Consider the following 68,089-nt stretch of genomic DNA (forward strand, 5'->3'; position numbering starts at 1 on the left):
CCCATCTGTTTGCCACCTCCTCCCATGCCCAGTGCAGAATAAACAAATTCAGGAGAGGGGCCAAGGGGCTATTTAATGACAGCAACAGCCAGGGTGCAAATATCCACACACACACACACGCGCGCACACACACGCACACACACACACACACACACACGGAGGGAGGGAGTCTAATCAATCTTCCAGCACAACTATAATTCATTTTAAACGCAATTGTTTAATCCATCTAAGGTGCCGCATTTGCATCGTAATTCACAAATTGAGGTTAACTAATTAGGCTTCATGAGTGTAAGGATATTACTCATCCCCATCACGCTGTGCCTTGTAGAAGAAGACTTTCAGGTATAACTTGCATAAAAAATCTCTGATCTCAACATCGCACTTTCCTTCTGATAAAATCACGCTGCTTTCACGTTATTGCAAGGCTCTTTGGCGGCTTTGTGTTGAATTGGCAGAGATCAGGAGAGAGAAAGAATAAAGGAATATGGATTGTTCCTATGAATTAGTCACACAAGATAAAACACAGTAAGTAAGGCTGTAATGTATAATATGTAAGACAACAGCAACAACCGTGTGTTTAAGAGGGACTTACAGTGTTGATATTGTAATAGAAAAGTGTTTTTTAACATTTAATCATATTTCCTTTCAATGCCTCCATTTACACTCTACGCTGATGTAGAAAAATAACATTTTAAACTGAATGATACTGTAATGGTTTAACAGCTGGAGGCTTGGCTGCTGTCACTTACTCAGAAGCCCCTGATAAACTCCCTAAATGAGATCTACTGTATAATACATCATGAGGATTGATGCCTGCAAACTATTAAGTGTATTGATGGTACCTTCTAAACAACAGGAGGCAATGATGGTTAAAAAAACCAAACCTTTAACCCTCCTATTGTCTTCGTTCCCCCCCCCCCCTTACTTTGGTGTTCGCGGTCAAATTTGACCGGTCCTGTTTGAACTGCTATTACATTAACACAAAAACCATTAATCATCACCAAATTTCATTTAACACCCTTTCAAACTGTAAATATTGTATCAGACTACTGGTATACATGAAAAACTGCAGTTAATATACAAAGAATAGACACTGAACATGTATTGCGTGTGCCAGGTGTGATCCATGTGGGGGGATGGGCACATAAGAGCGGGAAATGTGTCAAATTGTTCTGTGTGTGTGTGTGTGTGTGTGCGTTTGTGTGTGTGTGTGTGTGTGTGTGTGTGTTTTTTATCTGATCCGGATGGTCACTAATTCCTTTTCTTTATGGCGGTCATGTGACCGGGAACACCATGGGTGTTACAAAGTTGACTAAATCATCCAAAATTCAATAAAAGTGGTGATCAGCAATTGTATATGTTCAAATGTCTGTGAAGGATATCATAAAGCCTTAATGCAATCGACTGTAAAACAAAAAAGTTATGATTGATGAAAGTAGTAAATCGGTCAGATTTGACCCGAAGACAACAGGAGGGTTAAAAGCATTTAAGGCGACAAATCTTCCAGTGTCGTCTGGTGTGAGAGGGTCACAGATGTAATTCAAGCCCCTCTGACCCAGCTGTTGAGCTCCATTTAAAAAGTTTTAAAGCACTAATACACCAGGGAGAGACACATTACTTCAAAAACACCTGGAGTGATCGAAGTTCTCCAACTCTGTGTAAAGCATCAAAAGTTTAAAATGAATCTGAAACTCTTCTCGGTCTTTGTTGAAACAAAAAGCCGGCTGACCAGAAGACCGTGAGTCTGACAGTGATTTGACTTCTGAAGTTCAGGTAAAAAGGCTGGCAACAATTCAGAAACAATTGAAATATTAAGTTGTTTTTAATCCTTGGCAGATTTACAGAAGGTCATCCTAGCTTTTATTTGGTTCTTGTTTACCAGATAAAAGTCTAAAATATCTTGTTGAGACAACTGCATCCTGTTTGAAATGTAGAAGCTGTTCTTTACTGTAAGTGCACTCGAAAAATAGCGTCATGTTTTGTAGCAGGATGAGTGTCACTAACATTACCTGATATTACAATTGATTTAAATGAATTTAAAAGACGCCATTATGCTTTTTGGGGTTTTCCTTTTCCTGTAGTACACATGTGTCAAACTCAAGGCCCGGGGGCCAAATCAGGCCCTTGGTGGATTTAATTTCGGCCCGCAGGATAATTTCTAATTACTATTAGATCTGGCCCGCCGGTATATTGCACGCACACCTTCACTCAATCCTGAGGGTCTCCTCAGCTCAGAGCCTGACCCCAAACATTGATGAACTTGCACCCAAGATGAGATGCCAAGTATCTGGCTTGAACTAGCATCACAGAGCAGCACACTGAGTTCACATGGATGTTTCCTTCTGCACTTTCTTTCTCACGACAACAGGGCATGTTTTCTTTGAGGGAAATAGTTTTTTTGAAGCTGTTGTTGGCCTGTGGAAAAATGTAATCATAAGAAATGACTCTGGAAAAGCTGCAGATAGAGCCATAAGAAATGAATGCAACTGATTATTTAATGTTTAATGTTGTTTTTATAGGCAATAATTTAAGCTTTGTTAGTTCCAGGTTTAATATGTGCAATAAGTTCATTTCAATACGTTTTGCAATAAACATTGAACCAGTCCGGCCCTCGACTAGTACCCATTTTTTTATTTTGGCCCACTGTGTATTTGAGTTTGACACCCCTGGTTTAATGTGTTGTTAAGGTTTTTTATATTCTGATTACTTCTGGAAAACAGTGACATCCCTACGTAACACTCACACTTCTATTGGCTAGCGCTCCAACACATTGTACCTGATAGGCTAAGGGGCGGGGCATCTCTAAGCTGGTTGACCAATCACAACAGAGCCGGCCAGCTAACCAATCAGAGCAGACTGGGCTCTGGTTTCAGACAGAGGGTGACAAGTCATATGTCTAGCTAATACCAACAAAAAAAACAACACACACAGTCGTCACCACTGTATATCAGTTTATTCATTTCTGGCATGTTTTTTTAAATATATTTTATTTATTTATTTATATATTTTACATTATTCTTGGATTTGATTTTCACGCCTTTCATACACATATGGCTAAAAGATGACACAATGAAGAAAACGTGTTAAATTCTGAAAGCTAAAAAATACATCATAGGTGAATTTGTGAGTAAAACAATACAACATTAGTATAACTGTTGAGTTAATGCAAGTCAGTGTTGTTAGCTAAGCATCATCCATCTAATTCATGTCATTATTCATGTTTTGCTAGCCCTACTTTTTCACGATCCACCCGAAACACTTTCAAATGAAGCAGTTACATTTGTCCTGTTGCATCTTTAAGCCCATTTTCTATACGTTAAATTTGGCAAACAGCTGCTCAAGTCCCCACGAGAGCAGATACACGATTAAACTTGTCAAATGACTCGAGACATCATGAACAGCATTCGTCCATAATTACTTCCTGCCCTTCCCCATCTGTGTAATTCTGTGTCCTGAAGTATCCCTGAGCCGCCGTGTTTCTACTGATGGCTGCCTCCATAATGGCCCCATCATCTCATTTTGTATACGCTATTATTTCGAAAAGCATTGATGGCACAACAGAAAGCGATCAGTGGAAATGTCTGTAAACATACTGTCGTGATTCGATGCAACACTGATCCATTTTGCATCCATAGAATTGAATAAAAAGGCAAGAAAATACGAGTCCACGCCCGCTACCAAAAGCTCCATCAGTGTAAATGTTAACAAGGCAAAAAAAGGGACACAAAATGAAATGATTCTCAGATGTATTGTTGCATCCTAGGTAACAATTAATTTGAAGTCAAGGAAAAATCAATCAGACATTATTGCATGCACACAGAGCTGTGTATCGAACAGTTATTAAAAAAGTAACCTCTCCAGCACACTGCATATTTCAGACTTCAATCCAAAGACTGACGTGATATGTAGACTTTATTTACAGGTTCTTTTTTCAGTAAGGCATGCCGTTATTAAAAAACAAAGCGCTGGGATTCTTTTATTCGTGGGTTACGGTCTCTGTTTTAGGGCCATGATGATAATACTGGATACTGAGGGGGGGGGGAAGAGGAGCAAAAACTGCATTTCTGAGAATAGTTTTTAGCCAATTTGTGCCGTTTACCTTCACTTTGTCAACATGTTGATTTAATTCAAAGTCTGTGGTTGTATAAAAAAAATGTGCATAAGAGATTAAAGTTTGTAAAAATAAGTATTAAAGATTTCTAGATGCCGGAAAAACATGATTAATTTGTCAGTGATGGAGCTATTTAGATTTTTTCAAACCTAATAATTGCAAAACTATATACTGTAACTATGCAAAGTACCAATGGAAAAGTATCATATAGCAGAATGACCCATTTCTGAATATTATGTTATATATTGTATTATAAATAATGATGCATAATGTACGTATGGTGCAGCTGGTAAAAGTGGAGCTGGTTTGAATCACTTAATATGGTGCTAGGTGGGTTTATTTATTATTGTACATCATAATGTATGAGTTTAAGTATGAGAAATGTATGTGAACAATTGACCAAAAGTCCTACAAACTATACAAAAAGAGCTATTTTTGGAAGCATTTGAGTTCCGATTTAAATCAGAAAACTGTTTGAAACTCCAAATTCCCACACTGTGCGTGACACTGAAGTATGCACACACACACACTTAAGTACCATTTTAAGTCCTGTTCAAACATAATATTAAGACCTTCTTGCAATTCCCTTTAACAAAGAGGTTTTTTCTAACCACAGACTTTGAAATGATTTCCAGATCTAAACCGTATTGACTCTGAAATGAGCCCGTATAATCCCACAGTTTGAATCAGTTCATCCCAGAAAGCCAGCAAGAAATCTCCCTTTTTCTCTTCTGTTGAGAAAAGGATCAAATAGAAACGGGTACATGCGGTAACACCCAGTATTTTGTGGAATTGTTATCGAACAGTTTGAAGAATTTGTCTGAGTTTTACTATCATCTTTTTCTGTGTCAAGTTTGAACAAGACAGACGAAAAACCATGAAAACACCGGTACTGTTGGAAGTTAGTTATTCTCCACGTTGCATTCATATGAAAAAAGTACATTCATCTAACTATTATAGTTGTTCACACTAGCTTTGGTTCATATAAGACATCTTTTGTTCAGTAAAAAATCTGATGGGAAAAAGAAATGTGTGTAAGATGCTGAGGCTTTGTTAAAAAAAACTCGATAAAGACAAAGCAACTTTTCCTAGTTAACTTTCATCAGCTGCAGTTTATATGATTTGTCGCCACCTGGTGGTCAGACTGAAGCCTTTATTGGCAAACTTTTCAAGGAGTATAAACTCTGCATGCTCAAAGACCTCTGTCATTCCACATCACTTTCTTTGAGTGAAACACAGAGGAGACCGATGGCAATGCACCAAAAATGTCCCTTAGTTGATGTTCTCCATCTATTTTCTCCTTTGTAGGCAAACATTCGCACACACAAATGATAAATGATTAAATGTCCTGGTTAAAATCGACCTGTGTGAAGGAAAAGGAGCCACTGTTGAGTGTTACTGACATCAGTTACCATCACCTGAAATGTTCCAACGGCGCATAGTTTAGAGATACCTTGAGCTCTGTTTCAGTGATGTCTGGTTTAAAAACACCAGTAAGGCAATCAGATATGGTGCATGCTCGTGCATGATTCATGTTTACGTGTGTCCAAACATCCTGGAGTTCATGATTTGAAACAAATATGAATGTCTGCTGAAGCCTCCTCAGGAAACACAGGATTCTGCTGGCTGGTTTTTCTTGTAGCTTTAGTAGAACGAGAGTGATTTAAGAGGAATATCCACTCACACACTCCACTACAGACAGATTCAATGCTAGTTTGCAGATGGATAATAGCCTCAGTGTGTGTCGCTAGTGAGATGGAAGAGGAGGAGAGATGCAGAGCAGATGGAAAACTGTTATTCGTGATACCTCACTTGTCCTCCATGCACTGTGTTTTCCAACGTTCAGTGCCTTGCTCCAGAGTGTTCAGCATTTTCTGCTCAAATCCTGTCTCAGTTTCAAACGTAGATGCCTTCAGGGTTGAGTCCGGACGTCCCGGCGCTCAGGGCTCGCAGGTCGCTGGGTAACAGCCGAGAAGAGCCGAGTCTCTTCAGAGAACCAGAGTCCACTTCTACACACACACACACACACACACACACACACACACACACACACACACACACACACACACACACACACACACACACACACACACACACACACACACACACACACACACACACACACACACACACACACACACACACACACACACACACACACACACACACACACACACACACACACACACACACACACACACACACACACACACACACACACACACACACACACACGCACACACACACACACACACACTAATTTTAGCCTCTTTAATTTGAAATGGTCGCTTTTTAATATACTTCATAAATTATAAATCTTTCTCTGAGGGATTCTTGCAGCATACTAGTGATTTAACCGGGCTACACACTTGCTTAAGTTATGGCACATACACTCTAAAGATGACCAGAAGGGGGCACTGTGTACAAACACATGTGAAGACAATAATGAAAACAAAGCACTTTCATCCAAACGAGGCTAGTTATGATAGAACCTATCAACAAGGTCATGGTATTGTGGCAAGTGTGTGTGTGTGTGTGTGTGTGTGTGTGTGTGTGTGTGTGTGTGTGTGTGTGTGTGTGTGTGTGTGTGTGTGTGTGTGTGTGTACCGTTGTCCCCTGCAGGCTGGGCAGGCAGCACGGTGACCTTGGTGCCGGTCTGCTGGATGAACTGCTGCAGGTTGACCTGTCGCAGCTCTTTAGTCAGCTGCTCCAGCTCCTGCTCCTTCTCCTGCACGAGGGAAACATGCTGAGGAATAATACACTCTATGTGCAATACAAGGAGGAGTAGTGCACACTCAAATTCAATTCAAAGATTCAAAGGTTTTATTGTCATATGCACAAAGCTACAGTGTAGAAATGGCAATGAAATTATTCTGACATGAGCTCCTCCAACAATGCAACATATATAATAAAATACAAAATAAAAAGTAGTGCAAAAAGTCTATATACATGAACAGAATATGAAATTAAATAATGTACATTAAGACAAAATTGAGCTGGAGTATATGGTACCTAATACCTTCACACTCACACTCATCAGTGGTGTTAAGTAATTTAGTAGATTAACTCAAGTACTGTATTCAAGCTCAATTTTGAGGTACTAGTACTTTACTTACTTTTGGTACCTTAAAGGTGGGGTAGGTAATTTTGGAGAAACCAGCTCGAGTGCGCTAGAATTTGAAAATACACAGCCGGAAAAAATCTCCCACTTCCTTACAGAGCCCCTCCTCCAACACACACGAACGCGCACATGACCAATGAGGGCACGAGATAAGTTTGTGCACAGATGGAAGGCTGACAGGCAGGTAGGCCATCCAGTTATTTTAGCCGGGCCGGCTAAAATGATTGGTCGTGCTTTTTACAGTACCACGGCTTCCACAGATGACATTTTTTAATGGATTTTTTGTCAAAGCACTTCAGATATTCATTGCTATCGGGATGTTAAGAGCATTCCATGGGATATAACAACAAGTGTATCTCGAGCCGGTTTCTCAAACTTACCTACCCCACCTTTAAGTATATTTTGATGCTAATACCTTCCTTCTTTTACTTGACTGACATTAAGATTGCAGGACCTTTACTTGAAACAGAGTATTCCTACTCTCTGGTACTTCTACCTTCAATAAAGTACACACTCTTAGTACTTCTTCCACCTCTGCTGCTCATAACCCAGATAAACAGCTACAGAGAATTAGCTTCCAGATGGTTACGCAACTGCAGGCGAGGGATTGTGTTCAGGCCCCTCTCTAATCAGAGGAAGAATGCTGTAACAGCCCCCCTCCCTCCCCTCTCATTACCTCATATTTCCCACACCCTGATGGACCTGCTGTACACTCTGTGGATCTTCACCGTACACTCTGTGGATCTTCACTGTACACTCTGTGGATCTTCACCGTACACTCTGTGGATCTTCACTGTACACTCTGTGGATCTTCACTGTACACTCTGTGGATCTTCACCGTACACTGTGTGGATCTTCACTGTACACTCTGTGGATCTTCACTGTACACTCTGTGGATCTTCACCGTACACTGTGTGGATCTTCACTGTACACTCTGTGGATCTTCACTGTACACTGTGTGGATCTTCACTGTACACTCTGTGGATCTTCACCGTACACTGTGTGGATCTTCACTGTACACTCTGTGGATCTTCACTGTACACTCTGTGGATCTTCACCGTACACTGTGTGGATCTTCACTGTACACTCTGTGGATCTTCACTGTACACTGTGTGGATCTTCACTGTACACTCTGTGGATCTTCACCGTACACTGTGTGGATCTTCACTGTACACTCTGTGGATCTTCACCGTACACTGTGTGGATCTTCACTGTACACTCTGTGGATCTTCACCGTACACTCTGTGGATCTTCACTGTACACTCTGTGGATCTTCACTGTACACTCTGTGGATCTTCACTGTACACTCTGTGGATCTTCACTGTACAGCCCAGGATCCACCAGAGATTAAACCTCGCTTCACTGCACACAACCTAATGAGCTTGGATTTCTTCGCCTCCACCTGTGTGCCGAGGACTGCTTTCTCACTGTGCAATATATACCTGGCTGCTAAATCCTCAGAACTGTTAAAGGATGTGTTTTTTATGTAAATTGTGTAACTTTTTTTATTATAATAATTTTAAAAAAGATGTTCTGCATGCTACTTAGGTAACATTAAGCTGTCTTTGTAAATGTCCCCTCTGTGGGACTAATAAAGGTATTCTGATTCTGATTCTGAAATAAAAGGTGGTGATGATTAAGGTTTCTTTTTAATTTAAGAGCAGTTCAAGCAGACATTTGACCGGGAAAACAAAGTAAGGGGAGAGAAACAAACACAAAAGGAGGGTTTGAGCATTTTCTAGAATAAAACGTCTTCTCAAAACTACCAAGGATGTTTTCAAATCCGGACGATTTCGATGCCATAAAAATGTAATAATACTAAACAGCATATCTGAGCTGACCTGCAGTCTGTGGCTGGACGTGTGCATACTTAGTTATGTTTTAATAAGTAAGTCTATTCTCTTCACTTTATCTGAACTATATTAATATATTCTGCTGCTGTAAGGATGTAAATGTCCCTGTTGCGGGACAAATAAAGGAATTCTGATTCTGATTCTGATCACCTTTTTCATTGAATTTAACACCTATGATGTTCCCGGTCAAAAAAATGACCTCCATAGGATATGAATGGCCAACCCTAGATAACCCTATTGTGTTAATAAAAAAATTAAACATCAGATGTGAGCTGACCTGCAGTCTGTGGCCTGACTGGCTGAGCGAGCGCTCCAGAGCCCGGCAGCTGCTCTCCAGCCTCGACGTGTGCTCGCTCTGAACCTCCAGCTCCAACAGAACCTTCTCCAGCTGGTTCTGCACCTGAAATACAGAGAGAGAGTGAAGAGGAAGATATAATGGATGAAGGAGACTCTTTTTGTGCTTAAAAAAAACAGCTGAAGGAAAGCTCAGCAGAGACGCTAACATCTGGGTGACGTGAGGTCTCTTCCTGCCTCTCATTATAGACTCTATGCACTACATTAATGCACACAATGTACAACAATATCTGTTTTATTTGATTATTTCTGCCGATTTCTATTCCATTCCATTTCTATGTAAATACTGTTATATTTTACAATATTTTTTATTATTTTTCACATTTTTCTAGTTCTCTATCTGTGTTTTTTAATTTTTGTTTTGCTTTTATGTATGCACCATGACATCAAGTACATTTTCCTTTTACGTGTCAACCTACCTGGTAATAAACCTGTTTCTGATTCTGATTAACACTTTTGTGGCTGAGTTTTGCAGTAAATGTATGAAAGATATATATTCCTTTTATGGAGACCAGAGCATTAAAGTAATTTATTCTACAGGTAATAAAAGCATTAGTGTCCTTGTCCTGCCTGGAAAGATGAACGGCCAATCTCTAGCAATATTCTTTAGATGATAAAATGTTTTTTTTATCACATTTCTGTTATGAATGTGTGGTTCGAAGCTTAGATTTAAATCAAGTATAACCCCTATAGCTTCTGAACTGTTTTAAATGTAGTTTTTTTTGTCCTGATTCAGCTGGAGAACATCTCGGCCATCCATACTGTAGCTTAATATCTAATTAATCACAGCTAAAAAGTACATTGATTGGTCAAAATATGTAACAGCCTTCAACTTAGTATTCAGCAGCCAAGAACCACGTGAGGTAATGTCTGGGTAGCCTAGCAAATCATTAATATGACCGTGCACTTTTACTGTGCTTTTTAAATCTTGCTGTGTTATAATATTTTAGAATTGTAAATGCGGTTAGTTCATTGAATGCTACAATTTCAGTGCTTTGTTGTGTATTGTGGCAGTTTGCACTGATAAACATGTACAATAACTTATTTATTGACTTGTTTAAAAAAAATGTACTGCCTTGTATTGAGGTCTCCATATTAGGTTGAATACTTAAAACGAAAGTTAATTATATCAATTATATTCTTGTATAACCCAAAATGAAAATGCTTCATATTTTATGATTTTCTATATTTACAGTACAAAACAAAGTGGTTTGTTAAGTTGAGTGTAAGACCTATTATGGTTTACGAGGTGTCACTGATAAGAGAGGAGAGACAGTTTCTTCCCACAGCAGTACAGGGGGGGGGCTCCTGACTTAAGGAGAAATAGACTGAGGCCCCAAAAAGGTGTTTGTGCCATAGCCGAGAATAATATTTTGCAAGTCCTGCACACTAGAGGCCATGCCCAGTTTCCACAAATATGGGTATGGAGGAGGTGTCTTTAGGTTTTTCTGTCCTGTTTCGAGCATAAAAACACAAGCAGAGAGGGAGCAAACTCGAGAGAGGGGGGTTCCCCTGGTATGCTCTCTCCCTGGAGAGCTGGGTTTTTCCCTCGGTAAGGTTCTCTCAAAACTTGATAAATATTGCTTACATTTCTGTTTATTGAATGCTGAGTGAATTGTTGGATGAAAGTTTGAAACTGTTAGATCCTACTGACCATTTTTGAGGAACTGCCTCTGAATGCTGTCGGACTCTAGGTATGAATGTTAGCACCTTCGATCCGTGAGGAGATTCCTCTGGATTCTGTCGGAAGACTTTAATGTCTAAACTATGAATTAAGGTTTCAGATTAGAAAATGACCACCGCATGATATGTTTTATATTATTGTCATATTGTAACGAGAGAAGGTAGAAACCCTGTTCAAGTGTGGACCAATTTTTCTTCAAATAAACTGATCCCACCTTTTGGATTGGGACAACTTAAAAGACATCTGGGCTCTCCTCTCCTGCTTGAAAGGTAAGAAATGCACACTGCCACACTCACACTTAGGTAGGGCCATACCTCATTACTGATATCAAAATCCTTCGGGATCGGTTAAACAGATTTAGCGGGTCGTCTGAATTGAAACAGCAGTTAATTGAACCTGGTTCTCCAGGAATTAATAGAGGTGAGATCTTGCTGACGTTGGTGGATCTGAGCCAAGCAGTACATAGACTCAATAACTTCTGTTAGGTCAATTAGTAGGTCTGAGTAATTTGCCGGAATAAATTATCAGCCCCCCCGACCCCAAGACTTGACCGTATTGTTCTTGTATTTATATGGTAATGTTGTATTGTTTTATAAGCGTACTGTTCTATGTATCATAGGTCACTTTATATAGTATATATTAAAGGTTTTTAGCTTGTATTGCCAAAATGATACTTATATTATCTGTTATGTGTGATTGCACTATTGGGAATGCTTGGAATTTCGCTATACTCTGTGTAGTGACAGTAAAGGAATCTAATCTAATCTTTTTGTTATGTACAGACTGGACTGTACCTCCTCCTCGTTGACCCTCTGGTGGAGCTCAGTCTCCTGCTGCAGACGCTCCTGCTCCAGACCTCCCTCCATGCCCTGAAAGTAAAATAAATGTGAAAACTGGCATGGAAAATAATCTACTTTTAGTTTCCATTTAGCAGCCTCCAGGTGGATAAGTAAAGCTCCTCCATGATGCTCACCTGAATGTGTGCCAGGTACTCTGAGAGTTTGGCCTCACAGTCCCGGACACGAACCTGCAGCTCGCTCAGCTGCTGCCGGAGCTGATGCTCGCTCTCCTGCTCGATCTGAAGCTCGTTCTGCCAGAACACCTCCTCCTCCATCTCTGCTTCGTTCCTCCTCACCTGCTGCTCCAGGATCTGCAGCTCCTCCTCCAGGCTGCCTCCCTGTGGAGAGGGAAAAGTGAGTTACTTTAGGAACTCTAATGTACTCTTATGATGGCGAGAATTGGATGACCATTTTAGTTTTCATTTCATATAGCACTGTAAATCGATGAAATTATGAGCTTTTCAGTTTTGTTTTATGTATGTTTTGTGTGTGTGAGGTCCCCAGGAAGAATAGCCAATGCTCATGCTAGTGCTAATGGGGATCCTAATAAAAAAGACAAAAAGACAATGCCTTTGAGTTTCCATTTAAACAGCCTCCAGGTGGATAAGTAAAGCTTGCATTCTCCACAATACATTTTCCTTGCACTATTTCTATCCTATTTTATTTGTGTTTACTTGCACTATGTTATCTGTTTTATTGTGTTGCACTGTATGAGGAGCCTGTGACCTACGATTTTCATTTATATATCTACCCTGTAGCTATGTACTAATGCTAATAAAAGCCTTGAATCATGAATCCTTGTCTTTTTATGCTGCTGCAACGCAAAAAAAGTCCCAAATTGGGATCAATAAAGTACTTCTTATCTCTTATCTTAACTCGCTCGACCCAAAGTGAATTCAAAATAATGATAAGGCACTGCAGGCAAAAAAACATTGTTTCTCATGCACAGGGCAAGTTGATATTTTGGCTCTTTTGCATCCATAAAAAGTCTACTTTGGGAATAATGGAAGACTTAAAAGCTCGGACAGTGATTGACTGCTATTAATATTCGAAATAACCTGTTGTCGGAGCCTAGAGGTGTAAAAAGTGTAACGTGTGTTTTTTTTTACGGCTACGTCATCAGAGTATGACAGGTCAGAAATGACCTGATACGTTGTGTGAAGGCAGCCTAAAACTTAACACATTTGTGAGGGTTTATAGTGCAAGTCTTATGGATTTGCACCTGGTTTTGGAGCCCGCTACGCTAGAGATGTCAAAAGACGAACATTGTGCGTTGTTATGCGGCTACGTCGTCAGAGTATGACAGGCCAGAAATGACCTGAAACGTTGTGTAAAGACACATTTGTGAGGGTTTATAGTGCAAGTGTTATGGATTTGCACACATCATGGTTTCCTGTCAGCTGTAGTTTCACTCACGTCCCCAGCCTCTCCAGCGACCTCCTCCCAGTCCCTCAGGTCGGCCTCACACCCCAGCAGCCGGCTCTCCACAGCCTGTAGCTTGTCTCTCTGCAGCTGAACGAGACGCCTCATCTCTCCGGAGGGACTCCCCGGCACAGAGGGAGATCCAACACCTCCGACAACTCCGACCCTGCACAGGTTCAGACTCACACCTCGCTGCTGCTGCTGCGGCTGTTTGGCTGAATATAGTCATAATAAAGCTTTATTTGTATATCACTTTTCACACAGCTCAAAGTGCTTTAACAACATATGATACGATACGTGAGATACGATAATACTTTAATGGTCAGATCAAGTCTGAAATTTGACTTGCATCACAGCAGCTCCATGTGTAACATCAACATAGACAAATATCAAGACACAATACATGAAAAACAAACAACAAACATTTAACATAACAGCACAATCAGTGAGAGAAGATATGCTCAAATACCCTTTAGCGTGCATTTGATCGGATTGACTGGAGCACAAAGGAGTGCTTCAACATGGCACACATCACAACTAATTCTGATTCTAACTACAAAGCGTTTAGCAGTTTTGAACGTACAGGACAAATTCAAACCCCTTACCTTCAGTATCTCTGCTTTTCCACAGCAGGTCCCGCAGACCTCTGGCCCCCCCGGTGAAAGTCAAGGATTTGCGTTTGGGTTCCCTTCGTTTGAGCGAGCTGTCGTTCCCTGAGGGCCGGAGTTTGGCCAGAGGAGGCAGACTCTGGCGGTAAAATCCTCTCTCTTGGAACCGGGTTTGTCCGTCAGAGTTTGGCCGCTCGCTGACAGACGGGCCGGTCCGATGGAGGATGAGCTGCACGTCGCTGGCATACTGACCCCATTTGTTGAGCGACACCACGGGGTTCTCGTTCGGGGCCAGGTGGCGTTCTGTGTCACGCCATTTCTCGATCAGAGTGTACCTGCCGGTGCGTCCTGGAACAACATTTGAAAGGTTTATACATGATGAGGTGCTTAAAACTGACATTTCCTGACAACATGATTGCAACAAAAGTACCATATATTAAAAAAATATCAGGTTTAGGTTCAGGTTATTCATTTGTACCTGTAGGTAGATTTGGTTTGCAGGTAAAAGACAGACTTTTTCGAGAGAGTTGTCTGTTGTCTATGTTGTTTTGGAATATGTGTCATAATTGATCCCTTTTACCTGCAATGTACCTACAAATAATAAGATTGTTCCTATGAGTAATGGGTTCGGACGTGAAAAAAAAAAAATCTGCCAAAATTAGAACAAGTTTCATGAGTTCTTTTTCTGCATTTCTTATTTTTTTCTCAGTGCTCTTATTTTGAAGTGGTCTACTCTCCATTGGTCACCTATACAAAAGGAAAATATCGATCATTAAGTTTTATGGAGAGGGATGATTTACAAAATTGTGAGCCATAATCTGTTTTGATTTATTTTGTTTAAGTATGATGGAAATAGTTTATGTTGTATTTTGTTCGGATGAAAGTAGATTTGGTTTTAAGATTGCAGTGTTTAATTTAACGGTACATGGGTGACGCCGGTCTTATTTAGAAAATGTGTTGCAATGGAGAACTGATTTAGCTCACACTTAATTAAAAACGTTTCTCTGTTATAGATGGCGTTGCTCTCTCATTGGGTGTTCCCCAGGGCTCTATGCTTGGCCCCCTTTGGAGTCCAAACTACACCATTTATTATCTTTGTTATGCAGATGACTCCCAGATTTATGCCCTGAAAAATAACTTTTATTTAATGTGATGTATTCTGTTTTGGTGAAAACTCCTGAAGCATAAGCAAGCCTTCAAAATAAAGTGTTATATCTAAGAGAAAAGACAGAGCAGATTCATTGAAGTCTTTCTCATTTCTCCCACGCTTGAGCAGCTTTGACTGTTTCAAAGAACGTTACCGGCACGTTAGGTGAAAGAACTTTACAGTGGGAAAAACAACCCAACAAATAGTGTTTGTGTTGGGAAATGCTACGTTCAATTGGTCACGGGAGGGGGTGTGTACGCCTGCATTCTTGTCTGTACACATAGATAAGGGTAAAACACTGCCTAGCGTACCCTTACCCTCGTCCTACACAGTGAGGGTCCTTGTAAAAGAGGAACATTCATCACTACAGCCATTCATATCAAAGTGCCCTGGCCAGGACAAAAGGCAACGAGAACACAAAGGACGGCCAACGCCATAACTCCTGCTACACTGTCACCATTAAAAACACACACATGTTTAACCCTGAGAAAGATCTATCAATGGGGGACAGCGAGAAATCCAAGTAGGAACCATTTTAAAAACAGTACACATCTTTCAATGTAGTGAAATTATATTGTTATGGTCTTGGATTCACAGTTTTATGTACATTACAATCAATTCCATGAGTAACAGAGAAAGTGTCAACGTATATCTCTGCACTTGTACATAAACCAAAGTCTGCAGCATGACTCATCTAGTTTTGTGAAATCCCATTTGTGATGAAAATCTCTTTGTGCCCTCAAGTCACTTTTCATTTTACTGCAATTTATCATCTCCAGCACCTCTGACAACCTGCCCGGCCAATATTGGACACAACCCACAGAGCAGAAAATTCCCATTGGGAATGATTTGGGACTAAATATCTCGCACCATTAAGGTTTCTGAGCACAGGAGCCGGGTGGAGAAGATTTAATCTCACAGTGCTAAATATACTCTTCTTATGGTGGTCTATTCATCCTCCTTCCTATAACCAAAAGCTTTTTACATCTACTGTATCAGAGAGAGTTCAAACTTTAAGAGGAAACTCAAGACCAACCTAGATTTTAATTATTTGTATTTTATTTGTATTTTATTGTAATTTATTGTTATTTAATTTATTGTTATTTAATTAATTAATTTAATTTATTTAATTTATTTATTGTATTTATTTATTTTAATTATTTTCTTTTAATTTATTTTTTATTTATTTACTTTTAATCACAAAGCTTTATGTTACTCTGGTTATACCTGGGAAGGCCAAGATGGTATTGTTTTTATTTGTAAATTGTCTATGTGATTGGTTTGTGAAACACTTTGAGTTACCTTTGTGTATGAAAGGTGTTATATAAATACATATATTGATTTGAACTGATATTCCTGTGATGTTAGATATGTTTCCGAGCATATACCACCTGATGTGATCGCTAGAGATAAGCACACTGTTTTTCTGACATCGTAGTAAGAAGTTATGAGCTTACCTATGGCTTGTGCCAAAGCGATGACGACTTCCTGGCATGTTGTGAACTCAGTGACGCCGCACACGATGCGCTGAACTCCGTCCACCCACACTTTCAGCTCCATGGCCTTCATCCAGACGCCCTCATTCCTCCACACCACAAGGGGGCGCTAGACATGGTAAATGGTCCATCCTTAAAAAGACACAAAGAAGAACTGTGTTTCACTGTTTGGAATATCTTACAAAAACGATTTTACTCTCATTAACGCTTGCTAAAAAGTTAGGCAAATAAAAACGTTTAAAGTGATAATATGTCAATGGTGTGTTTACTGACCCCTAGTGGCCAGTAAAATATTGCATGTCTAACAACACATTTGTTCACTTGAAAACATTAATTTGGCCGAGAGAATTAAGGAACAATAATGACAACTATATCAACAAGATTCTGTAGAAACTCAATATTCCAAACCAATTTTTGAAACATCATGTTTTAATTTGAAATTGAACACACCCTACACTGTAGCTTTGTGCATATGACAATAAAACCTTTGAATCTTTGAATCTTGAATTGCTGCAAAAACACACTTGTGGTGCAGCGATTGTGACCGGTGTAACAGGCCTTGTGCAATATATTTTTCATTTGCTGGTGCCTGGTGCAGAAAAGCTCAGAGTGGTCGCATGCACGCAGAGCGAGAGCCATTTTCAAAGTGCTGACACAAGCACCTCAGCAGCGAGGCAGTCATTAGGAACCTGGCAAGGTGACGGAGCGGCTGCCTAATGCTCCCACTGCTGAAACCCTACTGGGAAGAAGCAGCCCTCCTTTTCTCCTGACTGGACCATCAGCTCGGCTCTGATCCTTGACTTCCCCATCGCTTGAGGCCTCTCTTAACAAGTTAGGCGCCTTCCATCTTCATCACAGCTGGAATCGGACTCCCATCCGTCCAGCAATCTAACTACCGATCCCTCGAGGTGTTCGCCTACTGAGAATGCATTACACTGCACACTCCTCTGCACTGAAGGCATCTGCTGAGGGCAAGGCCTGGATGATTTGTAACTCAGATACTGCAGGATGCTTCTGAACACAGATGCCTGTTGTGGCCCCGTAAATAAGACTTTACCCATAGTCAGAGGTGGGAGGTAGTGGAGTACAAATACTTCGTTACTGTACTTACTTAAGTACATTTTTCTGGTATCAGTACTTTACTCCACTACTTATTTTCCTGACGACTTTTTACTTTGACTTCTTACATTTTGAACCCAAATACCTGTACTTTCTACTTCTTACATGTTGAACACAAATACCTGTACTTTCTACTTCTTACATTTTGAACACAAATACCTGTACTTTCTACTTCTTACATTTTCCAAACAGGCTGGTTCCTTTAGTTTGAATGTGTGTTTGGTGGCGTGATCATTATTATTTAGAGTCATTGCGTGCCTATTGATTTGAACACGATCCGTGTATCCATCATTTCCTGAGGCCTGTACTACGAAGCTGGATTTTCGCTTAGCCGGCTAAATTCAGGGAAATCTCGGGCTTTCCGGTCCTACGACGCTGGTTCTCTTTTTAGCAGGCTAGATTTCCATGGTAACTTATGCTGAGCGGCAAACCTGCTCCGGAGCAGGTTAGGTGGCAGGCTAAGAGATCAACTCAGTGAAAGCACCGCCTGCTGACCAATCAGAGCTCAGTGTGCGGAGTTTAAAGCGATCAATTCATATTACAGGATAGAGGAAATACAGAAAAACTGCCGTTGCAGGAAAGACGTCCGGCCAAAATCAACTGACTGTGTGAACGTGAAAATTAATAGAATATCCCCTCCCATCTTCAGAGCAATCAAACTATTATAATATTAGCGTTAAGAAAGCTTATTTAAATATCTGCCACAACATAAGTAACCGGATCAGAGTAACATTAAGTACAGTCCGCGGCACTGTGAGTGCAGACGTTGATGTGTCCCATTATCATTCATATCATATCACATCATAATGTATCATATATTTCCTTATTTGAGTCAGCTTCTTGAGCCGTATCTGGCCGTGCAACACTCACAGTGTCACATACTGTATGCAGAAGTATTATTTTAAGCAACACATTAAGTTGACGAAACACTCGAGTCAAATTCTCCTAATTAAAGTCAGATCCACTCGTGTCTTGGACGGGGCAGTGATTTCATAAACCTGTTAATGTACGCATTCAAACACTTTTTCTTTTACCAGCTGTATTCACCTTGCAGGTGCAGCTATGTGGCTTTTATCCTGGAAAAAGTGTTTAAGTCATGGATGTTTAAAGTTTAACTTCTTCATATTTGACTAATATTAAAGTTCACTTTTCATTCAGGAAGTATGACGCTGCGCTGTCAGTACGCTTGTCCGTGTTTGTGATTGGTCGAATGCTCCAAATACCACCCCTTTCATGTGAACGCGCACCTAACTAGATAGGACACGGCTGGCTTGAGCGATCCACTTGATAACCAGCGTCGTAGTACAGTTTAGCCAGAGCGCGTATGTTTTGGATTGGGCCAACCGGCTAACTCCAACATATCCAGGTTAGGTTGAACCAGCTTCGTAGTACAGGCCTCTGGTCTTCTCTAAAGAAGAGGGACCAATGAAAACGTTGTCATGTTGCCGTTGTTCAGCATGGAAACATTCATTAGCTAACAATGACATTATTGTTCTATTAATATAAAGGGAGGTCAGGTACTCTTTAAAACAGCTGCTAGTTATGGGTACTTTTTACTGAAGTACTTCAAAGCCTCTTTACTTTTACTTGAGTAAAGAAGTTTAGTCAGTACTTCTACTTTTACCAGAGTATTTTTAAACACGAGTATCTGTGCTTCTACTTGAGTTAAGGATGTGTGTACTTTTGCCATCTCTGCCCATAATGCAGCTCAGCTGAAGGGAGGAGAAATGAAAGAAAAAGGGGAATGAAAGTGAAACAGCAAAGGGACGGGTATGGATAGACAAAGCAAACACTTTTGGGATGACACGAAAGAATATTCATTTTGGTGAGTGGTGAGTCAGGCAGGATGTCTACTTTTCTACTCCGAAAAGATTGTTTACAGCGAAAAACTGGACTTAAATAGGATTTCTACTTGTTGAGTCAAATTGTGGTCATCTTCGTGACATGGTTGCACAACACTCTGTATCCTAACAGATGAGTCATACAATGTTTATTCAATGACGTGTGATATTGATATCACACCAGAAGGAAGAGCCATTGTTGACACAAGCTTGTAAATCTGCTGCCTCCCTCTGTCTCTCACACTTACATGGATACACACACTTTGTAAGGACACACACACACACACAAAATAGCTATGTGCACATGTATGTGTGAAGTCTTAATGAAATCATTTCGCATCTCTGTGAAACAATCATCATACACCATCGAAACAATAAGAGCAAAGATATTGCAAATTAATTTTGAAGAGTTGTTCATGTTTAATATCTATGCTATAATGCTCTGAAACATCTCCTCTGAATAACTGTATTTGTCATAGACTGTCTCCAAAAACAATATTTGTACACATATTAATGAGGACTTAATTTAGCCTCAGCCAATATTCACTTTTACTGAAAAGAGCAAAGAACAGCAACCTCTGTAACTGGATGCTAACGGCTAATGTCAACTAGCTTTCTTGCTGAATACAACACAGATATGGTTTTGACGAAATAATAAGGAAATAATAGCGTGCTTCCCTTGGACGAGTTGAAAGTGAGTAAATTGTGTCCCAAACACATGTTTATCTTCCTCTGGACACTATTACCGGGCCCTAAGACATCCCTTCTCATGTCTCTTTCTCCAAACGACTGCAGGTAATACACTGACTCTGGATAAGTACCTCATACAACCCTTTTCCAAACTATCCCTTAAATCCTTGAAATGCTGTACGCAGGATATAAGCTGTGACCTGGGTGTGTGAGTTCAGGGAAAGTCAATTTAAAAACTAATTGAATTCTCTGCACAACAGCTTCACCTCTGCAGTGTGTTTCCTCGTGGAAACAAGCTTCGATTTCCTTTACCCTTGCTAATAACTTCCAACACTTGAATCACTAGGAAAGAGACCTCTACAGTATGCTTCAGTGGTTGCAGCTATTGTTGTGAGTTTTCATCATGCCATTGCCATACTTTGGATAGGTTCGTGATCTAACTAACAATCACTTCGAAACGCCTGCTGCAAGTGCGAATAAATAAATCATACATGCACACAAATTAGTTTCTCTGCAACATGTTTGGTTCTATTTCAGTTCAGCTTCCCTTGTAAATATATCACTTCCATTTTTAGTGTCCGACTGAGCTCCACATGTCCGCAGTGGGTAACCTCAGATCCTGTGGCTAAGGTGCTGTTGCTGTTGGAATTTCCTTTTCTATTAGTCACAGTTTAATAAACACACACTGACTCAACGCTTCACATTACAACCGCACACTGAATCCTTCACCTAGTCGTCTATTTATAGAGAATCCTGGACAGTAAAGCTGACCCTCTTAAAGCACAGAGAACACACTACATGTAGATTCAGGCGGTCTTTAAAAAGCTTCTGTTAACCCTTAAAATTCTGGTCCGGTGTTACATTTATGACTTTAAAGGTCATTTTAAGACCATTTTTAAGACCTATTTCACATCCATACTGATGAGAAAGGACAGCTGCTTTAGGTCTTATTGGCTTCTCATGTGACTCTAATTCCTTTTCACTCAAAGCTCCTAATTTGAGCGTTTTTGTACAAATGTGCAGCATGATTTAAATCCCTAAAAAAAAAACAGGCTTTCCCAAGCATCAGAAGCACTGTACTTCAGCTTGATCTTTTGAATTTGTTCTCACCTAAATTACTAACTTAGCATCAATAGGAAGAACATGTTGTTTTCAGTATGAGAGGAAAGACTATGTAACACACTAGCTTGCATCATTGGTTCTGTATAGGGATGTCCCGATCCGATCACGTGATCGGGGATCGGAGCCGATCACGTGATTTTCACGTGATCGGGGATCGGGAGAAAAAAATCGGGGATCGGAATTTTTTTTTTTTTTTTTTTTTTTTTTTATAAAATATTTTTATACATTTTATTTAATGTTACAAAACAAAAATGACCATGTTCACGTCTTAAAGTCATCCTGAGGCCTTAGTTTTGGGTTAAAATTACACAACATCATGTATGTGTTGCTTCTTTTGGGCTTGTTTTCATAGACCTGGTTGCTTATTTCTCTCAAATCTGGCAACAGAGTGGGCGCAGTGTCTAATAGTAGCAGTAAGCTAACAAGAGGCTACGTTCAGCTGGTGACTCGGGAGTCGGGACAGAGAAAATGTCAGGAGTTTGGAAGTATTATAAAATTGAAAGCGAAGGCAGTGTAACAGCCAGATGCAATGTTTGCAAGGCGGAGGTTCCGCGTGGTGGAAAGAACAGAGCTACGTTCAACATGACCAATCTAATACAAACACCACCAACAACAACACGACGAGTACACAGCGGCCACTCAGGTAACGGCACTGAAACAACCGACACTTTCAGAGACTTTTAAAAGGAAAGAGAAACTACCCCAGAACAGCCAAGATAGCTGAATTCATCGCGTTGGATGACCAGCCGTTATCTGTTACCTTTTTTTTCCTCTTAATGCATTGCATAAAGATCGGATCGGGAAAAATCGGTATCGGCAGATTGTCAAAATCAAATGATCGGAATCGGATCGGGAGCAAAAAAAGGTGATCGGGACATCCCTAGTTCTGTAGTTTTGTTACAGCATGTCCAAAGTAACTTAGTATTGCAAATAATCACACCTATCAAATAGTATTTTACACATTTTGAGCCCTAACATTTTTGAGATTATTGGATTTTAAGACTTTTTAGGAAACCCTGTTAACCCAGTGTAAGGTTGTGTTCATTTTTTAGGTTGACACATGTGGTTTTGGACAACCTTTGCCTCAGCATGTGGTTTCCGACATGAAGAAGACTGTGTTGTCTGGGCTGTTTGACGTGGAGCTAAACTTAGCGGTGACTTCAGTCTGAAGTTTCATTCTTAGGATGCCACAAGAAGGCAGAGCTGGGGAGACGTGGTGTCCGTGTTTCTTACATGCATTTCCTCAAAAATGGATTGTAACTAAGAAATACCAGCACAAAAATCCCACTGAAAGCTCCTTTAATATCCTGGGATTAGCATATTATGATGGAAAAATGGAAAACAAAAGCTCTTAATGTCAAACTAACTACGAGTCTGGGCTTGAAGGAGTTAATTTCCTGCCTTGCTTTCGCCCAGTGCTCACTAACTCAGTCTCCTGATTAACCTTTAACTTCCCATTGATTGGGTTTGAACCCCCCGACCCTGCTTAATTCCTCCAAGCAGCCAATCACAACATCAATTAAATTGTCATTAAGTGCAATAAACAAGTTCTGACTACAAAAAATCCAACTAAACCTGCATATTTTTACATGCCAGAAGCACAAGACCCAAATGCAGTCATGTTATTATAAAACTATGATAATTATTAAAAGGCACAACTTGTAAAGAATAAGAAGAACAAATGCTATGTATGTCACTATATTTAATTCAATAAGTGAGCCATTTCTGACGTACTAATGTACTAATAATGACATTCAGAAATATTGTATTTCACCTATTTTCAGATACTATTGATTCGTCAATGCAAGATGGTTTTAATACACCTTTTTGTACTGATTCTGTATTTTTTATACACTCAAAATACATCTTTCTACCCATTTATTACACTAATAGTATTTAAAAGTAGCACAGCTTCTATAGAACAAAAACGCAGCACATTTCAGAGTCAACCCTTATTTTTACGTAGTTCCCTAACACATCTGAAAATGTGATTAAAAAAGGAGACGTGAAAACAGCAGGAGTCGTGAGCAGTTCAACAACAAGCCATGATGCAATCAGGGGCCAATTTTTAAAGAGACAGGGAGGTGGAGGCAGCAGGAGGGGGGGGGGGAGTGGTGCACAGACAAAAGAGCATGCTGCAGTGTGTGTGTGTGTGTGTTGTGTGTGTGTGTTGTGTGTGTGTGTGGTGTGGTGTGTGTGTGTGTGTGTGTGTGTGTGTGTGTGTGTGTGTGTGTGTGTGTGTGTGTGTGTGTGTGTGTGTGTGTGTGTGTGTGTGTGTGTGTGTGTGTGTGTGTGTGTGTGTGTGTGTGTGTGTGTGTGTGTGTGTGTGTGTGTGTGTGCCCACATGGCTATAGCAGCATGACTGGATGCAAACAATCCCTCTCCATGGCGACGGGGCTCTGCTTTGTCCGGCCTCACACAGATGACTGGATTGATTGGAGCGCACGGTCTGGGAAAGTAGACCAAACAATCACCAACAATTAAGAAGCAGCCCGTGCTTTCCTGTCACTTCCTCTTTGTTTCCTCTGAATGTGGGCTTTGGAAATACGTGGAGGTGTACTGTGCACCGGGGTTACCCAAACTCTGGAGTAAAGTGGGGGTGTTGCTGGAGTTGTGGTTTGCTGGTGGAGATTAACAACACACTTTAAACTTGTATTATGTACACTGCAAGTGTGTTTAAACTATTGGATGTTACAGCAAAAGCACATTTGCATCCAGTGTTGAAAGCCATGCTAGCAGCTCTGTGAGGCTTTGAGCTAAATGCTATTGACAGCATGCTAAATGTAGGCCAAATTCTATCCAACATAATTAATACATTACATTAAGCTACATGGTGGTTATAAATCAGAATTGTATTGCATGAGTGTGTGTTTAAACGATTGGATGTTTTTAGTAAAAGCACATTTGCAATGCTAGCAGCTCTGTGCTGTGAGCTAAATGCTAATGCCAGCATGCTAACTGCGCTGACATTTAACAGGTATCTACAATGTGTGCTAACAGTTATAGCCAGAAATAGGGATGTCCCGATCACCTTTTTTTGCTCCCGATCCGATTCCGATCATTTGATTTTGACAATCTGCCGATACCGATTTTTCCCGATCCGATCTTTATGCAATGCATTAAGAGAAAAAAAAGGTAACAGATAACGGCTGGTCATCCAACGCGATGAATTCAGCTATCTTGGCTGTTATTTTGTTGGCCTTTTCACTGTTCTGGGGCAGTTTCTCTTTCCTTTTAAAAGTCTCTGAAAGTGTCGGTTGTTTCAGTGCCGTTACCTGAGTGGCCGCTGTGTACTCGTCGTGTTGTTGTTGGTGTTTATATTAGATTGGTCGTGTTGAACGTAGCTCTGTTCTTTCCACCACGCAGAACCTCCGCCTTGCAAACATTGCATCTGGCTGTTACACTGCCTTCGCTTTCAATTTTATAATACTTCCAAACTCCTGACATTTTCTCTGTCCCGACTCCCGAGTCACCAGCTGAACGTAGCCTCTTGTTAGCTCACTGCTACTATTAGACACTGCGCCCACTCTGTTGCCAGATTTGAGAGAAATAAGCAACCAGGTCTATGAAAACAAGCACATACATGATGTTGTGTAATTTTTAGGGCTGTCAGTCGATTAAAATATTTAATCGCGATTAATCGCATGATTGTCCATAGTTAATCGCGATTAATCGCAAATTAATCGCACATTTTTTATCTGTTCTAAATGTACCTTAGAGGGATATTTTTCAAGTTTTTAATACTCTTATCAACATATGAGTGGACAACTATGCTTTATATGTTTGTTTATTATCATTTGAACAATGACAAATATTCTCATGAATATTAAACACAACAACCTCTGAACATTACAAATATTCGCCTCAATTCAACCTAGAACCTCTCTCATACAATACTGTGTGTGTGTGTGTGTGTGTGTGTGTGTGTGTGTGTGTGTGTGTGTGTGTGTGTGTGTGTGTGTGTGTGTGTGTGTGTGTGTGAATGTGGAGGATCGTTGGAGCTATGTGCAGCTCAAGGCATATATGCCTGTGTGTATGAGCTGTGTTGCGGCACTATCCGTGCTGAGTGTGCTGTCTGGCTACCTGCATAAAGTCAAGTGCTCGGCGCAGTTGTCGGCGAAATGTCGCTCCTCTGTTTTCATTGAAACAGCTCCTTATATCCGTTAGCTCAGCTAGCTAGCACCAGATGCTAACAACAACACGTAAGGTGTGCTTCGCTCGCGCCACACATACACACACCCTCCCGGTCCTCCCGATGGCCAGTCCGGGCCTGCCGGTGAGCGTGGAAGTGTGGTCTGCCACAAGCGGGCAGCAAGAGCGGGGCTGTCAGCATCAGCTTGTAGATGGTATTTTAAACTCGATGCGCTCTGAAACTACGGCGGCCGAGGACAAAAAATACACATGCGTTAATCGCGTTAAAATAATTAGTGGCGTTAATTTTTTTTTGCGTTAACGCGTTATTAACGCGTTAACTTGACAGCCCTAGTCATTTTAAACCAAAACTAAGGCCTCAGGATGACTTTAAGATGTGAACATGGTCATTTTTGTTTTGTAACATTAAATAAAATAATTAAAAAAAAAATATTTATAAAAAAATAAAAAATAAAAAAAAATTCCGATCCCCGATTTTTTTCTCCCGATTCCGATCTTTTGAAAATCACGTGATCGGCTCCGATCCCCGATCACGTGATCGGATCGGGACATCTCTAGCCAGAAATAATACATTACATGGTGGTTATATGTCACTATGAGTCGTCATTTTTTGTTCAAGTAAAGTTATAATAAAGTATCATCAAATGTCAGTGAGTGACAAGAAATTCAAAAGTATTATGATAGTTGACCTTATATAGGTAATTATAAAATACCAAATAATGTGATATGATAATTGTTAAACACATTATGAATATCCGTGAGTGCTTACTGATTGCGATGAGCAGATTTGATTGCATTATTAGTATGTTGATATTACAATATATACATGATGGACATCACTGAAAGTGTTAAGTCATGTTTACCATATTAGCTTATTATGTGAGCATTTGCTAACAAGCACTAAACACAAAGTAAAACCGAGGCAAGATTAATCAATTTATTGGACACATTCTTACGTGAAGATAAAAATGTCCTGAGAGGAATGTGGATGGATATACAACATTTGTTTAAATCCATCCATGGGTTAAGATATTTCGTGCCAGCCAAGCCACAGGATATGCTCAAGTCAGCACTGCAGGTATTTGGGATTTAAAAAGCTAATTAAATTAGGATTTGAACCTGTGTCCTCAGACATAATGTCATTTTTCTTGATGGACTATAGTGGGGGCTCAGAGGTCTTTCCGTAACACACTCATGACTTTGTGATTTTCACTTGGCACACAGCCTCGTATCGTACAGCACAATATCTCATCCTGTATCTCCTCCCTTTCTTTCCTATTCATAGTCCGACATGAAAGCTGATAAAGATGTTTAGATAAATCAAAGGTGACTGGAACAAAACCAAAACCTTTTTCAGTTTGCAATGACATATTAACCAGTATTTTAACGTTGCACTACTCTACGTCCTGGATTCTTATTTTCACCTGTGTGTGTTTCTTTTTCTAAAACTACCAACTTTTTTTTCAACGTTCTTTAATCTCGTCATGTCAAACCGAGCACTCAACGGAGACACCTTTTAGAGATTACTTCCACATCAACTGAGTCAGCTGAGCGGAGGGGAGGTGGTTGCAGGTTAAACAAAAACATGGAATAAGCGGAGTGGAAAGATCCAGAGAGAAATCACACAGAACAGCTTTTCATCCAGGAACTGTCAACCATCCATCCTGCAAGATAAGACTCTCCTGTGAACAAACTAAACGTTTTCAATGGAGGCAATACATGCTAATTATCAGAGGTTTTTAATCCACATGACTGAAACATCCTCACAATGACCACTAATGTGCGAAGATAAGTTGTTGAATGGGTGAAACAACTGAAAAAAAACAGCAATTTAGCATCTTTTTGTTATATTTCAGTGCCTGTAATGACCACCATATTTAAGTTGGGTGACATAATGCCAAATTTAAGTCTCAAAAATTAAAAACTAATCAGCCTGCTGCAGACAATAAGCCTTTAACCCTGTAAGACTCAGAGCTTAGCTAACATAAAGGTGGAGGGAAGGGGGGTCCAGACTGGATTATTTACACTGTAGAGTTTGTTTAATTAAAGTTTTCTGCTTTGGGAGCTGATGAGGAGGCTAATATGGACGACATGGAATAACATGTTTACTAGTTTAGATACAAAATCATTGGGATTATTAATATGACTGAGAGGGAGATATTAAAGACAGCTTTTATGTTAAAGGGACACATATGATTGGATGCTTAGAGAGGAAACTGCACTCAAAATTCTGCAGAATGTTTTAGTTTTTTAAAGTTGATGAAATATCATTGTTCCAGTTTTCCTAATAAATAATTGTCACCGATTAGCAAATAAAAGAAAGTGAACAGGAAACATTTTGAGGATCAATTCATTATTCAATTAATTTGGGAGGATTTGCTGCTAAATATAAATGTATATATATATATATAAATGTTTAGAAATTGTTAGCATGGCTTAACAAGATATTTGAAGATGGGATTTTGGGCTTTTAAGAAATTGTGAAAAGATAATTTTTGTGCTTTTTGACGTTTAAAAAGATCAAGGAAACAGATGAAAATGAGTTGCTGTCGTTGCTATTAGTTAGCAGCCAATATCTTTCAAAGTACATCATTTTATTTAACAAGGAACAACCCTTAAACATCTATTAGAGACAAACCAAACGGATACTAGCAAGACGTATTGGGAAGGGGCGGGATATTGAAATAACTCTGTTAAAAAAGGAGGGAATGTGAAGTTGTTAGCACTAATTATGTTGTGCAAATGTAGGTCAATTAACCTACAATATGCTCTACTGTCATGCACACAAGAGAATATATAGTTTTGTGGTTGTGCTGCAGAGTTTCTCTACTACAAACACAACGGCTGTGAATGAGTTGTGTCCTTGTTTCCATCACGTGTGCTTCAAGGACTTCCTGCTCTTTCTGTCGCTGTGTGACTCCGTTAAAGGAACTCTGATTAAAAACCACTGCTGAGTGAGCGCTTATTGCCCAACTCTATTAAGAGATTCATCACTGCAGGGCTCAGCAGTCCACTCACTTCCTGCTGGGTCATGGATCAGATATGTGGAAGACCAAAAGCACTCCATTTAAGGATCTATTCAAGTTATACAATTGGGAGGATAATGAGGAAAATGTGATAACTCCAGATATATTGGTATTCACTATGAAATTAGATATATAACAGCCTACAACCTTATGTTATTTGCACCGGATTTTAAACACATGAGCACATACTACAGTTTAAAAAAGCAGGAATAAAATCAGGCTCATAAGTCAGACATGTGGAAGACTAAAAGCACTACATTTAAGGATGTATTCCTGAGATATAAGCTATCAAATGTGGAGGATAAGGACAAACAAAATGAATAAATATGACCCTTTTGAGAAAGTTATGCAACTACAGCTGACCAATGTATATTAGCTCTCCAAATATATGGGTATTCACTATGAGATGATATATAACAGCATATTTCAAACACATGAGCACATACTACAGTTTAAAAAAGCAGGAATAAAATTCACACTATGACATTATATAATCAACTACAACCGTATGTCTATGTGTGTGATATAATGTCATATATTCATTATCCTTAGTGTTATAGTCTCTTTTGTATATTTAAATATGGTGTAAATATATAATCGTTTATATTTTTGACCTTCTATTACAACTTATTTCCTCATGTTGTTTATGTTTGCAGCACCATACACCAAAGCCAATTCGTTTCTATGTGTAAACCTGTCACTAAACTGGATTCTGATTCTGATGTTATTGTCAGCAGATTTTAAAATGCAGGCTTTCCTGCCGCATTCACATTCAGCCCTGTGCGTAAAAACCACAACAACATACCTGTTTCCAGACCAGTGTGTGTCAGAGCATGGGTAACTCTGCTGTTGTGCTGCAGCCTCACTGCTTCTCTCTGGGATAAAGACAAATCCAATGCATGTTATGCGGGTAACTTGAAGGAGATCCGGTGCGTTCTTCGAGCTGGTTTAACGGTGCAAACACAACCGAGCCTCGATAATAAGTCTGGGGTAAAAACATGCGTCCATCCGGGTGTTATTGGACCTCCGACATGGGGCTCTGAGCATAGTTAGCTGCTGCTGCTCCGTCACACAGCCTGTATTGCATCGGAACTGAAGTGGGACACCGCAAGGCATCATGGACCTAAAGCTGCAACGCACCGGCCACGCAAACCACGCAGAGGTCCAGTCAGCTGAGTCAGATACAGGATTGTTTTTTCTTTCAAAGGTGATTAAATGGAAACAGATTGAGTTTTTCTTGTATATTTAATCTTGGAGAAATTGCATATTCATACAAAGTTAATTTTGAACAATGTTACCAATTATTATAACAATAGAGATCAAAAACATTAACAAGGCAATCAGAACTAATTGTGTATTTAAGAATTATTTCATCTGAAATATATGTGTTTTTGTTTTTTTATGTATTTAATTTATATAATGTTGTATTACTTTATATGTTTTACTCCTGATGTCAACTTTTTGGGATAAATGTCATATATGTATTAAAAATGTTGGGACAATTTTACCAATAATTAAAAGAGTATAGTAGTAATATTACTTCATATGTCTATTCCTGATGTCAACTTTTTTGTATACACAATGTATGATGCTCATATATGATCTTTAAAAAAAGTATCCTGTCAGCTCAGAGGCAGCCAATTCAATTCAATTAGCTTTGTTGACCTACATTATTGCCAAAGCTTTGTACAATTACGACATAAATATAAATAAATATACACAGTGGTGTAAAGTAACTAAGTACATTTACTCATGTACTGTACCCTCCTGTTGTCTTCGGGTCAAATCCGACCGATTTACTACTTTCATCAATCATAACTTTTTTGTTTTACATTCGATTGCATTAAGGCTTTATGATATCCTTCACAGTAGACCTTTGAACATATCAAATAGCTGATCACCACTTTCATTGAATTTTGGATGATTTAGTCAACTTTGTAACACCCATGGTGTTCCCGGTCACATGACCGCCATAAAGAAAAGGAATTAGTAACCATCCGGATCAGATAAAACACACACACAAACACCCACACACACACACACACACACACACACTCTAGATGTGTCCCCCCCCTTATGTGCCCAATCCCCCCATGTGAATCACACCTGGCACACACAAACACACAAACACACACACACAGAACAATTTGACACATTTCCCGCTCTTATGTGCCCATCCCCCCACATGGATCACACCTGGCACACGCAATACATGTTCAGTGTCTATTCTTTGTATATTTACTGCAGTTTTTCATGTATACCAGTAGTCTGATACAATATTTACAGTTTGAAAGGGTGTTAAATGAAATGTGGTGATGATTAATGGTTTTTGTGTTAATGTAATAGCAGTTAAAACAGGACCGGTCAAATTTGACCACGAACACCAAAGTAAGGGGGAAACGAAGACAATAGGAGGGTTAAGTACAATTTTGAGGGACCATGTTTTGCTTCTTTGTACTTCTACTTTACAGATTTGGATTGATGATGTGAAATATAATCAGCTCTTAAATCAGACTTGAAATAAAATCTGATCCTTTTACAACAAACACTATATGAAAGTCCTGGTTATGCAGATAGACATGCTTCTCTCTTCCACTTTTAAACCAACTCCTAAAGACTCTTCACACACTCCGTCCTCATGTTTCAATGGGAATACACACCACTGTGCAACAAGGTTGGGTTGTCCTCTCTGGCAGGGAGCCGTGACACACACACACACACACACACACACACACACACACACACACACACACACACACACACACACACACACACACACACACACACACACACACACACACACACACACACACACACACACACACACACACACACACACACACACTCTCTTTTCTTTATGAAGCCATTGTTGGATATCTGCCACCTCATATCACCTCATTATTGGACCGGACCTCTGGACCATATTGTACTCTCTCCAGTGATTGGACCACAATTGAACTTCCCAGGGAGCTCGGCAAATCTGTTTTAAATGTACACATAGAATGTACTTTAAAACTCAATAAGGTAGCATTCATTAGTCCGTTTAGATCCTTAATGTATAACCACCTTAGCCTGCAGTTCCCTTTAAACTGTATCATTCATTGAGTTTGCTGTATTTTTCAAGGACCATGGGGATAAGGATACAGGAGTTGTTTGAAGAATCTGGGTTTTTATTTATCAAAAAGTAAAAAATTAAACATTATAAATCGTAATTAATAGGCCTATAAGGGAGGTAAAAAGAAAATAACTTAATTTAACATAGAAGCAACCCGAACAACTGCCACAATAAGGGAAAATACAGAACAGTATATAGTGGATAGGCCAAACCAATAGCAATCAATGGAGACTAAGAAGACACCGACCAAGCCCAAATCCCCCCCGTGAAATGTAAGAAAATGGTTTGGCCCAATCGACTGCTGCCAGTATTTAGGAGTCCTCAGCACCTTCTATATTCTACATATTGTCGACGTCATTTTTAGGAGAGCGTTTTCTCTTAATGATCTTTAGAGATTAAATTATTAAGTTAAATGATGTTCTTCTCAAAGTAAGTATAGTTAAACGTTTATATACCCATTTGAAGTCCTGTTTCTTAGGGTTACAACTCAAAATACACTTAAGTTGTTTCTTTTTTGTATCTCTTTTTGTTTTAAATCTGATGCTTGGCTTTTGCAACTGTCCCTGTAAATATAAAAAACTCTACAATCAAATGAACAAGTCTACCATTTTCTAGTTGCAACCTTAAAGTTAAAATTAACATGACGATATCAAATCTTTGTGCAGTTTATCAGAACATCTTTGCACAGAACTATTATGAATTGGGCCCACAGTACGTCTCTGCTCTCATTATGCAGCCCAGACGTAATTTCATGCACCGAAACGCTCCAAATGCACTTCTGTGATAATGAATTTACCTCATCAGAGCGGCAGCATGTTTCCATTTGACAGATGTGCTTTACTTACTGTCCAAAAAGGTGTGAGATTAAGTCTTTTCCTTTATTTAAATTCCAGTCGACACTCGTGTCTTCATGCCTTACAGCATTAATCATGACAGCCGCCTGAAGTGCTGATCAGGCAGAATCACACATGACCTTCATGCGTTTCAGTAAACTGTAAATATCAGTGCAGATATGATGCAGAAAAAACATATCTTTCTCACAATAGTTGCTGAATCCAAAGTTTAATCGGTTCCTAGATCCTCAATTAAGCCGTCTCATTTCATTTCATTTCAAACCTTTATTTATCCAGGTGTATCCCATTGAGATCATTGATCTCTTTTTCAAGGGAGACCTGCTCAAGTAGGTTCCACATGAAACATAAAAACATAAACAGAGCAACAAAAGGACATCAAACAGCATCATTACAGGGATTACAATTTACATAACTATCCACATGAACAGGTACCAACAGCTTCCGATTGAGTAGCATCCAACCGAGCTTTAAAAACATGTAGTGGCAACAGATTGCTCAGTTTCCATTTCAATTGCAGACTATTCCAAGACAGTGGAGCTGCGCATCTAAATGCTATCTTCCCTAAGACAGTCCTAGCAGTTGGCACATTTAATAAAACCACAGCATGCGATCTCAGGCAGTAGCCACTTACAATTCGCCGTGAGATCAGGGAGCAGATGTAGGATGGAAGTTTCCCTAACATGGCTTTGTATATAAAATCATGCAAAGTCTGTCAGCAAATGTTTTTGCATGAGTCATGAATTTGATAAAAACCCACAATATTGTTTTAATAGCACTCCTTCGCTCCAGTGTCTATATATCCGTTTTGAACTAAACTCATTGAATCCTCAGCATATGGTTCAGTGTTTGTTGTGACAATCAACCCATGTGTGATTGATATTTTCTGGCACGCAGTGGTGACACCGTTTGACAGATGCTTCATGGATTTAAAACCCCATCTTTAAACTTCATGTGCGCTATATGGCTTCTGCTCAGTGTCAAGGTTGTGATTTTATAGCAAAGTGAAGGTTGGTTATTCATCACAGAGAGTTAAAGCATGAGGGATTTGCAGTTATGTCATGTACAGTACATATAGAGCAGGCGTGTCAAACTCAAATACACAGTGGGCCAAAATGTAAAAATGGGTACTAGTCGAGGGCCGGACTGGTTCAATGTTTATAGCAAAACGTATTGAAATGAACTTATTGCACATATTAAACCTGGAACTAACAAAGCTTAAATTATTGCTAATAAAAACAACATTAAACATTAAATAATCAGTTGCATTCATTTCTTATGGCTCTATCTGCAGTCATTTCTTATGATTACATTTTTCCACAGGCCAACAACAGCTTCAAAAAAACTATTTCCCTCAAAGAAAAAACCAAACATGCCCTGTTGTCGTGAGAAAGAAAGTGCAGAAGGAAACATCCATGTAAACTCAGCTTGCTGCTCTGTGATGCTAGTTCAAGCCAGATACTTGGCATCTCATCTTGGGTGCAAGTTCATCAATGTTTGGGCTCAGGCTCTGAGCTGAGGAAACCCTCAGGATGGAGTGAAGGTGTGCGTGCAATATACCGGCGGGCCAGATCTAATAGTAATTAAAAATTATCCTGCGGTCCGAAATTAAATCCACCAAGGGCCTGATTTGGCCCCCGGGCCTTGAGTTTGACACATGTGATGTAGAGCCTTTGAATTAGGAATTTGGCCATATTCTTTTAAGTGGGGTGGTACTTTTCTTTAGTCAGTGTGTAACGTACGTTCAGCTTCTTCCTTTTGGTTGGAGGTTAATAGTTCAAGAAACAAAGTGGTATTAAAACAGCTTTGTTTAAATCACTCAGATTAACAAGTTGTAGCAGAATCGTAGAAATAACGCCAATTTATTTGATTGTTTATGTTTGATCTTTTGTCTGTGTTGTTTGAATTTGTGTCACAAACTTTTCTTTTAACTGCAAACCAAATCTAGATTTCTTGTTTTAGTAAATACCCAGCTACACAAAGTTACATTTCTTTAACAATAGCTGGTGTAACCGAACCCTGTACCTTAATGAATATCAGGTTGCAGTATCATGTCATCAAGTTAAAGGATAATATATTTAAGACACCCAATAACTGTATTTCCCTTTCTCTCCTCAGGCCCTAACCCTAACCCTGTTTTGTTCTTGAAGGTTGAATAAAACTCTCTCTTCACCTCCCTGACAAATTCTTAAAATATATGAATCAAATAGATTCTCCATTAACAGCCACATCACTGTCCCTCTCTCAGACCCCTGCCATTGACCTTCTGCCTTCTTCATGTCCATGTGCAGATTGACATCCAGCCTGTTCTTCACGCGTCTTGCCGTCAACAACAGAATAAAATTGCTCTTTTGATCCAATTTCATATGCTATCTCTGCAGCCGCCACAACCGAACCTCCTTGACCCCGATGAGTCAAACTCGTACTTTCTGAATTTCAAAAAAGGACTCCTTGCTGTCTTTTCTGAGATCTGAGGATTACACTTCACGGTGTCTCTTTCTACCTGACTGCATCTATCAGACTTCATCGCTGGAAGCCCTCTCAGTCCTTGACTCCCACTTGCTTTCCAAGTAGTGAAATGATGCTCTCTCCTTTTCTTTTATGTCTCCGTCTGACAGATTTTTACTTCTTTGGTACCTGACATTTGCATCACCCTGAAGACACATTAGGTTTTATCTGAAAGTAAGGGGGAGAGGAAGCTGGTACTTAAAGCCAGCTGAAGGACTTATGAAAGTCTTCCTCCTATTTTGTCTTTGAGGTCTTTCAAAGTGGTTTGAGTACCAGTATGTTGTGGAGATATTTGAAGCAAGAAAGCCTATCTGGAAAAACTGCAACATGCTGTCATGGTGCTCTTTAAATGACTGACTGCGTTCATGACGACTGAGTTTATCCTCGAAAAAACATTTCTATATAACAAAACTGCATTTTCAGGGATGCAAAGTCTCCATCATTTTAGATAAATCAGTTTCTTTAATTCCTAAAAAGAATTACAGTCACAGTACATCTTGCCTGCTGTTATCACCAAGCAGATGTTGAGGAAAACTCATGGTACAAGATGTCACCCATTGGTTTGTTGTTTTTGAAGCCTCTTGTTTTTGGCATTTTGCTTTTTGTTAGCGCCATCTTGTTTTTTTTGGAGCCAGAAGTGACACAAAAGGATGGAGCTAATACCAACTGAGCACTTTCTTTACTCTAAATGGGACCATAATTAACTAAATAAACATCATGCTGTGTTAAAGAAGTACAACACTAATGGTTGAGACTTTTAACACCCGAGTTAACAAATCAAGTAAAGCATTTTCTTCATAGACTTCTATAAAACCAGACTTTTTTTTTTCATGAGAGAAAGATCAATCCACTTCTACATTGGCTTCACTTTCTCCGGAGGTTGCCGTTTGCCCAAGACAACCTTTCAACTCCGGCTGACGGAGGTACAGACTTTTGATCTGAGGAAACACTTCAGGAAGAGCTTTGTGGCTAAGTGATAAAACTCAATTGTTATTGTGTGACTATACTTATTTGTAGCTTCAATGATTCTTTAATTGTTCTAATGTGTGTACAGGCGGATGAAAAGAGACATTTGGGAAGGACAGCTTTCCAAATTAAGGACAGTTAATGATAATAATAATAATAATAATAATAATAATAATAATAGTAATAGATTTATTTTGTAAGCGCTTTTACAGGTGCTCAAAGTCACTTTACAGAGATAGTGAAAAGAAAAGAACAACAAATAAATATACTTAAAGTCAAATTAAGATCAAGCAACACAACAACAATGGTGACTGTGGCTGCGAGGGAGTGCGGTCGTCTTTCAACCAGAAGGTTGTGGGTTCGATCCCAGCCCATGCATCAACATGTCGATGTACATGTATCCTTGGGCAAGATACTTAACCCTGAGTTGCTCCCGATGGCCAACGGTGTGTGAATGTGTATGAATGTTAGGTCATAGAGTAAGGTACACTGCTCTGTATGAATGGGTGTGAATGGGTGAATGACATGTAGTATGTAAAGCGCTTTGAGGGGTCTTAAAGACTGGATAAAGCGCTATATAAGTACGTTTTTTTGTATTGTATATACCGTCTTAGTACAATGAGGTTTCCAGCAGTTCAAAAATAAGCTCAGCTGAAGGCAATGTCTCCTAACAAGGTTGCTTGTTTACTATCGTACTGTTTGGTTCACAAAAAGAACCCCTTTTTCTTTATTTCATTACACAATTAACTCCAGTTTCTCACTGTTTCCCCGACAGCTGTGTCTCCTGTCGTCGCTGGGACACTGGTGGAGTTTCAGTGAACTCTCTGTACTTATGAGCGTTTGACCCTGACCTGAAACACCAAGCGTACTGTGTCTGACTTTGTGATATTACAGGGTGGTACTTCATTCCAGACATTCCCAAAAGATCAGAGAGGTAAAAGCTCACAGAGTACCAGCACATCATGACAATGCTGCCCCAAAACCTCCACAAAAAACCACTTCATTTTAGACCCCAAAATGTCCTGGAGTGATTAGGTCAGAGGGAAGATATGTGAGTGCTGACAGACACCCGGACAATGGCGTCACTGTTAAGAAAAAAGTTTAAAAAACGTCCTTCTTTTAGCCTTTTTTTTAACTATTACAAGTCCTGTGAATGAGTCCTTTCTTTCTGTGTGTGAACTCTACAAAACATGTTCAGTGGCTATGTGACAACCGCATGCCACTTCACTGCACTCAGCTCCAGTGGCAAATAAACCCATTCTCATGTGTCATGGCACCTGTTACTGTTGGCTATTTTAGTATTTGTATGTATTATGTTCTATGTTGGTCTCCAGGGTCCAGGGGAGATAATCCCTCACACAGAGAGAGGAACTGACACATAAAGTACACTGGAAAGACTGAAACGTTTACTTGAATAAAATGTATTATGTCAACACATATGTATTAGGTTAGTTGAAAGCAATAATATTAAGTTGAGCCTGTAACTTAATATTATTGCTTTCAACTAACCTAATACAGTTAAATGAAATCTGTTGGCATAATACATTTAATTAAAGTCAACCTTTCAGTTTTTTCAGTGTATCTTTTGGCACTTTTGACAGGAAATGATCACGTTGATCGATTAATCCCATGATACTTTTGTCTTTACACTGCTCACCCAATGATTTCCATTAAAGAGAGCGATGCTGTTCTTGTAAGAAATCTGAGTAATGTGGAGAGACAAGAAGGCTATTGTTTAAAGGGTTTAGGGATTTTTTTTCTCTCTGATCGTGCCCAAACCAAGGCTTGAAAACCGAACCAAATAGTTCACAAAGTTTGGGAATTATGAGTGAAATAGAGGAGAATATTACGTTTTGTTCCTCAAAATGCTTGGGTTTTATTCTGAGGGCTGAACCACTTTGAAACGTCGGATGGTTTATGGAGATTAAGGGAACAAAGTAGGGGACAATTCACAGATCAAAACTCAATCTAGTCTCCACTCCTTATTGAGGAGGTTGTGATCATGCAACACCACTGCCCTCTGCAGGAAATATTAACAAAAACTGTATTTTCCTTTTTTAAATGACCTGAAAAAATGAATTTCTTTGTGATTTACTTTATTTTCTGTCTTAAGGGATGCACACATAGTAAGGATCATATAAAATGCACTTCTAGATACAGTACACAACTTTAAAGCTCAACAAGGCCAGAGAAAAAAGCGATTTATTCTATAGGTTGTGATCATGCAACACCACTGCCCTCTGCAGGATATATTAACAACAACAACAATAACTGTATTTTCCTTTTTTTAAATGACCTGAAAAAAGGGATTTCCATTTAAAATGAAGCCAATCAAATCTGAAAAGTAGATATATTCATGTATTTCTTTGTGATTTACTTAGCATTTTCTGTCTTAATAGGGACACACACATAGTAAGGACCATTTAAGATGCACTCATAACTGTATACAACTTTGAAGCTCAACAAGGCCGGAGAAAAAAGCTATTTTCTGTTACGTCATGCTTCATTAAATCCTATGTAGCCTAATTATAGATATATAAGAGTCACTGATACAGAGCTGTAATTGCATGCTGCGTTAATTTCATTTCGAAAATTCAGCCACCGCCTTACTATCCCAGTTGGGATTTGTTTCATTAGACAGAGTGGATCTCTGGGGGAATTTGTGATTTTTTAAATAAAAAGTATCTGAGCAAACCCACCAAAGGCTGTGAGGATGAGATGACTTCCAAATATCACACAAGTCAACCTTTTCTCAAACTGACATGTTCATGTTATTAACTGTACTTAAGCACAAGGGGATATATACAGTATATCATTAGACTTTGCAAAACAGAAATGTATCATTTAAAAAAATTGTAATCTATTAAAGAGGCCCTATTATACTAAGTTTCAGGTGTATATCAGTATGTAGTGTCTCTACTTTAAAGAGTCCTCTCCTGCTGATGTTCAGGTGTATATCAGTATGTAGTGTCTCTACTTTAAAGAGTCCTCTCCTGCTGATGTTCAGGTGTATATCAGTATGTAGTGTCTCTACTTTAAAGAGTCCTCTCCTGCTGATGTTCAGGTGTATATCAGTATGTAGTGTCTCTACTTTAAAGAGTCCTCTCCTGCTGATGTTCAGGTGTATTTCAGTATGTAGTGTCTCTACTTTAAAGAGTCCTCTCCTGCTGATGTTCAGGTGTATATCAGTATGTAGTGTCTCTACTTTAAAGAGTCCTCTCCTGCTGATGTTCAGGTGTATATCAGTATGTAGTGTCTCTACTTTAAAGAGTCCTCTCCTGCTGATGTTCAGGTGTATATCAGTATGTAGTGTCTCTACTTTAAAGAGTCCTCTCCTGCTGATGTTCAGATGTATATCAGTATGTAGTGTCTCTACTTTAAAGGGGACCTATCATGAATATGTGTCCCCGGTGTGTCAGGGAACTCACCAAGTGTCAGAAAACACAACCCTCTCTCTTTTCCTCCATACCCAAATCTCTAAACGGGGCTGCAACGGAGCTGATTATTATTTGAATTTCTCTGACGTCAGAGAAGGGGTGCTCCGCCTATATGGGCAACTCTCCACCTATCAGGGGAATGAGAGACCGCTCGAAAGCGCTGGAGACGCTGTAGTACATATGCCAGGCCTGTAAGTGGCGCTGTAGTCTGCCACAAAAGCGGAAACAGCCCTTGCAAAAACAGGGCTGGAAAAGAGCAAATAGAGCGAAATGAGGCATGGCTAAAATGCATGATCTGTTTGGTATTTTGAAAAAAAAACTTCACAGACATGTTTTATATAGGTATGGCCCTACAATATATTATTCAAATATAGCATGATAGGTCCACTTTAAAGAGTCCTCTCCTGCTGATGTTCAGGTGTATATCAGTATGAAGTGTCTCTACTTTAAAGAGTCCTCTCCTGCTGATGTTCAGGTGTATATCAGTACGTTGTGTCTCTACTTTAAAGAGTCCTCTCCTGCTGATGTTCAGGTGTATATCAGTATGTAGTGTCTCTACTTTAAAGAGTCCTCTCCTGCTGATGTTCAGGTGTATATCAGTATGTAGTGTCTCTACTTTAACCTGTTAAGCACCTAGCCTGTTTTTCATGTTTCAGGCTCGAAAATGACATGCCCAAAACAAATGACTACAACTTAACTTCTAAAAGGGTTATATGAATAATTTCTTTTATCAAAGCAAGGTTACATCTGTGAGTTGGATGTAGAAGTGTCAGAAGCAATATAGATGTTTTTTATTTTAAAGAAAATTCAGACTGTAAACTGTAAATTATAGTGTCCGTCCAAAAATTATTTTACAGATAGTGAAAACTACCCTTGGATGATGGGTTAGTAGACTAAAAGCTTTAGGAATCCAAAGTACAACATATAATAAGTACCCTGTATCAAGATTGATGCAAAACAAGTGACATTTTACCTTTTTAGAGAGGTTTAGCCAAAACCACCCCACCTCTGAGGTGATTTGGGTGAAAATGGGTTTGTTTCCATATCTCTGGCCCCCCTTGCTCGATTTTGATGGTTGACACCTCTTTCTGACCGTTAGAGCCAATAGAATCGAAGGGGGAGGCCCCCACACACACACGTTGTGAAGAGAAAAGGTGGGGGTTGCGCGCATGTAATTTTGCAGCAGAGTGGACCTATCTCTAGCTCTGACATTTGGAAACGAAAAAGCAGTTTTATTGCTTATGGATTATCAGAAATCATTTCAAAGAGGACACAGACACATTGGATTAACCTATGGATTAACTGCAGCATCGTTTTTTTATCGTTTTAATGCCATTGAAGACCAGTTTTGACCAAGGTAAGCCATGTTAGCGTTTCTAGCTACCTAGCTCCACATGTTATGATGTACGCTTTCGTTTATAGCATCGCAAATGTTTATCACTGAGTGTTGAGGTGGGCACCCCCAGATTCTGTGTCTCCAGCTGATGCAAAACGACGGGTTGGCTGTGCATCTAGGATAAGTAATAAGGGAGTTATTGTGAGTTTAGGTGCAGTGATAGGTTACATCTTTTCGCTCGTGGCTAATTCAGAGGCTGAGTGTTAGCATTGTGGGGTTTTTTTGGATTTTTTTTTTAAAAAGATCAGTTAGCTGAGTTTCTTCCCGTTACATGGATATAAAACATTCATAGTTTATTAAATATTAAGATTCCTTAGACGTTGTTTCCTGCAAATGATGCGTTTATCCGCCCGGTACCGGGGGGGCCGTGCGTAACAGGTTAAAGAGGTACTCATTAAACTGAGCGCCCTCAAACCTAACAAGGCCACTGGCCACGACAATATCCCCTCCAAATTCCTCAGAGACACAGCAACCGCCATCTCACCAGTCATAGCTCACATAATTAACCTCTCCATAAAACAGGGAAAAGTACCCAAAGACTTCAAAATTGCAAGAGTAACCCCCCTGCACAAAAAGGGCAGCAAATTGGACCCAGGCAACTACCGCCCTGTTTCTATACTTACCTCCATCTCGAAAGTCATGGAAAAAATAGTATATGAACAGGTCGAAAAGTACCTCGCAGAAAAGAAACTAATCTATGAATTTCAATCTGGCTTTAGAACATCCCACTCCACTGACACATGCCTTCTTTATTTGAACGACCACATCAAACAAGAGGTGGACGAGGGTAAATACTGCGGCATGGTGATGCTGGACCTACAAAAGGCTTTCGACACTGTCAATCACCCCATTCTGATTGACAAGCTAAAAGCAATTGGTTTTGATAAACTATCGGTGAGCTGGATGCAATCCTACCTGGAGGGGAGAGAACAGATGGTGGAGGTAAACGGTACTCTGTCCCCCCCCCTCCCAGTGAGCTGTGGTGTTCCACAAGGAAGCATATTAGGTCCGTTACTGTTCCTAATTTATGCAAATGACATGTCATCAGCATGTGACTGCAACTTGTTCCTGTTCGCGGACGACTCAGCCCTGCTGGTCTCTGACAGGAGCAGATTGCAGGTTGAAAAAACCCTCAGCTCCGAGCTCGGCAGAATCTGCACCTGGCTCGCCGATAATAAATTATCATTACACCTGGGTAAAACAGAGTCCATTCTCTTCGGTTCGAAACATAATCTCAGCAAATCCGACGACTTCTCAGTTGCAGTGGGTGACATTATTGTCACAAGTAAGAAGGAAATTACATACCTAGGATCTATTCTTGAGGCAAACCTCTCCTGTGACAAAATGGCATCCAATGTAATAAAAAAAGTCAATCAAAGAACTAGATTCCTATACCGGATCTCCTCTCTGGTAAACAAAAACACCCTGAAAACTCTGGCAGGAGCACTCATTCAAGGGTACTATGACTATGCTTGCACGTCATGGTACCATAGCACCTCCAAGGCGCTAAAAATAAAACTTCAAACATCGCAAAATAAACTGGTCAGACTACTGCTTGACCTTTCATCTAGAACCCACCTCACCTCTGCCCACTTTGACAACCTAGGATGGCTTAGAGTAGACGACAGAGTACAGCTACTTGCAATGGGCCTGGTCTACAAGATCCACTACACCTCTATGGTACCCATGTACATGTCAAAATTCTTCCCAAAGGTCAAGGAATACCATGATCATAACACCAGAGGGAGCTCCACAAATCATGTAAAACCCAGATTTGGCACAAAAAAAGGGGAATACACGTTTCGCAATTATGCCACATCAAGGTGGAACGCTCTTCCCACAACTGTAAAGGAAAGTAAAACTATACTTACCTTCAAAACCTCTCTTAAAGAGCACCTTCGGGGGAAAGCATTGCAAAACTGGCCCCGGTAATGGTACAAATCTCAACCTGTCGTACAATGGACAGCTTCCCCCCCCCCATCTATGTATATACTCGCATTTTAGACTCTGTTACTAACTGTATATCTGTAGACTTGGTATGTCTTAAATGTCCGGTTAGGATGTATTAGAACGAAATCTAAAATGAAAATTGTAAATAAGCCATCTGTATGTAAAAAACCACCTGTATGTAAATTGTAAATAAGCCATCTGTATGTCAAATATGTCTTATATGTCTTAAATGATATGATGAATTGGAAATGGGGGACCCTGATGTAAACAAGACGAAAGTCTTTCTCTGGTCTGCATCCCCTTAACAATTGTATGTTTTGAGCTGTACTGTACTGTACCCAATATACAAGCTGTTAATAAACTTTTCAATCAATCAATCAATCAAAGAGTCCTCTCCTGCTGATGTTCAGGTGTATATCAGTATGTAGTGTCTCTACTTTAAAGAGTGCTCTCCTGCTGATGTTCAGGTGTATATCAGTATGTAGTGTCTCTACTTTAAAGAGTCCTCTCCTGCTGATGTTCAGGTGTATATCAGTATAAACATTAACACAGCAGCTGCAGCAGAATGAAGACAGTATGAAGTGCTGGATGATCTTTGGTAGAAGCTGAGTCTAAATGCAGGAAGGTCAGGAGCCCCTATCAGCGGCAGATAAGCAGTGAATCTCTGTTTCCTAAAATGGACTCTAACAGCCGAAGGTCGTGAAGCTGCCCTCGTGGTGTCTGCACATCCCGGATAAATGTAGTGTCATCTTCTGTGTCAGCTATCTCCTAATTTGATGCGTGAAGCCTCTGTGTAAGCGTCCGCCTGCTGCGGAGAATTCGGAGCCGGAAAGACTGTGAACACCAAGAGAGGCATCCAGTACTTTGCCAGCATCGCTGCCGTCGGCAAAAGAGACCCCAGCAAGGGCACGCTGGAGGACCAAATCATCCAGGCCAACCCCGCACTGGAGGCTTTCGGCAACGCCAAGACGCTGAGAAACAACAACTCCTCTCGTTTTGGAAAATTCATCCGAATTCACTTTGGGACGAGCGGCAAGTTGTCGTCTGCTGACGTCGAGACGTACCTGCTGGAGAAGTCCCGCTGAACCTTTCAGCTCAAGGCTGAGAGGAACTACCACATCTTCTGTCCAACCAGAAGCCAGAGCTCCTGGACTTGCTGCTGATCACCAACAACCCGTACGATTACGCCTACATCTCCCAAGGAGAGGTAACCGTCACCTCCATCAACGACGCAGAGGAGCTGATGGCCACCGACAGCGCCTTCGACGTGCTTGGCTTTACTGCGGAAGAGAAGATGGGCGTCTACAAGCTAACAGGCGCCATCATGCACTACGGGCGGCGGATAAATCTGCGTACCTGATGGGGCTGAACTCTGCCAACCTCATCAAAGGGCTGTGCCATCCCAGAGTCAAGGTAGGAAACGAATACGTCACCAAAGGCCAAAGTGTGGACCAAGTCTACTACTCCATCGGGGCGGTGGATAAGTCTGTGTACAAGAAGATGTTCAACTGGATGGTGGTGAGAATCAACCACTCCCTGGCCACCAAACAGCCTCGTCAGTACTTTATAGGCGTGCTGGACATCGCTGGGTTTGAGATCTTTGATTTCAATACCTTTGAGCAGCTGTGCATCAACTACACCAACGAGAAGCTGCAACAGTTTTTAAACCATCATATGTTCGTTCTGGAGCAAGAAGAGTACAAGAAAGAAGGGATTGATTGGGAGTTCATAGACTTCGGGATGGACCTACAAGCCTGTATTGACCTCATCGAGAAGCCGTTGGGGATCCTGTCCATTCTGGAGGAGGAATGTATGTTTCCTAAAGCCAGCGACCAGACCTTCAAGTCCAAGCTCTATGACAATCATCTGGGCAAAAACAAGATGTTCGAGAAGCCCAGGGCTGCGAAGAGGAAATCAGAGGCTCACTTTGCCCTGGCTCACTATGCTGGCATGGTGGACTACAACATCTGTAACTGGTTGGTCAAAAACAAAGACCCCCTGAATGAAACTGTGGTCGGTCTTTACCAGAAATTTTCTCTGAAGCTTCTCAGTGTGCTGTTTTCAGCCTTTTCAGGGACGGACAGCAGTGAGAAAGCCAGCGGTAAAGGAGCCAAGAAGAAAGGTTCCTCGTTCCAGACGGTTTCAGCCCTTCACAGGGAAAACCTGAACAAGCTGATGAACAACCTGAAGACCACACATCCCCACTTTGTCCGCTGTTTGATTCCTAACGAGAGTAAAACTCCAGGGACCATGGACAACTGCCTGGTGATGCACCAGCTGCGCTGTAACGGTGTCCTTGAAGGCATCAGGATCTGCAGGAAGGGTTTCCCAAACAGGGTCCTCTACGGAGACTTCAAACAGCGGTACAGGATTCTGAATGCCTCTGCCATCCCTGAAGGCCAGTTCATCGACTGCAAGAAGAGTGCAGAAAAAATGCTGGGATCCCTGGACATCGACCACACCCAGTACAGGTTCGGTCACACCAAGGTCTTCTTTAAAGCTGGTCTGCTGGGCACGCTGGGGGAGATGCGTGATGAGCAGCTCTCCCGAATCATCACCAGGATCCAGGCTAACGCCCGGGCCATCCTCATGAGAGCCCAGTTTGCTGCGCTGGTGGAACGTAGGGACGCTCTGATGGTCATCCAGTGGAATCTCCGCTCGTTCCTGGGTGTGAAGAACTGGCCCTGGATGAAGCTCTTCTTCAAGATCAAACCTCTGCTGAAGAGCGCCGAGTCGGAGAAGGAGATGGCCAACATGAAGGACGATTTTGGTAAGCTGAAAGAAGCTCTGGAGAAATCAGAAGCAAGACGTAAGGAACTAGAGGAGAACATAGTTAGCACTCTCCAAGAGAAGAGCGACCTGAATCAGCAGCTTCAGTCCGAACAGGACACACTGACAGACGCTGAGGAGCGCTGCGAGCATCTGATCAAGAGCAAGATTCAGCAGGAGGCCAAGGTGAAGGAGATGACAGAGAGACTGGAAGACGAGGAGGAGATGAATGCAGATCTCACAGCTAAGAAACGGAAGCTTGAAAATGAATGCTCCGAGGTGGGCGAACAGATCGACAACCTGCAGCGTGTGAAGCAGAAACTGGAGAAGGAGAAGAGCGAGCTGAAGCTGGAGCTGGACGACTTGTCCTCCAACATGGAGAGTGTGGTGAAGAGCAAGTCCAACATCGAGAAGATGTGCCGCACCATGGAGGACAACATGAATGGAATCTCATCGGGCGATCAACGACAAGGGCCAAGCTGCCCTTGAGCAAGGCACCTAACCCCCAACTGCTCACTGGCGCCGGCTAGACTGGCTGCCTCCGCTCTGACCTCTCAACTGCATGTGCATGTGTGCAACTGTGTGTGTATTTGTATATGTATGTGCATGTTCTAAAAAGTGTGTACTGTGTGTACTATATGACCTGTATAAAAACGCATGTACGACAGAGTGGAAACTGAATTTCCCTCTCGGGGGATTAATAAAGGTCCATCTTCTTCTTCTTCACCTGTCTTTCTCTCACCTGTCTGTCTCCACCTGTCTTTCTCTCACCTGTCTGTCTCTCACCTGTCTCTCTCTCACCTGTCTGTCTCCACCTGTCTCTCTCTCACCTGTCTGTCTCTCACCTGTCTCTCTCTCACCTGTCTGTCTCTCACCTGTCTGTCTCTCACCTGTCTCTCTCTCACCTGTCTGTCTCCACCTGTCTTTCTCTCACCTGTCTGTCTCTCACCTGTCTCTCTCTCACCTGTCTGTCTCCACCTGTCTCTCTCTCACCTGTCTGTCTCTCACCTGTCTGTCTCTCACCTGTCTCTCTCTCACCTGTCTGTCTCTCACCTGTCTCAAAATCTGAGCTTAAATATCTGAACATTAAAACATGACGAATGAGAAACTGAAGTTTGGGATTATTAAATCGTAAATAATAAAACATGTGGTATTATAAATAAATATGATATTCCGTCTCATCAGCGCTTCCTGTTTGTTTGTGATGCAGCTTCCTGATCCTGTCAAAAATAAAAGCATCAAAAACAACAACAAACACACGTTTCCATCCACTTCCTGTTTATTCATTCATCAAAGCACATACACATACATGTATGTATATATAAACTCCTGCAGGCGGTGCTGGAAGAAGTACTCACATATTTTACTTGAGTAAAAGTTAAAATACTACAGTGTAAAAATACTCCAAAGTAAAAGTAGAAAAGTATTATCAGTTGTAATGGCTTTGTATATTGCAGGGTAGCTTGTGAATTTACTCCAGGTGGAACTAAAGTCTGATTTAACACTTGATTATATTTCACATCATTCATCCACATCTGCAAAGTAACTAAAGGTATTAAATACATGTAGTGGAGGAAAATTACACCATATACCTCTGAACTGTAGAGGAGTAGAAGTACACAGTAGCATAACATGGAAATACTCAAGTAAAGTACAAGTACCTCTAAATGGTACTTAGTTACAGTACTTTGATCTGGCCTGCAGGGGGCGCTGCAGGAGGAGGAGGAGGCTCCTGCAGGTGCTGCAGTAGGAAGCCGCTGAAGGTGCTGATCCTTGATTGGTCGAACACGCTCTGCCCCTCCCACAGAGTGACATACAGCCGGTCGCCCACCTGCAGTTCCAGAGCCATCCCGTTGGAGGCGCTGCCGTGCGTCCCCCGCGTGTCGTACACCTCAAACATGTACTCATCGTTCTTCATCAGCACTGCGTTCATGGACCCCAAGCTTCCTACGCTGCCCGTGAAGCGCACATAATAAAGGCCCTTCAGGGGGGCCGTGAAGACGCCTGCACACATCCAGAGAGATGAGTCAGCATTATGAGTCCTACACCTTGTCATGAGTCAGCATTATGAGTCCTGACATGACATGAGTCAACACTATGAGTCCTAAACCTGAGTCAGCATTATGAGTCCTAAACATAAAATGAGTCAGCATTATGAGTCCTGACATGAGTCAGCATTATGAGTCCTAAACATGACATGAGTCAGCATTATGAGTCCTGACATGAGTCAGCATTAGGAGTCCTAAACCTGAGTCAGCATTATGAGTCCTACACATGACCTGAGTCAGCATTATGAGTCCTGACATGAGTCAGCATTAGGAGTCCTAAACCTGAGTCAGCATTATGAGTCCTAAACATGACATGAGTCAGCATTATGAGTCCTGACATGAGTCAGCATTATGAGTCCTAAACACGAGTCAGCATTATGAGTCCTAACCCTGACATGAGTCAGCATTATGAGTCCTAAACACGAGTCAGCATTATGAGTCCTAAACCCTGACATGAGTCAGCATTATGAGTCCTAAACCCTGACATGAGTCAGCATTATGAGTCCTAAACCCTGACATGAGTCAGCATTATGAGTCCTAAACACGAGTCAGCATTATGAGTCCTAAACCCTGACATGAGTCAGCATTATGAGTCCTAAACCCTGACATGAGTCAGCATTATGAGTCCTAAACCCTGACATGAGTCAGGATTTCTTTTTTTCTTTTTTTTTTTGGCATTTTGCATCTTTGGCAAATTGTGTAACTTGCTGCAGTTAAATACCATCATACTATGTGCAATATGTGCTATATGTGCAATATATACATTATATACATATGCCATTAATAACTGTGTAATATATACCTGGCTGCTAAATCCTAAGAACTGTTACAGGATTTGTATTTTGGAAAGTATTTTTCTTTTACTTTTATGTTTTATATTATATTTTTATTATATCATAACTTTGTACTTTTTTCTTAACATAGGTAACATTAAGCTGTCTGTGGCTCTTTCCTGCTGTAACGATGCAAATTTCCCCTCTGTGGGACTAATAAAGGTATTCTGATTCTGATAATGACTCATAATCCCTGACATGAGTCAGCATTATGAGTCCTAAACCCTGACATAAACCAGCATTATGAGTCCTAAACATGAGTCAGCATTATGAGTCCTAAACCCTGACATGAGTCAGCATAATGACTCCTAATCCCTGACATGAGTCAGCATTAGGAGTCCTAAACCTGACATGAGTCAGCATTATGAGTCCTAAACATGAGTCAGCAGTATGAGTTAAATCCCAGTACCTATGCTCGGGTCGTACGCGTTACCCAGGTTGGTCGTCACCTTCCTGAACAGCAGCGTGGTGCTGCTGGGGAACGGGCCCTGATGGGTCCACTCAGGACCAGAGACCAGAGACGCAGAGAACGCTACAGGAGAGGGACCTGCAGAGAGACAGAGACAGAGAGACAAACAGACAGAGAGACATACAGAGAGAGAGACAGAGACAAACAGACAGAGAGACAGACAGAGAGAGACAGACAGAGAGACATACAGAGAGAGAGACATACAGAGAGAGAGACAGAGAGACAAACAGACAGAGAGACAAACAGACAGAGAGACATACAGAGAGAGAGACAGAGACAAACAGACAGAGAGACATACAGAGAGAGAGACAGAGACAAACAGACAGAGAGAGACAGACAGAGAGACATACAGAGAGAGACAGAGAGACAAACAGACAGAGAGACAAACAGACAGAGAGACATACAGAGACAAACAGACAGAGAGACAGAGAGACTAGGGACAGAGAGAGACAGACAGAGAGACCAGGGACATCGCACACTTCTTATTAACTATATCAACGTGATATGTGCATCTTTTAGAAAGTGTTCACTTCCAGAAGATAACCCCCAAAGTGGAGAGAAGGAGCCTCAGTTAAAGAGGGAAAGAGGGTCTCCAGAGGGTCCCCGCCTCACCTCGCTCCAGCCTCTCCACCCGGACCACCAGCTGCTGCACCAGGACCCTCAGCTCTTCTTCTGTGGTTATCTCTGGGTTCAGGAGGTCGTCTCCATGGTCCTTAGTGGGGGTCTGAGCCCGGACGGCGGCACAGAGCGCCAACAACACCAGCCAGTTGCTCGCCATGAGGGCTCTCTGAAGTACAGGGTCTGAGTACAGGGTCTGAGTACAGGGTCTGAGTAAAGGGTCTGAGAACAGGGTCTGACTACAGGGTCTGAGTACAGGGTCTGAGAACAGGGTCTGAGAAGGTCTGAGTACAGGGTCTGAGTACAGGGTCTGAGAACAGGGTCTGAGTCCAGGGTCTGACTACAGGGTCTGAGAAATGTCCCGGCTCTGATCTAAGTACTGTCCCAGCTCTGATCTAAGTACTGCCCCCCCTCTGATCTAAGTACTGCCCCCCCTCTGATCTGAGTACTGCCCCCCCTCTGATCTGAGTACACACGTCTACACACTGCTTGGTAAACACCTGTGGACTTTACTGTTTGCACAGAGTTTATTGAAACACATTAAATCAATACTTCAGATCTTTGCTCTCATGGTTTCGGGGTGCTTCAGGTTCTCGGTAAACGCCAAGTCATCGTCAGGACTCTGAAGCTGTTCATGATCCTCAGCTAAAATAACAGAGAGACATTTCCTCCAACAGAAAGAGACTTGGGGTGTTTCTCAATCGCGAGTACGCTTGCTTGGTAGCACATGTCTGCCGAGCATCTTGCTTCAGAAGCGAGTCAAGAATACTTCCTGACATTTGGAAAACAAAGAGTGGAACACGCTAGCAAGTGTGCAGGTGTGCGTCATATGAGAGGCCCCGCCTTACATCTTCCGCCACAGATTTGGGGAAATTGGTCCGTGCGCAAAGCATTGTGGGGATTTTAAGACCGCGGAGTCTACTCATGTGCAGCCTCGATATTTCTCCAAACGGAGTACGCCGGGCTCAGTAGATTTCCAAGTATGCTGGAGATTGGAACAGTACTTCGGCGGCACTCGATGACGTAGTATGCTTGAAATAGTGGCTCTGCAGCAGCTTTACTCGCGATTGAGAAACACCCTTGGTTTATTGAGAACTTCGAAGTGAACACAGGACATGAGGCCTGAAACCCCCCAGCATGCATCACTGTGAGAGCGTGACACTGACACCGTGCACCTGCCTGATCTGCACGTCCAGAGTTGGTCCTCCTATTGGACCGCTACGTACAGAAACCAAAGTGGGACATTTGACACAGCAGCGTTTCACAAAGAAGAAGAAAAAGCCCGAGCACATTAATCTGAGAGAGAAGAGTTATTGTTTTTACAACGTAACTTCCTGATTCTTTGAGAAGAAACCCTCTAAGTGGGTTCAGTGCATTCTTAGGATAAGTGAGAACTGGAGTAACTTCTGACTGACAGCTATCTCACTGGAAACATTAGAAACTGTAAATGTATGCAATCATTTATGGCATTAATATTTAATATCTAATTATTGTCTGTTGAGATTCCTGGAAATGGAAATGACAAAAAAGAGTTTTCATTAAAAGGTTGATTGAAGAACAAACCTGTTATTAGATCAGTGTTTCTGCTCAATCTGAAAGGTCTCTCAGCTTTAGGGCCACTTCACACGTGATTACACGTGATCACACCAAGCCCCCAGGCAGTGCGCCGGACTCAGATGAAAATATTCGTGGTGGCCAAACGGCGGTACTACACCTCCTTTTGGTTGCCAGGCCCGGAAACACTTTTTCCCATTGACTTACATGGGGAAAGAGTGGTCTGTAAATCGTTGGATAATTTTTTTTAAACTAAATAAACGACCCAGTATGAACACTTGGATAGCCCTTATTAAAAACATTCGTTCCTCAAGTTGTAAAAATGTGCTAATAACGTTATTCTGTGATTTATTTCCCTCTGCATTATGAACGCGCATCTAACCCACGGGACCGCGCCGCCCGGCACGTTCATGTTACGTGTTCAGCACTACTGTACATGCGTTTATCTTTACCCATGGATGCACAATAAGAACCGACCCATATCGCCTTACTGCCAGCCCACGGAGCTGTAATAATGGATATATTGCACATGTTTGCTGTAATTCATCATTTGTAAAATATTATACTACATGGGCTGTATGATTAAATCTTGTACCGTAAATGTTGTATTAAATAAAGTTAATATTACCGACGTAGATTAACGTCCCTGTAGCTTCTTGCACTAAGAAGCTTATTGCACTGTATATATATATATATACATATATATACATATATATATATATATATACAGTGCAATAATTCTTTCATGCTAAATGAAGCTCTGTTGCTTGGATATCACTAGATCCTGTTACAGCGTAATATAAAAGTACATAAAGATTGATGTGTAAATTAGCATAATTACTAGCTAACCGCTAGCTGCTAACTGCCGCCTCGTTAATATCAAATCTATCATAATAACAAACCATTACCATGCTGTCATGAACGTGCGGTGCTGTTACGTGTACGCAAATTGACGTGCTTGATGTGAACGAGCATTTTGGGGGGGCATGGTTAAAGTTGCGCATGCGCTATGAGCGCACATACGGGTACTTCTCAGGCATGCCGGGTAATCTGTGACGTTTCGCTCTCTCAAAAGTTGGGCCATTTTATCATCATGCACGAATGATGGGGAGGGACTTCGCCACTCTCCCTCCCCTTCCGGTGGACCTCCATGGGACCTTATTTCGGAAAAATTATGTATTGAAGTCAATGGAGAGAGAAAGATTATCTTTCGATCCCGTTTGAATTGTGCCACGAATTACAAATATGATGTTTGTCAATTTAAAAGATAATTTTGCAAGTCAAAAAAATAAAAATGTGTCGTAAAACTGTGAAGTAACACATTTGTTTGTGTGAAACGCTCAATGAACTACATCTCTAGTCAACAACACACGTCACCAAGATAGCCGTCACTACTGTCTTGTCAACAAAACGATTGACTACCCTCACTATCACCACAATGAAACACGTCCTGAAGAATGTCATGCAAAGCTGCCTGCCTGCCTTCCTTTGATTCTCTCTGAACTGCCTGGGCGTTTTAATGTTTAATGTCAACCATTTGTGCAGATAGCATGAAGTAGAAAAGATCGCTAGCGTTAGCATTTCTCCCCCGGGCTTAAATTGTGTATTATAGAATGACCACACCGGTGACAGTACTCTTCAAAGGGTTCACGAAATATGACTACTACTCTTACTGTTTAACATTTTGGGTTACTTAATGTTACTTCATGTTAAGGCTAATACAAATGACAAGGCTGTAATGCTAACTAACGTGCTAGCTACTAGCTAGGTAGCTAACTTGATCAAGCCACTCCTGGTCCTTTCATCAGACGGGAAGCAAAAGAACGAGCAAGACCCATTGCTGGTATGATAACAACCTGGTACTAAGCACACAGGCATCTTGTTAAAGTTATCTTATCTTAGCCAGCGCCATATAGATAGATTCTATCTATATGGCGTTATCTTATCTTAGCTATCTCTATTTTAGTGGAAGAAAACAATTGTGACATCACTTACGCAACTCTGGGATTTGTAGTCTTTCTAGTTGCGTATTTTTCATAGTCTTATATTTCAACAGTTTTACGACAAACTGTGACTTTTTTGACATGGAAATTATTTTTTAAGATTGACAAACATCATATGTGTAATTCATGGCACAATTCAAACGGGATCGAAAGATACGTTTTCTCTCTCCATTGACTTCAATACATTATTTTTCCGAAATAAGGTCCCATGGACCGGAAGTAGATGGGCGTGACTTCGCCACTCTATACATCCATGGATCACACACACATGATCACACGTGATCACACCAAGCGGCAAACTCTGGGGAAGAGCCGGGACGCCAATACGGAAGTGCCACAAACTGCAGCTCATTGGCCGATCGGCGATGACTGCAGAAAGGAGCAATTTCCATAGACCCCCATGTTAAAATGCCCAATTTCACAGCAGAAAAAAAACGTTTCTAGCCCTGGATGCAATAAATATTATTATGTATATAGTTAGATTCCACCTTCATGATTATGAATCTGTGAGTGAATTGTTTTCTAACATGACCCTTTTATTTATATTAGGTCTTAAAGTTTTTGCATAAATTAGGGCGTGGTCACATTGAGTGACAGCTCTGTCAAGTGACTGCTGCTGTTAGCTTCTTGTCTCTCTGCTAGCTGCTCCGTCCGTGAAGCTACAGGGACTCTGCCTGCTCAGTTCATCCAGGGAACACAACTTGACCCCGGCCGTGTTTGTTTGTTCTTCATGCTTATATATCGGACTATTGTGACTCGCTCTGCAGTTAAAACAGACGGTGCATGAATGCCGTTTTGCGGTAAGTGAAATTCGAGTACTTTATTTATGTGTTTATGATTTCAATCAGCTACGTAATGAATGTTAAGGCTTGGGTTAGCGTGTAAGCGAGTGGTAGCTACATCGGTGCTAACAATGCTAATCTTAGCCTCCAAGTTAACTTAAAACCATAGACTGTATATATAAAGGTTAAAACGAAATAGACAAGTGTTAAGCGTTAAGTGGGATAATACTGTAGAACAAAAGGCTTCTGTTTGAGATTGATAAAATAAGGTCATCCTTGTAACTTAGAGAGATATTTTATTATGTAGGTAGGAACTGTATGCATCACTAAGGTTAATTTAAATTGGCTATGCTTAAGTATGTAGACAAGCTAACGTCGAAGTAGTGTATGTGAAATCAACCTCACAATAAGATGTGTGTATATTACAATTATTAATGTCATATTTCAAGATGATTACTTAGATATTACAATATGGTTGGTTGAGCTGGAGTTCATTATTGAGCTTACACGTTAACATCACAGTCATCTGAAGAACGAACCCAAACCTTGTTGTTTTTATTAATTGCATTACCAAATTGGTATCAAATAAACAGTAAGCATTGGTAACACAGCTTCCAAAGTTACAGTAAAATAAAAAGGACCCTGACTCGGACAATACACAATCCAACATGTTCAACAGAAGATAATAAGTTATATTGTTTGTACACATGGTTCTTTACATATATATCTGTTTGTTTAAAGTGTCCAGGTGATGCAGGCAGGCTGGACCAGAGAGTGAGAGACAGAACTGGACTCCTCACAGCAGTGAACTTCAGCACAGGTACAAATACTCTTTTTTCATACTGTACAAAGATTTAAATAAATGAAGTATTGACTTTAATATACTGATATACATTCCATTAAACAATACTAAATACTAGATCACCTACACATCAGTGAAGTTGAGGGTTTTTTCCATGCAAAGGGTTACATTTAGATGTTAACAAGCAATATGACTGTCAGCTTTCTAATTTAATGTATTGAAGGCAAAGATATTTAACGCATAGTGACAACTGCTATTTATCTCTCAATATTGTCTGTAAAAACGTGGTAAAAGTTATTCTTTCAGTGAGACAACAGAGCAAGCTTGTTTTAATTTCAATATTATTTTGATAATAAAATACATTTCAATGTTGATGAATTTCATACTGTTCATTCATAATCTGATTGTCTTTGTAGCTCACTGTTGAAATAAAAAAAAACATTACAATTACAAAATAATTATATCTACAGCCCCTAAAAACAAACACACCTCTTTCATAAATAACACACTTGTTCTGCAATAATATGCTTTATGTTTCCTGTAATTTTTGTTAGGAAAGGACATGCCTGAAAGACACGATTCAGCATCTCCTCTTTCTCCGAGGGTCAAAAAAAACATCCAATAGGAAAATTAAAAGCTGATGTTATGAGATGTTAAGACCAGTACAGGACATTCACTAAGAAACTACTTTTATTGTGAAAACACAGTCAGCTGATCGAATGCACCTATTTCCACATCTACACTACATCAGCTGATTATTTCTATTTGCCTCACTTTATGAGCTTCACAACATGTACCTTGTACCGCAGAGTTTGCAACGCAAATAAATGGGGCCAATCTTCAGTCGGATGTGAATGTGTAATCTAACATTTTCAGTAAGAATAATGGACAAAAGGAGTGCAAATACAAATTCAATGTATTGAAATGTGAACCAAAAGTTAATCAAACATGTTTTAAATAAAAAGCACATATGGACAGAAGGTGTAAACCTATTAAATGTATAAGTAAACACATTTAGTCAAATAAAGTGACAGACTAGGCCTGATCAGGTGGTATCAGCTATGCATGGGCTCCTCCATCAGGTTTGGTCCTCCTCTAATACCCCATTCACACCAACGGTGTTTCGGGGCCGGTTCGGTGCTGGTGCTTGAAAAGCACCGGGTTTTCCTGTTCACACCGCAGCGGAGCAGCCTCTAAGCTCCGGAATCCGGTTCGTTTCGAGCACCAAAAAGTTGTCCGTGTAGAAGCAAGAACCGCATACGTCACGCTTACGTCGGAGGGGGGCGAGATTAACCTGAGCTAACAGTTAAGGCGAGTACGGCAAATAAAAGTTGTAACAAGCAGTAGTGCTGAGCAAAGTGACTAGAACGCAACCACACACTTGTTAAAAAAAAACACGCTTTATAAAGTCAGGCAACACTAACCAGGCTTCGTGTGATTCTGTTTATTTGTACCTTACTTTGACCATCCGTTCACTGTCATTGATCATTGTGGAGAGCAGGCAGATGTTTTGTTTGTTATTATAGCAGCTATCGGATGGAATCAATACATGGGCTGCACAGGTTGTCATGTCCGACTATCACAAGTAGAATCATAATGAAAAATACGTCGGTAAAAAGTGCCTGGAGAAAACGGCTTAGCAAGTAGTCAGTTTAGCTTCGGTTGCTATGCTAACATCACCCATGTTATACCAGAGAAACTTTCATAACAGCGTTGTGATGCCAAACAGCGTCAATTCAGACTGACACACATTCACTTAAGGGGAACTGGGGATATGTATCAGCTGCTTGTGTGACAGTCAGACAGTGAATACTTTAGAGCCGTGTGAGCTAACCCGGAGCTAACGGGAGAATACTCCCGTGGAAGAGCAGCAGCACTGCAGCGGTCGGTAAATTCCGCTGAAACACATTAATAAACAATGAACCACGGCACTCTGGAGAAAAGTATAAGGTTGGAGAAGTCGTTATTTAATTTAATCTGGCTTCGTATGATTAAAAGCAACGCAGTCCCCGGCCCGTTGTTGTTGTGAGGTGAGCTCCGTTGGGGAGAAAATCAGCGACGTAAACTGTGACGTCATGACGCAGCAGCGGCAGCACCAGTCGGGCTCTGAGCGGTGTGAAAAGAGCCGGAGCTAAACCGAAGTACCGGTTCTGAACCTGAAAAGCTCTAGCACGGAGCTTGAACCGGAGTTGCGTTGGTGTGAAAGGGGTAACAGAGGAAAGACCCTCAGTCCTCTCCGGCCAAACCAACAGACAGGACGTCCATCACACGGAGGTTTCTCTCTGAAGTCTCTGCAGCTCTCTGGACACCACGCTGTCTCAATCCATCCACACTGAATATGAGTGGGGAAAAATGAAAATAATAAATGCTTTAGACAATAAGAAATATAAAGTTGACTGTTGAGTTGCTCAGTTGTTTTAGATTGTGTTAGTTATTCTTGAACCCCGAGAGCAGGAGAGACTGAAAAGAGTCAAGGCAAGCTTATACAAGTTAACAGCATTTAATTACACAAAAGATGCGGTGGTTTACAAAAGGAATGTGCTCATTGGTGGTTTGCTCCTCCCAGCTGTTTTGGTCCCGTCCGTCCGGGTCAGCTGCGGGCAAGGAGAGAGAGGGAGATCCTCCTTGGGTCTCCCGGGTAAGACCTGTAGTCTTCTCCTATTGGCCGGCGTCGACGGGGGCGTGTCCAATGCAAATCCTGTCGGTTTCTGCTGCTAAATTACATCACTCTGATGTCTGTGGTCATCTAAACATTCCCTAATAAACCTCATTCCAGCGTCAATAAATGAGTGTTAAACTCAGGGTGTTTAGTGTACAACATCACGTTATTTCACCTTCAATTCACGGTTTGAAAACGTAGCATTTCGCCACAAGCTAATGCTAACCGGAAATGACGAAATTCACCAGCGGAAAAACCGGAAGTCACATGTGAATCTTCGGTTTTCAGAATAAAACAGATTTAAATGAAATAGTGTATTTCATTCAAATTACGCCACATCAACATTGATTTTAATTTCTAACAATCCCTCCTTTCACACCTTTTAAGGTGTGAACACAATACTGGAATCAATGAGTTCGTCATAAGACTGCTTTTAAACTGACTGTATGTTTTAGACTAAATTATGCCATAAAACATTGATTTTAATTTCTAACAATCCTTCCTTTCACACCTTTTAAGGTGTGAACACAATACTGAAATCAATGAGTTCTTCATCTGAACTTTGCATAGTACATAACTCATATAAAAAAACATACTATCAAAATGGAATGGTTCAAATAACAGTCATCAAAAATACAAAAAATGTAAAGCCCTAGCTAGCATGTTGATGTTTTGTTATTGTTCCTGTTCTCATTTTTGGTTTCTCTCATTTCAGTTTCAGCTTTCCTGCCCTGATTGAACTCCACCTGCTTCCCATCCCTAATTAGCCTCACCTGTGCCTCATTATCATCTCTCCCTCTGTCTACTTAGTCTGCATCCACATTCCCTTCAGTGCCAGTTCGTCTACGTTATTTCCTAGCGTTCCAGCAGTGTTTTCCTTGTGACCGATCTCCCGTGTATCGTACCTTGGCTATAAAGACCTTTTTTGCATCCTAAGCCTCTGTCTCTGAGTCGTGCTATTGAGTCCTCTACTTGTGTTCATTCAGTCGTTACAGTACGAACTGGCCAGAACCATGGACTCAGCCGACTCTGAGACTTTGCGGACCGCTATTCAATCCCAGGGGGCTCGTCTTAACCAGCAAGATGAACAACTTACCGCTGTCTGCCAGGGAGTAAGAGAATTGTGTGAGCGTCATGAGGGTTTCCAGTCCTCCATCGGCAATCAGGTTTGCCAGCTGGCTAATCAGATCCAGCAGCTGGTGACACATCTCGATCCACCACGCTCTGCTCCTTCGCTTCCTGCGTCGGATCCGGCTACAGCTCCCGGTCCTGTTCCTGCCACCGTGCCGACACCGCTGCCTTCGTTTCCTCACCTCTCCAGACCAGAGCGTTTTTCCGGAGACTCGGATAACTGTCGTGCGTTCCTGGTCCAGTGTGGGTTGCACTTCGAGCTGCAAGCATCTTCCTTCCAGTCGGAACGGGCTAAGGTAGCCTACATAATTTCCCACCTCACCGGCAGAGCGGAGGCGTGGGCTACGGCGGAGTGGGCTCGAGATTCGCCAGTCTGTAATTCCCTGAGAGGTTTTACAGAGACTTTAAGTAAAATATTTGATCACACAACTCCGGGCAGGGAGGCAGCGAGAGCTCTAATGGATTTACACCAGAGAGGGAGGCGTGTTTCCGACTACGCCGTGGAGTTCCGCACTTTGGCTGCTGACAGTGGCTGGAATGATTCATCCCTCTTCGACGCTTTTCGCCATGGGCTGTCTGGCCCCATCAAGGACCAGTTGGCTCCTCTAGAGCTTCCCTCTGACCTGGATAGTTTCATTGCTATGGCAATAAGAATTGACACTCGCCTCGTCGAGAGAGAGAGGGAGAAGTCGAGAGCTGTGTTTTCTCCGCCCGGTCAGAGAGGGCAGTCTCAGGCCAGTCCCTTTTTCCCCAAGCAGCGTTTCCAGACAACCGACTCTCCAGCGCCGCCTACTGCCCAGGAGGAACCCATGCAGTTGGGTAGAGCAAAGCTGACTCCTGAGGAGCGCCAGCGCCGCCTACGGGAGGGGAGGTGCATTTACTGCTCACAGAAGGGTCACTTTGTAGCCAGTTGCCCAGTAAAAGACCAGGCTCATCAGTAAGTAGGAGGGTTCTGGTGAGCCGAACTGTTTCTTTTTGTCCTTCTCGTACTCTCACCTCTGCTCAGCTAATTACTCCTACTCAGACTTTGTCTCATGCTGCTCTAATTGACTCCGGAGCAGATGAGAGTTTCATTGATTGGAGATTAGCCAAGAGACTTGGACTTAATTTTGTTCCCCTGTTGAGGCCTCTTGTAGCAAGGGCTCTGGATGGACGTTTATTGTGTCGAGTCACCCACCGTACTCAGCTCCTTCAACTAATCATTGCTAATGGCCACACTGAATCCCTGAGTTTTCATCTTTTTAACTCTCCTTCACACCCTCTTATTTTGGGCTACCCATGGCTGGTAAAACACAATCCCCACATGGACTGGTCCACCGGGAGAGTTTTGGATTGGCATAGGGATTGCTTGGCCACATGTTTTCCTTCTGCCCCTGCTCCAGAGAGACCTCTGCCCTCCACCCATGTGACTGTTGCCCTGACTACTGCTGTGTCTACCCCTCTCCAAGCTGCAGCGGACTCTGATTTTCCGGATCTTAGCAGGGTGCCCACCTGTTACCGGGACCTGAAAGAGGTTTTCAATAAGACTCGTGCTTCCACCCTGCCTCCCCATCGACCCTATGACTGCTCCATTGACTTGTTCCCCGGGACCTCTCCCTCTAAGGGACATCTCTACTCCCTGTCAGGCCCCGAGAGGGAGACTATGAAGAGATACATTGACTCCTCCCTTGCTGCCGGGATAATTCGGCCTTCCTCCTCTCCGGCTGGAGCAGGCTTCTTCTTCGTTGACAAGAAGGATAAGACTCTTCGTCCATGTGTCGACTACAGAGGGCTAAATGACATTACCATAAAGAACAGGTACCCCCTTCCTCTTATCTCTTCAGCATTTGAACTATTACAGGATGCAAAGATCTTTTCTAAACTTGATCTTCGTAATGCTTATCATTTGGTTAGGATAAGGGAGGGGGATGAATGGAAGACTGCTTTCAACACCCCTAGTGGCCATTACGAATACCTCGTAATGCCATTTGGGTTAACCAATGCTCCAGCTGTTTTCCAGGCTCTGGTTAATGATGTTCTCCGTGACATGCTCAACCAGTTTGTTTTTGTCTACCTCGACGACATTCTCATCTTTTCTCCGGATAAGACGACCCACATTCAACATGTCCGCCAGGTGTTGCAGCGTCTCTTGGATAATCTACTCTTTGTGAAGGCAGAGAAGTGTGAGTTCCACGTCTCCACCGTCTCTTTCCTGGGATTTGTCATTTCGGAGAACAGCATTCAGATGGACCCATCTAAGGTCAGTGCAGTCACGGAGTGGCCTACACCTTCCAATCAGAAACTTTTGCAACGATTTTTGGGCTTTGCCAATTTCTACAGACGTTTCATCAGAAACTATAGTTCTGTGGCTGCTCCACTGCATGCTTTAACCTCCCCCAAGGTGAAGTTCCAGTGGTCCCCCCTAGCTGAACAGACTTTCCGGAGGCTTAAGAGGAGCTTCACTTCGGCCCCTATTCTCACGCTTCCTGACCCACTTCAGCAGTTTGTGGTTGAGGTTGACGCTTCTGATGTGGGCGTTGGGGCAGTCATCTCTCAAAGGTCGAAGAGAGACAACAAGCTCCACCCCTGTGCTTTCCTGTCTCGGAAACTCTCCCCAGCCGAGAGAAACTATGATGTGGGTAACAGGGAGCTGTTGGCCATTAAGGTGGCTTTGGAGGAGTGGCGCCATTGGCTGGAGGGAGCCGAGCACCCTTTCCTAGTCTGGACCGATCATAAGAACCTTCAGTACATCAGGTCTGCAAAGCGCCTCAACTCCAGACAAGCCAGATGGGCCCTATTCTTTACCCGATTCAACTTCACTCTGTCATACCGTCCCGGTTCTAAGAACGCTAAAGCTGATGCCCTATCCCGCCTGTTTGATTCCGATCCAGCTCCTCGCACCCCCTCGCTAATCATTCCTCCCTCTTGTGTAGTGGGGGCAGTCACATGGGACATTGAGGAGAGGGTCAGGCAGGCGAGTGCTAATGTTTTGGTTCCCGACGGTTGCCCACGGAACCGGTTGTTTGTTCCTGACCCCCTTCTCTCCCAGGTCATCCACTGGGCACATACTTCCCTCCTCTCCTGCCATCCTGGCGTTCGCCGCACCATGTTCTTCATTAAGCAGCGGTTCTGGTGGTCCTCCATGGAGAAGTCGGTCAAGGAGTACGTGGCAGCCTGTTCAGTCTGTGCCCGGAACAAGACTTCCCGCCAGCGCCCTTCTGGTCTCCTACGCCCGCTTCCAGTGCCACATCGCCCCTGGTCTGACATCTCGTTGGACTTTGTCACAGGGTTGCCACCGTCCCAAGGTAACACCACTATTTTGACAATTGTGGATAGATTTTCGAAGATGGTTCATTTTGTCCCGCTGCCTAAGTTGCCATCTGCCAGAGAGACAGCAGAGGCAGTGTTGTTCCATGTTTTCCGTCTCCATGGTTTCCCTAGGGATGTTGTGTCAGACCGGGGTCCACAGTTTACCTCACAGTTTTGGAAGGCTTTCTGCTCGCTCATCGGTGCCACAGTCAGCCTCTCTTCTGGATATCATCCGCAGTCTAACGGCCAGACGGAGCGGCTGAATCAGGAGCTTGAGACCTGTCTACGCTGCCTGGTGTCTCAGAACCCTGCCACGTGGAGCACGCATCTTATTTGGGTGGAGTACGCACACAACACTTTGCCTAGTTCTGCTACTGGTCTCTCACCTTTTCAGTGTGCCTATGGATACCAGCCGCCGCTGTTCCCCGACCTGGAGAGGGAGGTCAGTGTTCCATCTGCCCATGCCCTCATTCGCCGATGTCATCGCACCTGGAGCCGGGCCCGCCAGGTGTTACTACGGAGTTCAGCCCGTTATAAGAGGATGGCCGATCGCCGACGTATCTCTGCTCCTGCCTACCAACCTGGACAAAGTGTGTGGCTCTCTACTCGAGACCTGCCCCTTCGAGTGGAGTCTCGCAAACTGGCTCCTCGTTTTGTGGGTCCCTTCCCAGTATCCAAGGTCATCAATCCTGTGGCAGTGCGGCTTCGACTACCTCGATCCTTGAGGGCCTATCCTACATTTCATGTGTCACGCATCAAACCGGTTAAAGTGAGTCCACTGGTTCCCACCTCCAGACCCCCTCCACCCCCCCGGTTTATTGATGGTGGACCTGTGTATACAGTGAAACGCCTATTGGCAGTTCGACCTAGAGGCCGGGGACGTCAGTACCTGGTTGACTGGGAGGGCTACGGTCTTGAGGAGAGGTCATGGGTCTCCACCAGTAATATTAGTAAGGACCTCATCCAAGACTTTCAACGCCAACATCCTGGACTACCTGGGACGTCAGGTGCCGTCCCTAGAGGGGGGGGTACTGTAAAGCCCTAGCTAGCATGTTGATGTTTTGTTATTGTTCCTGTTCTCATTTTTGGTTTCTCTCATTTCAGTTTCAGCTTTCCTGCCCTGATTGAACTCCACCTGCTTCCCATCCCTAATTAGCCTCACCTGTGCCTCATTATCATCTCTCCCTCTGTCTACTTAGTCTGCATCCACATTCCCTTCAGTGCCAGTTCGTCTACGTTATTTCCTAGCGTTCCAGCAGTGTTTTCCTTGTGACCGATCTCCCGTGTATCGTACCTTGGCTATAAAGACCTTTTTTGCATCCTAAGCCTCTGTCTCTGAGTCGTGCTATTGAGTCCTCTACTTGTGTTCATTCAGTCGTTACAAAAAATACTTCGGTTGGTCTTCAACATAAGTTTTCCTTTGTGCTTAAACTTCTAGTTTTAACATTCAATATCACTTTTCAAAATAGCAGCAATTAGCTTGGTTTTTAACACAATCCGCCAAAAAAACCGAGAGAAGAAGAAGAAGAGGAAGAAGCCGACTCCGAGATGTCCGACTTCAGGCGAGCTTTTTGAGACCTCCCCCGGCTGCGATTGGCTACTCGTCTACTTTCGAGGCGAGCCGCAGCTCGTCTCAAACAAGCCTAGTATGTTATCCTATGTTGACACGTTCCTGAAATAATTAACTGGCAAGGGTCAACTTAATGACGAAATCGCGGCCCATTCAAAAGTCTACGAACACAGACTGCGGCGGTTGCCATGTAATATGCTGCCAATCTTCCTGCATGAGGTGGAAAAGAGCTTTTTTAAGTGTTTAAAGGGCCCATGTCATGCTTTTCCGGTTATTACCCGTCCCCTTGTGTGTTATGAAGGTTTTTATGCATGTAAACGGTGTGCAGAGTCAAAACCCTCAAAGTACACCCTGTAGCGAGTAAAACTCTAACACAGAAAATACCTCCCCAAAACGCATGATGTCATGCCGTACCCGGAACGAAATGGACCAATCCGGAAGAGCTATGGCCGCACCCTCTGCCAGCCTAACATTTACAGTTGGAAGCTCTGGTTCAGTTCACAATCGATCCAGTCATGCCAATGCCAAGGACCTGTTTCCTGAAATGTGAGGAGAAATCTGAGCTGTTTGTCCTACCGACGGAAGAACCACGACGAAGTTGAGATTTCTGTTTAACACTGTTCCTTCAGAGGTTCAAAGAACGTTACTGTGCGCGCGGCATTTCACAGACGAAAGCTTCCAAAACATTGCCCAGTTTGAGGCCGGATATGCACAGCATTTGAAACTGAAGCACGATGCTATTCCTAGTTTGTTTGGACCGTTTGGAGCAGGGGAAGATTCTGGTACACAACCTGTAAGTTTGCATTGTTATTTGTGTATTTATCAAACAAGGTATCTACCACGACTGTTTAAATGTGTAAACGTGTGTCGGACTGCTAGCGTTTCCATATATCAACTCTAATATCAGCAGATGGCCTTACATACATGTATCTCATAGCAGGAGAATGTCTGCATTCACACACGAAATACTCATAGACTCCAGGTGATTTACCCTACGGTCAGTCGTGAAACGTAATTACATTATAGCTGGCGTTCCTAGCGTGTATGCTACCGAGCTAAACAACGGAGCTATCTACCACGACTGTTTAAATGTGTAAACGTGTGTCGGACTGCTAAGTAAGTAAGTAAGTAAAACTTTATTTATATTGCACCCTTCTCAACACGAATGTACAAAGTGCTTTACAGTACAGTACAGTACACAATTCACAGTACAACTAAAATGTAGAATAAAAGGCATAAAAAGGCATAAAACAACAGCAGGTAATACATAGCATAAAACATACGATAAAACACCAATAAAAGACAGCTACTAACTCACCTCCTCCGACGCCCCAAAGGCCTGACGGAAGGGGTGGGTCTTTAACTGCCCCTTAAAAATCTCTACTGAGGCAGAGGCTCTTAGTGTCTGGGGGAGTTTGTTCTAAAGCCTTGGGGCCACCACCTCAAAGGCACGGTCCCCCTTAGTTTTTAGCCTGGTTCGGGGCACCCTTATGGCGCATTTCCACTACACGGCCTCGCTCTGCCTCGCTCGGTATGGCTAGGCCTCGTTAGGACTGGCTCACTTTATGGCGCATTTCCATTACAGTTTAGGAACTGGGGTAGTATCTATAGTAATGCAGTGTAGGCGGAGCCGTGACGTCATCTTCAATGAGAACCCCAGAAAAACAACACAGCCGTTAGCTGTTAGCACTCAGAGCTCACAGCTCCTCATATATGTTCACAAACTAGACAAAAGTTAAACAAGTACAAACCACAGACTGTCTGTGTCATGGCGAATACAGTCGCTGCTTTATTTATGTCTGTATAGGCCGTTGTTGTGAGTGTGGACGGTCGGAGCATATACTGCGTTAGCTTAGCCCATCTCCATTTAGAAAACACGCATTTTAAAAGGTTTTTCGCCTGCCGTCTGTCTGCAGACTTGTCAAAGCATTAATTCATGGTTTTTACTAACCGGTATCAGTATGTTGTTACTTCGGCATCATTTTGAAACGTGTATTACAATTAAATCACGGTCAAATATGTCCATCTTGTTGTAGTTGTAGCCCCCTTGCCAGCGATTCTCTCTCTAGTTTAGCATACTCAGCCCGACTCAGCCTCGTTGTCTCTGGCCCTAGACCCATGATTTTATGAGGCCAGAAAAACTGTGAATTAGGACCCGCCGGCCGGTACTAGGCCAAGTGGAAACGCAACCAAAAACGGGCCGCTGACGTCACAGCCCTCTTAAACCGTGCTCCGCGCTGTAGTGGAAACGCGCCATTAGAAGGCCTTGCTCAGAGGACCTCAGGGCCTGGGTTGTGCTGTGAGGGAGGATCAGGTCATTGATGTAGGCTGGGGCTTGGCCATTGACAGCTCTATATGTGAAAACCAATACCTTGAATTGGGTTCTGAGATGGACAGGGAGCCAGTGCAGGGCAGAAAGAATCGGGGTTATGTGGCATGTTTTTTTGCAAATCTGGCTGCAGCATTTTGGACCTCTTGTAACCGGTTTATTGATGTTTTGTTGAGGCAGGAGAACAGAGCATTACAGTAATCAAGCCGGGATGAAATAAAGGCATGAATAGCCATCTCCATTTCTGCGTTGGATAGAACCCCCCTGAGCTTGGCAATGTTTCTGAGATGGAAAAAACAGGTACGGGTCAGAAGTTTGATGTGTTTGTCTAGTAGCATAGACTGATCGAAAGTTACACCAAGGTTTTTTATGTTTGCCCTTATGTTACCACTGAATGAACCCAGGTGGCTTGCTACCTTCGAGGCGATGTTATCAGCCCTAAGATCAAGACTTCCGTTTTTGATGCATTGAGCTGTAGGAAGTTGCTTGACATCCAATCCTCAATTGCAGACAGACATGTGATGAGGGTCTTTACATTTTCCATTTTGACGGGTTTGAAAGAGAAATATATTTGGATATCATCTGCATAACAGTGATATGAGACACCCTTGAATTGGCTAATTAAGCGGCCCAATGGGAGCATGTACAGGGCAAAAAGAAGGGGGGCTAAAACAGAACCCTGGAGCAGGCCGCAGGATAGGGGAGTGCTATGTGATGAGAACGGGCCCACCGCCACGGAGAAACTTCTCCCACTTAGGTACGAGGCAAACCACTGGAGGGCAGACCCTGAGATGCCTACCCACTCCCTGAGTCTATCTAGCATGATGGCGTGGTCCACTGTGTCAAACGCTGCACTCAGGTCCAACAACACCAGAACCACGGAATCACCTGCATCCGATGCCATCATGATGTCATTGGAGACCCTGAGGAGAGCTGATTCTGTGGAGTGGTGTTTTCTGAAACCTGATTGGAATTTGTCATTTTATTATCATTCAGAAATGTATTGAGTTGATTAGCAACAACCTTTTCTAAAACTTTTGACACAAATGGGAGCTTTGAGATGGGCCTGTAATTATTCGGGAGGGAGGGATCTAGATTGGGTTTTTTGAGAAGGGGCTGAACAACCGCCTGCTTAAAGAATGATGGGACGGAGCCAGAGACAATGGAGATGTTTATAATGTGGAGCAGGGGTGGAGCGACACACGAAAAAACTTCTTTTAGCATGGAAGTTGGTAAAGCATCCAGAGGGCTTGAGGAAGATTTCATAGCGCTCACTACAGCGGTCAGGTCGGCTATGGTGATGCAGGAGAAATTACTCAGCGTGGCCTGCCTAACTGGACAGATAGGGAGGGGGGAGTGGGAGGGGGTGATGCTCGACCTCACATCAGCTACCTTGTTTATAAAAAAGGTGAGAAAACGGTCGCTGTCGTCGTTTGAATAAATAGGAACTGAGGGGGTGGACGGGCTAAGCCATTGACACAGTGCTAACTGTGCTAACTAAGTTGCTAGCGTTTCCATATATCAACTCTAATATCAGCAGATGGCCTTACATACATGTATCTCATAGCAGGAGAATGTCTGCATTCACACACGAAATACTCATAGACAGTATACTCCGGGTGATTTACCGTACGGTCAGTACATTATAGTTGGCGTTCCTGGCGTGTATGCTACCAAGCTACCGTTCATAGCGTGTATGCTACATAGCTAAACCACTAGGCTACCTAGAGCTAGACATGCTAGGGAAAACATTGTTTTCATGCCAGCTACAATGAATGACCGAACGTAGCAGACTACCCGTATAAGATTGCAATTGTAAACATGTTCTTGCTAGCCTAGACCAGCGCCATATAGAGAGATCTATCTATATGGCGCTGGCCTAGACTAGCTGTTCATAGTAGATTGGCATATTACACTGAACAACTAGCAAACGTAGGTTAGCATATTAGCTGGTGTTGGAGCAGAACACCTACTGTGGTGGTTGATAGCCACCCCCTCTGCTACGCGCCGTTCGTTGGATGAGGCTGAATCTCTATTAAATAAAGAAAGGAATTGAAAACACCGGAATCAAAAGTTATAACAATTATCTGAGTTTACTCTGGTAGGAAACCAAACACATATACAAGTTATACAGAGTACTCCGGACTTCAGGCTTGTGATGCGGTTTTACAGGTAGACAGACCAGCTTTCAGAAAACGAGAAGTATGGACTCCAGGTTTGTGATGCGGTTTACCGTCTCTAGCACCAGCTTTCAGCAAACCAGAAGTATGGACTCCAGGTTTGTGATGCGGTTTACCGTCTCTAGCACCAGCTTTCAGCAAACCAGAAGCATTTTTCATACAAAAACAACAGTATTCATAATCATATTTTGGGGCGGAGATGTGTTCACTTTTCCCTTCCCCTTTTACTCCAAAGCGAATGAGAGA

General features: G+C 41.9%; 2 protein-coding genes and 1 pseudogene across 3 annotated transcripts; 1 reads left to right on the forward strand and 2 right to left on the reverse strand.

The window, feature by feature from the left end:
* Window positions 1-3,731: 3,731 nt before the first annotated feature.
* rassf8b (Ras association domain family member 8b) lies at window positions 3,732-29,639 on the reverse strand. Of its 2 annotated transcripts, none has more exons than XM_034131220.1 (9): window positions 29,391-29,639; window positions 16,597-16,767; window positions 13,990-14,340; window positions 13,379-13,599; window positions 12,097-12,300; window positions 11,918-11,992; window positions 9,363-9,485; window positions 6,719-6,827; window positions 3,732-6,120 (listed from the first exon to the last, which is right to left on the reverse strand). In XM_034131220.1, the coding sequence occupies exons 2-9, from the start codon at window positions 16,706-16,708 to the stop codon at window positions 6,008-6,010; spliced, it is 1,308 nt and encodes a 435-aa protein (XP_033987111.1). In that variant the 5' UTR covers window positions 16,709-16,767; window positions 29,391-29,639; the 3' UTR covers window positions 3,732-6,007. The 2 variants fall into 2 exon arrangements, with proteins under 2 accessions (XP_033987111.1, XP_033987110.1); XM_034131219.1 differs by having other exon boundaries at window positions 6,719-6,839.
* A 13,784-nt stretch (window positions 29,640-43,423) lies between these two features.
* Window positions 43,424-46,066, forward strand: LOC117483096 (annotated as a pseudogene).
* Window positions 46,067-47,190: 1,124 nt separating this feature from the next.
* LOC117483097 (complement C1q tumor necrosis factor-related protein 4-like) lies at window positions 47,191-49,705 on the reverse strand. The gene is made up of 3 exons (XM_034131257.1): window positions 49,540-49,705; window positions 48,868-49,005; window positions 47,191-47,581 (listed from the first exon to the last, which is right to left on the reverse strand). The coding sequence occupies exons 1-3, from the start codon at window positions 49,703-49,705 to the stop codon at window positions 47,256-47,258; spliced, it is 630 nt and encodes a 209-aa protein (XP_033987148.1). The 3' UTR covers window positions 47,191-47,255.
* Between the last annotated feature and the right edge of the window lie 18,384 nt (window positions 49,706-68,089).

The sequence above is a fragment of the Trematomus bernacchii genome, unplaced genomic scaffold (genome assembly GCF_902827165.1).
Source record: "Trematomus bernacchii unplaced genomic scaffold, fTreBer1.1, whole genome shotgun sequence".
NCBI lineage: Eukaryota > Metazoa > Chordata > Actinopteri > Perciformes > Nototheniidae > Trematomus > Trematomus bernacchii.

What these genes read in the sequence shown, in the direction of transcription:
- rassf8b (XM_034131219.1), bottom strand. Translation starts at nt 16,708, where the DNA reads ATGAAGGCCATGGAGCTGAAAGTGTGGGTGGACGGAGTTCAGCGCATC. An exon ending in CGCTTTGGCACAAGCCATAG is followed by an intron (nt 14,341 to 16,596) that starts GTAAGCTCATAA and finishes ATGTTGTTCCAG; the next exon opens with GACGCACCGGCAGGTACACT. An exon ending in AGAGGGTCAACGAGGAGGAG is followed by an intron (nt 9,486 to 11,917) that starts GTACAGTCCAGT and finishes TCTGTATTTCAG; the next exon opens with GTGCAGAACCAGCTGGAGAA.
- LOC117483097 (XM_034131257.1), bottom strand. Translation starts at nt 49,705, where the DNA reads ATGGCGAGCAACTGGCTGGTGTTGTTGGCGCTCTGTGCCGCCGTCCGG. An exon ending in GGTGGAGAGGCTGGAGCGAG is followed by an intron (nt 49,006 to 49,539) that starts GTGAGGCGGGGA and finishes GTCTCTCTGCAG; the next exon opens with GTCCCTCTCCTGTAGCGTTC. An exon ending in CGCGTACGACCCGAGCATAG is followed by an intron (nt 47,582 to 48,867) that starts GTACTGGGATTT and finishes GGATGTGTGCAG; the next exon opens with GCGTCTTCACGGCCCCCCTG.